The 66,749-nt window shown below is 42.8% G+C and overlaps 1 protein-coding gene across 5 annotated transcripts; it reads left to right on the top strand.

Moving 5' to 3' along the window:
- Positions 1-6,294: 6,294 nt before the first annotated feature.
- On the top strand, positions 6,295-34,448 carry LOC106572659 (beta-1,4 N-acetylgalactosaminyltransferase 1). 5 transcript variants are annotated; one of them, XM_045696321.2, is made up of 12 exons: positions 6,295-6,608; positions 10,393-10,488; positions 17,392-17,637; positions 17,885-18,067; positions 18,917-19,023; positions 19,191-19,228; positions 20,242-20,422; positions 23,473-23,565; positions 24,501-24,688; positions 24,935-25,075; positions 25,874-26,111; positions 32,771-34,448. In XM_045696321.2, the coding sequence occupies exons 3-12, from the start codon at positions 17,420-17,422 to the stop codon at positions 32,977-32,979; spliced, it is 1,596 nt and encodes a 531-aa protein (XP_045552277.1). In that variant the 5' UTR covers positions 6,295-6,608; positions 10,393-10,488; positions 17,392-17,419; the 3' UTR covers positions 32,980-34,448. The 5 variants fall into 5 exon arrangements, with proteins under 5 accessions (XP_045552277.1, XP_045552276.1, XP_082818329.1 ...); XM_045696320.2 differs by lacking the exon at positions 10,393-10,488 and having other exon boundaries at positions 6,297-6,608; XM_082962202.1 differs by lacking the exons at positions 6,295-6,608; positions 10,393-10,488; positions 17,392-17,637; positions 17,885-18,067 and having other exon boundaries at positions 19,006-19,023; positions 24,566-24,688.
- Positions 34,449-66,749: the final 32,301 nt, after the last annotated feature.

Below are 66,749 nucleotides of genomic sequence, written 5' to 3'. Positions count from 1 at the left end.
AATATTTATTGCAATTTCCTTTTCCAAATGGGCGGTAATTTAGAATGCATAAGATAATGTATTTACGATAGCATAGCTGCTGTTTCTTTGTTCCTAAATCTTCCCGCTCTTTCATTCAAGCCCAACCCCCTTTCCTTTGTGTAACCAGCTTTCATACAGGTTCCGTTCACCAGGGGTGAATTCTGTATGACATCATTGTATTCTGTGTATTTGTAATTCTGTGTGATTAGTTAGGTATTTAGTAAATAAATAATTAAACCCAATTTTGTATTGCTGATTCAACTTGTTAGCCAGGGTTCGTGAAGATAGCCAAGAATTTAAAACTTTCATTATGAGACTGAAAATAAGATAAGGGTTAATATTGACTGCTATCGATGTAAAATATTACTAAGTATTTTAAGAGTTTATTCGGAAGATAACGGCTCTATAAACGTTCTTCCGTGGTGCCCCGACTTTCTAGTTAATTACATTTACATGATTAGCTTAATCAGGTAATATTAATTACAGAGAAATCATTTTATAAGTTAGCATGTCATATCACTTAATCCGGCATAGCCAAAGACACGACATAGGCTATAAAGGCCTAGTTATAACTGCAGACACATAGGCCTATAAAGATACGCAGTGTAGGCTACTAATCTCGTTAAATTATTAAAAGTCATATTCTTCTAAATAAATGTAGGTATTTCATTGATTAAAATTATTGGAAAACTTTGACTGTGCGTGCCTTTATCAATTTTTTTTTTTTTTTCAGCATGTCCTCTTCAGTTCAAAAGCCTCCACTTTGCATATATGATGTTTTTTTTTAAGGTAATAGGCTTCTAGACTAAACTTGTATGAAGGGACAGCAAACAGGCAGTGCCTGGCTAGCCTATGTGGACCGAGATTAGGAAATCTTGTTCTATCAGACACGCACGCACGTGTGCACGCACTCACACAATTGAGGCACAATCTCAGGTAAATATTTACCAATACATGCCATGTGAGGAGGTCAAGGTACAAAACCCTTTAATAATATGACAAAATAAATGACATATATGGTAGTAACATTTATTGAACCCTTTTACAGTAAATGTGGGTGTATGAATGTACCCTTCACATCAGCAGGTGTACCTATATGTTTGAATGTGTTTTTTTGAAATGCAGAACATGCTCGTTGAGTCCATATCAATTTTGGCCAATAGATGCCCCCTAGCAAAGTAAGAAGGTTTCTTATTATTGTCTATAAGTAGATAACCTTAATGGCCCCAAATCCTTGATATCTGGAGTCTTGATAAGGCCACATTATAGAACCTATAAAGTTTCAAATCTTTTACTAATTGAAAGTCAAGTATTGTCTGATAAGAGGAAAAGGGAACAATACAAACGTGACCTACAAATGTGAATTAGCAGGTAATGAATTCGAGACCGGATAAAAAAACGTTATGTATTCAATCAATTAATATTATCATTATTCATATTCTTATCATTGAGGTAAATGCTCTCTCTCAAATTAAATATTTCAAGGCATGCCATTCTGAGTTTCCAGTTTTCAGATTATAATTTTTTTTAGCAAATCCTTGCATAAGGTAATGTACAATAATGCATTCTGGGTACTAATCTGTTTAGCTACAGTGTCTTGCCACATCTTTGGCGCATGGAGTACAAGGAGTGGAATGTTAGTTAAACATACTTGTACCCCCATGCTACATAATATACTATCATACAGTTAGTTAATGTAGGCGTAGTAAGAGTGCCACACCTGAGTAAATAATTAACAATATGTGCTATTCCGCTAGAATGGCGCTCTGTCTGCTAGTCTGCTCAGATGCTGAAGTCCAGGTACAGTTGACGTCGGAAGTTTACATACACCTTAGCCAAAAACATTTAAACTCAGTTTTTCACAATTCCTGACTGTAACGGCTGTCTATGGAAGAAGTGGACCAAAATGCGGCGGAGTTAGGGTTCGTCATATTTAATGTCACGAACACTATGCATTTACAAAAACAACAAAAACTGACAGCCAACACAGTCCTGTCAGGTGCAACCACATTGACAAGCACAATTACCCACGAAACACAAAGGAAACGTAGGCAACTTATGTGTGACTCCCAATCAACCACAACCCTCTACAGCTGTGCTTGATTGGAAGTCACACGGCCAAAATCAATGAAACAATAAAAAACACACACTCCCTTCTGCCACGTCCTGACCCAACTACACCCTCTACTGGTCAGGACGTGACAGTACCCCCCCCTCAAGGTGCAGACCCCGGGATGCACCTAAAAAAAGAACACACAAGAAAATCCCCAACAAAAACGAACACCTAAACAATAAGGGAGGGAAGGGAGGGTGGCTGCCGTCACCGACGGCACTGTGCTACACCCTCCCTCCCCAACCCACCTATCCTGGAGGTGGCTCAGGTGCAGGACGTGGACCTCGCTCCACCTTCGGCATCGCCCACTTTGGTGGCGCCGATAGCTGCGCCGGGCAGACGGGCCACTCGGGCTGACCCTGGCAGACAGACCACTCGGGCTGGGCCGGAGGACTGGAGGGCCACTCGGGCTGGGCCGGAGGACAGGAGGGCCCTTCGGGCTGGGCCGGAGGGCAGGAGGGCTCCTCGGGCTGGGCCGGAGAGCAGGAGGGCCCCTCGGGCTGGGCCGGAGAGCAGGAGGGCCCCTCGGGCTGGGCCGGAGAGCAGGAGGGCCCCTCGGGCTGGGCCGGAGAGCAGGAGGGCCCCTCGGGCTGGGCCGGAGAGCAGGAGGGCCCCTCGGGCTGGGCCGGAGGGCAGGCAGGGCACCCTGGCAGATCCTGGCAGGCGGGCACCTCTGGCAGCTCTGGGCAGTCTGGCCACTCCGGGCAGTCTGGCCACTCCGGCAGCTCCGGGCAGTCTGGCCACTCCGGCAGTTCAGGGCAGTCTGGCCACTCCGGCAGTTCAGGGCAGTCTGGCCACTCCGGCAGTTCAGGGCAGTCTGGCCACTCCGGCAGTTCAGGGCAGTCTGGCCACTCCGGCAGTTCAGGGCAGTCTGGCCACTCCAGCAGTTCAGGGCAGTCTGGCCACTCCGGCAGTTCAGGGCAGTCTGGCCACTCCGGCAGTTCAGGGCAGTCTGGCCACTCCGGCAGTTCAGGGCAGTCTGACGACTGTTGACTGGCGGGCAGCTCTGACGACTGTTGACTGGCGGGCAGCTCTGACGACTGTTGACTGGCGGGCAGCTCTGACGACTGTTGACTGGCGGGCAGCTCTGACGACTGTTGACTGGCGGGCAGCTCTGGTGACTGTGGCAGTTCCGGGCAGTCTGGCCACTCTGGCAGTTCCGGCTCAGGATTCACCAGGCTGGGGAGACATAACGGAGACCTGGCTCTGGGCGCAGGCCCTGGACTCACCAGTCTGGGAAGACCCGCTGGAGGCCTGGTTTGAGGAGGTGGCACAGGAGAGACCAGGGTGGAGAGACCCACTGGAGGACTGGTCTGTGGAGGAGACACGGGCTTGACCAGGATAGGGAGACCCATTGGAGTAGTGGTCCGTGGAGGAGGCACGGGCTTGACCAAGATAGGGAGACCCACTGGAGGACTGGTCTGTGGAGGAGACACGGGCTTGACCAGGATAGGGAGACCCATTGGAGTACTGGTCCGTGGAGGAGACACGGGCTTGACCAGGATAGGAAGACATGCAGGAGGCTTGGTTCTGGGCGTAGGCACAGGACGTGCAGGGCTGGGAAGACATACAGGAGGCCTGTTTCTGGGCGCAGGCACAGTCTTTACCAGACAACCAGCACGCACCTCAGGACGAGTATGGAGAGCTGCCTCAAGTGACATCATTCCCACGACACGCTCATTAGGGCGAATGCCGTACTTAATGCACCATACTAGCAGCTCTCTCATCTCTCTCTCTCTCCTAATTTCCCCATTAATCCCGTCACAGTCTCTGTCTCATATCCCTCGCTCACCTCCAATGTTATCCCGACTGGCTCTGGTTCCGACCTCAGCTCCACCGACTGTCCCGTGTGCCCCCCCCCAAAAAAAATTATTGGGGCTGCCTCTCGCGCTCGTTGCGCTCTCTCTCCTCGTAATAGCGCCTCTCCGCTCTCGCCGGTTCAATCTCCCACTGCGGGAGGCGATACTCCCCAGCCTGAGTCCATGGTCCCTCTCCGTCCAGGATCTGTTCCCAAGTCCATTGGTCCATAACGCTATACTCCTGCTGCTCCTTCCTCTTCCGCCGCTTGGTCCGGGTTTGGTGGGTAATTCTGTAACGGCTGTCTATGGAAGAAGTGGACCAAAATGCGGCGGAGTTAGGGTTCGTCATATTTAATGTCACGAACACTACGCATTTACAAAAACAACAAAAACTGACAGCCAACACAGTCCTGTCAGGTGCAACCACATTGACAAGCACAATTACCCACGAAACACAAAGGAAACGTAGGCAACTTATGTGTGACTCCCAATCAACCACAACCCTCTACAGCTGTGCTTGATTGGAAGTCACACGGCCAAAATCAATGAAACAATAAAAAACACACACTCCCTTCTGCCACGTCCTGACCCAACTACACCCTCTACTGGTCAGGATGTGACACTGACATTTAATCCTAGTAAAAATTCCATGTCTTAGGTCAGTTAAGATCACCACTTTATTTTAAGAATGTGAAATGTCAGAATAATAGTAGAGACAATGATTTATTTCAGTTTTTATTTTGTTCATCACATTCCCAGTGGGTCAGAAGTTTACATACACTCAATTAGTATTTGGTAGCATTGGGTCAAACGTTTCAGGTAGCCTTACACAAGCTTCCAACAATAAGTTTGGTGCATTTTGGCCCATTCCTCCTGACAGAGCTGGTGTAACTGAGTCAATACAAATCAAAATCAAAATCAAATGTATTTTAAAGCACTTCTTACATCAGCTGATATCTCAAAGTGCTGTACAGAAATCCAGCCTAAAACCCCAAACAGCAAGCAATGCAGGTGTAGAAGCACAGTGGCTAGGAAAAACTCCCTAGAAAGGCCAGAACCTAGGAAGAAACCTAGAGAGGAACCAGGCTATGAGGGGTGGCCAGTCCTCTTCTGGCTGTGCCGGGTGGAGATTATAACAGAACATGGCCAAGATGCTCAAATGTTCATAGATGACCAGCATGGTCAAATAATAATAATCACAGTGGTTGTCGAGGGTACAACAGGTCAGCACCTCAGGAGTAAATGTCAGTTGACTTTTCATAGCCAATCATTCAGAGTATCTCTACCGCTCCTCCTGTCTCTAGAGAGTTGAAAACAGCAGGTCTGGGACAGGTAGCACGTCCGGTGAACAGATCAGTGTTCCATAGCCGCAGGCAGAACAGTTGAAACTGGAGCAGCAGCACGGCCAGGTGGACTGGGGACAGCAAGGAGTCATCAGGTCAGGTAGTCCTGAGGTATGGTCCTAGGGCTCAGGTCCTCCAAGAAAGAGAGAGAAAGAAAGAAAGAAAGAAAGAAAGAAAGAAAGAAAGAAAGAAAGAAAGAAAGAAAGAAAGAAAGAAAGAAAGAAAGAAAGAAAGAAAGAAAGAAAGAAAGAAAGAAAGAAAGAAAGAAAAAGAGAAATAGAGAAAGAATTAGAGAGAGCATACTTAAATTCACATAGGACACCGGATAAGACAGCAGAAATACTCCAGATATACCAGACTGACCCTAGCCCCCCGACACATAAACTACTGCAGCATAAATACTGGAGGCTGAGACAGGAGGGGTTGGGAGACACTGTGGCCCGATCCGACGATACCCCCGGACAGGGCCAAACAGGCAGGATATAACCCCACCCACTTTGCCAAAACACAGCCCCCACACCACTAGTGGGAAATCTTCAACCACCAACTTACCATCCTGAGACAAGACCGAGCATAGCCCACAAAGATCTCCGCCACGGCACAACCCAAGGGGGGAGCCAACCCGGACAGGAAGATCACGTCAGTGACTCAACCCACTCAAGTGACGCACCCCTCCTAGGGACGACATGAAAGAGCACCAGTAAGCCAGTGACTCATCCCCTGTAATAGGGTTAGAGGCAGAGAATCCCAGTGGAGAGAGGGGAACCGGCCAGGCAGAGACAGCAAGGGTGGTTCGTTGCTCCAGTGCCTTTCCGTTTACCTTCACACTCCTGGGCCAGACTACACTCAATCATAGGACCCACTGAAGAGATGAGTCTTAAATAAAGACCTAAAGGTTGAGACCAAGTCTGCGTCTCTCACATGGGTAGGCAGAACATTCCATTGAGCTCTCTAGGAGAAAGCCCTGCCTCCAGCTGTTTACTTAGAAATTCTAGGGACAATTAGGAGGCCTGCGTGTTGTGACAGTAGCATACATGTAGGTATGTAAGGCAGGACCAAATCGGAAAGATAGGTAGGAGCAAGCCCATGTAATGCTTTGTAGGTTAGCAGTAAAACCTTGAAATCAGCCCTTGCCTTAACAGGAAGCCAGTGTAGAGAGGCTAGCACTGGAGTAATATGATAAATGTTGTGGGTTCTAGCCAAGATTCTAGCAGCCGTGTTTAGCACTAACTGAAGTTTAGACTTTGAGCAGATTGCCTTCTACAACTATACTTGAAAGGGCACGCACCTCAAACTGTGACAGCAGCGCGCTAAATGAAACAATTTTGACAGGTACGTTTCTACTGCATCTGAATTATCGAAGTGTGCCTATTCGATGGTAACACTTTAGCCTATTAGACTATGCTACTTTAAATATGTCCATTCCTTTTTGCGACGTTCAATGTGTTTGCATCACATTTTCAACTCTACGGATAGTTTTTAAAAAAAATGTTGCCCTAAATAAGAAATGTTTATGTGCGCTCTAGGCAACAGCCGGTAGATACAGTGCGTGTAGGCTGATCTACAAGAATAAATTATTATAGATAAGGGCGATTTTTATTTGTCAAAGCTGTCAAGAGTCGATTATCATGTCACCAGAATCAGACCCTAGATGTTTAGGCTATTGGAAAAGAGCATCAAGATCACCGTGCACTTTCAACACCCTGTGAAATTCATTATAAATGATTTCATTAATAAACTGCATGGTTTCCCAAGTCGTAGAGGAAGGACCACACAATATATCATAGCGTGACTTCAATTTTACAACGATATTATGGTTATTATATCAACATTTGCTCATAAAGGCGTTTCCACCGCTGTTTGTTGCATAATTCATTTTACCAATAGCAAAAGATCTCAGCATATCGAATGAACAAACATAGTCGCAGCCGTCATGTTTTTTTTATATATGGGATGGATACGTGGTTATAAAAACTGGATGGATACGTGGTTATTGAGCAGATATTGAACAAAGATCTTTCTCTCCTGTCGCACTATAAGATATTACTTATTTTTTTTTACATTTTATCTTGATTAAATATTGATCAACTAAATTTGACTAGTTGTTTAAACATTGACAACGACTATTAGTACAATAAGATTAAATTGCATGTTTTGTTCCATTATGCCTTCTTGAGTCTTAGGTGTACTACACTATACGCGTGTGTTTGAGTGTAAATAGACCTACATTCAAGTGTTATATTTGGGTGCGTACTGACTCTCTTCTAGTCCACTATACAAACTATATTTGTTATCTGTAATAGCCTACGGCACAGCTGTCGTTTGAATCTTAATGTCACGTTGACACTGCCAATGTCATACCATATATGTAATTTCATATATGGCCCTGTAAAATATGATGACCCTTTCCCATTAGAAGTGACAACACCAGTGACAGTTTATTTCTGATACAAATATTAGTGACTGTTAATGTCAGGTGTCATTATTTCGGAGAAAAAAAATGGCTGTGAAATCCACAGATCTTTATTCAGTCAAGCTCTAAGACAGAATATAATAAAATAGCAAATTAACTAAACAGAGTGGGCACATACAGGTGAAACAGTATTTAGGCTAAGCTCTAATTAAGCATTTAAGTAAGTAGCCTTGAGCCGGAACGGCTCATAGGTATGGGTACCAGTCTGTTTAGCTATCATGCCACTCCTTGTCACCCCTGTCACGCTAAATATCTTTGGCATACGACAAAGAGTACAAGGGGTGGAATGTTAGCTATATCCTGTTTCTGTATGGTCAATTTTGCTAATACGCGCACTTTTGGATGTTCAATGTTTTGGAAAATGAAACCTGTTGAAAGTGCTTTTTATCTATCTGAATATTTTCTTCACTCTGTCTGGAAACAAGATCTAATAGTGGCTGAGTAGTAGAAAATAAAGGAAAGCCGCACACTCTAAGAGCTCAGATGCAAAAATTTAATGATCGTATGCTATCCATTTGTTTGTCTTTTTGTATGTTCTTTGTATGCCATTTTTTTTATATATTTGAGTTAACCAATGATATTAGGCCATACTTGGCCATGATTACAAACACCTGTGTGTCTCTTGACACTATATAAATGACTCATCTCGCAGTGTTTGTGATGATACCCTGATGAAGACAGCTTCGCTGTCGAAACGTTGGTTATTACATTTTTGCATCTGAGCTCTTAGAGTGTGCGGCTTTCCTTTATTTTCTAGTGTTCTACTCCGCTAGCCAGCACCTCGCCTTTATAGGTGTGCGTTTCTTTTTTCTAATAGTGGCTGAGAACATAAATGCCTTGATGATACTCAGAAACATGTATTTACCACATCAAAATCGTAATATGTTACATTACTTTAGAAATTATCTTAAGAACTAGCATATAAGGTTCACAAATGGGAAAAATCATCAATATCAAATGTAATTTAATACACATTGGCCTCAAAAATATGTACTATTGTGGTAATGGCAGAGTGTAGTGGAAATTACATTTTATATAAAACAAATGATGAAAAATACCATTAAACATTTTAATGTCATTGTTGTACATGCTTAATTTTATTGAAGATATAGAACAGACCATTCCTTCCAATTCATCCCAAAGCTGTTCAATGGGGTTGAGGTCAGGGCTCTGTGCAGGCCAGTGAAGTTCTTCCACACCGATCTCAACAAACCATTTCTGTATGGATCTGGCTTTGTGCATGGGGGCATTGCTGAAACAGTAAAGGGCCTTCCCCAAAACTGTTGCTACAAAGTTGGAAGCACAGAATCATCTAGAATGTCATTGTATGCTGTAGCGTTAAGATTTCCTTTCACTAGAACTAATGGGCCTAGCACAAACCATGAAAAACAGCCCCAGACCATTATTCCTCCTCTACGAAACGTAGGACAGATGATTTTTATGCACTACACGCTTCAGCACTCAGCAGTTCCGTTCTGTGAGCTTGTGTGGCCTACCACTTTGTGGATGAGCCGTTGTTGCTCCCAGACGTTTCCACTTCACTATAACAACACTTACAGTTGACCGGGGCAGCTTTAGCAGGGCAGAAATTTGACTAACTGACTTTTTGGAAAGTTGGCATCCTATGACTGTGCCACGTTGAAAGTCACTGAGCTCTTCAGTGTGGACCATTCTCCTGCCAATGTTTGTCTATGGAGATTGCATAGCTGTGTGCTCGATTTTATACACCTTTCAGCAACGGGTGTGGCTGAAATAGCCGAATCCGCTAATTTGATCCACTAATTTGAAGGGGTGTCCACATACACTACATATACAAAAGTATGTCCTTGTCCTCTCCTTGGTTGATTTATGGGGCATCTTATAGAAACATTTAAAATAAGTAATTAAAGTCAGTAATAATAATTTTAAGTCACATAAATAGACATAAAAATCACTCAATCACCCGAACATAATACAACATTTCTTATTTAGCAAATAAGTGTTCATTTTGTAATGTGTTTGTCTTTTCAGGTCATAAGGTAAGTAAAAATGTATAAACTAACATATTTTGTCATTACCACCAAATTCTGTCCTTACCATCACAGTTCATTATGTGCTGGTAATGATGTGTGGTGGGAATGACATTTTAACAGTATTTTTTTAAATGTATTTATTTCTTTTATTTCACCTTTATTTAACCAGGTAGGCAAGTTGAGAACAAGTTCTCATTTACAATTGTGACCTGGCCAAGATAAAGCAAAGCAGTTCGACAACATACAACAACACAGAGTTACACATGGAGTAAAAACAAACATACAGTCAATAATACAGTAGAAAAATAAGTCTATACACAATGTGAGCAAATGAGGTGAGATAAGGGAGGTAAAGGCAAAAAGGCCACGGTGGCAAAAGTAAATACAATATAGCAAGTAAAACACTGGAATGGTAGATTTGTAGTAGAAGAAAGTGCAAAGTAGAAATAATGGGGTGCAAAGGAGCTAAATAAATAAATAAATAAATACAGTAGGGGAAGAGGTAGTTGTTTGGGCTAAATTATAGATGGGCTATGTACAGGTGCAGTGATCTGTGAGCTGCTCTGACAGCTGGTGCAGCTAGTGAGGGAGATGTGTTTCCAGTTTCAGAGATTTTTGTTGTTCGTTCCAGTCATTGGCAGCAGAGAACTGGAAGGAGAGATGGCCAAAGGAGGAATTGGCTTTGGGGGTGACCAGAGAGATATACCTGCTGGAGCACGTGCTACAGGTGGGTGCTGCTATGGTGACCAGTGAGCGGAGATAAGGGGGGACTTTACCTAGCAGGGACTTGTAGATGACCTGGAGCCAGTGGGTTTGGCGACGAGTATGAAGCGAGGGCCAGCCAACGAGAGCATACAGGTCGCAGTGGTGGGTAGTATATGGGGATTTGGTGACAAAACGGATGGCACTGTGATAGACTGCATCCAGTTTGTTGAGTAGGGTATTGGAGGCTATTTTGTAAATGACATCGCCGAAGTCGAGGATCGGTAGGATGGTCAGTTTTACGAGGGTATGTTTGGCAGCATGAGTGAAGGATGCTTTGTTGCGAATAGGAAGCCAATTCTAGATTTAACTTTGGATTGGAGATGTTTGATGTGAGTCTGGAAGGAGAGTTTACAGTCTAACCAGACACCTAGGTATTTGTAGTTGTCCACATATTCTAAGTCAGAACCGTCCAGAGTAGTGATGCTTGACAGGCGTGCAGGTGCAGGGAGCGATCGGTTGAAGAGCATGCATTTAGTTTTACTTATATTTAAGAGCAGTTGGAGGCCACGGAAGGAGAGTTGTATGGCATTGAAGCTCATCTGGGTTGTTAACACAGTGTCCAAAGAAGGGCCAGGAGTATACAGAATGGTGTCGTCTGCGTAGAGGTGGATCAGAGACTCACCAGCAGCAAGAGTGACATCATTGATGTATACAGAGAAAAGAGTTGGCCCAAGAATTGAACCCTGTGGCACCCCCATAGAGACTGCCAGAGGTCCGGACAACAGGCCCTCCGATTTGACAAACTGAACTCTATCAGAGAAGTAGTTGGTGAACCAGGCGAGGCAATGATTTGAGAAACCAAGGCTATTGAGTCTGCCGATGAGGATGTGGTGATTGACAGAGTCGAAAGCTTTGGCCAGGTCAATGAATACGGCAGCACAGTATTGTTTCTTATCGATGGCGGTTACGATATCATTTAGGACCTTGAGCGTGGCTGAGGTGCACCCATAACCAGCTCTGAAACCAGATTGTATAGCGGAGAAGGTGTGGTGGGATTCGAAATGGTCGGTAATCTGTTTGTTGACTGGGCTTTCGAAGACCTTAGAAAGGCAGGGTAGGATAGATATAGGTCTGTAGTAGAGGTCGACCGATTATGATTTTTCAGCACCGATACCGATGCCGATTATTGGGGGGCCAAAACCGCCGATACCGATTAATCGGCCGATTTTTTTTGTTTTTATTTATTTATTTGTAATAATGACAATTACAACAATACTGAATGAACACTTATTTTAACTTAATATAATACATCAATAAAATCAATTTAGCCTCAAATAAATAATGAAACATGTTCAATTTGGTTTAAATAATGCAAAAACAAAGTGTTGGAGAAGAAAGTAAAAGTGCAATATGTGCCATGTAAAAAAGCTAACGTTTAAGTTCCTTGCTCAGAACATGAGAACATATGAAAGCTGGTGGTTCCTTTTAACATGAGTCTTCAATATTCCCAGGTAAGATGTTTTAGGTTGTAGTTATTATAGGAATTATATGACTATTTCTCTCTATATGATTTGTATTTCATATACCTTTGACTATTGGATGTTCTTATAGGCACTTTAGTATTGCCAGTGTAACAGTATAGCTTCCGTCCCTCTCCTCGCTCCTACCTGGGCTTGAACCAGGAACACATCGACAACAGCCACCCTCGAAGCAGCGTTACCCATGTAGAGGAAGGGGAAACAACTACTCCAAGTCTCAGAGCGAGTGACGTTTGAAACGCTATTAGCGCGCACCCGGCTAACTAGCTAGCCATTTCACATGGGTTACACAAGCCTCGTCTTGGGAGTTGACAGGCTTGAAGTCATAAACAGCGCAATGCATTGCGAAGGGCTGCTGGCAAAATGCACGAAAGTGCTATTTTGAATGAATGCTTACGAGCCTGCTGCTGCCTACCACTGCTCAGTCAGACTGCTCTATCAAATCATAGACTTATTATAACATAATAACACACAGAAACATGAGCCTTAGGTCATTAATATGCTCGAATCCGGAACCTATCATCTCGAAAACAAAACCTTATTCCTGTTACATTGCACAACCCTCAATGTTATGTCATAATTACGTAAAATTCGGGCAAATTAGTTCGCAACGAGCCAGGCGGCCCAAACTGTTGCATATACCCCTGACTGCGTGCAATGAACACAAAATGACACAATTTCACCTAGTTAATATTGCCTGGATTTCTTTTAGCTAAATATGCAGGTTTAAAAATATATACTTCTGTGTATTGATTTTAAGAAAGGCATTGATGTTTATGGTTAGGTACAGTCGTGCAACGATTGTGCTTTTTTCGCAAATGCGCTTTTGTTAAATCATCCCCGTTTGGCGAAGTAGGCTGTCTTTGTTAGGAAGAAATAGTCTTCACAGTTCGCAACGAGCCAGGCGGCCCAAACTGCTGCATATACCCTGACTCTGTTTGCAAGAGAAGTGACACATTTTCCCTAGTTAAAAGAAATTCATATTAGCAGGCAATATTAACTAAATATGCAGGTTTAAAAATATACACTTGTGTATTGATTTTAACAAAGGCATTGATGATTATTGTTGGAGCAACGTGTACCTAAGCGATTATATGCAACGCAGGACAGGCTAGATAAACTAGTAATATCATCAACCATGTGTAGTTAACTAGTGATTATGATTGACTGATTGTTTTTTATAAGATAAGTTTAATGCTAGCTAGCAACTTACCTTGGCTTCTTATGCATTCGCGTAACCTCGTGGAGTGCAATGTAAAGCAGGTGGTTAGAGCGTTGGACTAGTTAACCGTAAGGTTGCAAGATTGAATCCCTGAGCTGACAAGGTAAAAATCTGTCATTCTGCCCCTGAACAAGGCAGTTAACCCACCGTTCCTAGGCCGTCATTGAAAATAAGAATGTGTTCTTAACTGACTTGCCTAGTTAAATAAAGGTGTAAAAAAAAGAAAAAGAAAAAAAAACGGCTAAATCAGCAGCCAAAAATACAGATTTTTGATTGTTATGAAAACTTGAAATCGGCCCTAATTAATCGGCCATTCCGATTAATCGGTCGACCTCTAGTCTGTAGCAGTTTGGGTCAAGAGTGTCCCCTCCTTTGAAGAGGGGGATGACAGCAGCTGCTTTCCAATCTTTGGGAATCTCAGACGACATGAAAGAGAGGTTGAACAGGCTAGTAATAAGGGTTGCAACGATTTTGGCAGATAATTTTAGAAAGAAAGGGTCCAGATTGTCTAGCCCGGCTGATTTGTAGGGGTCCAGATTTTGCAGCTCTTTCAGAACATCAGCTGAATGGATTTGGGAGAAGGAGAAATGGGGAAGGCTTAGGCGAGTAGCTGTGGGGGGTGCAGTGCTGTTGACTGCGGTAGGGGTAGCCAGGTGGAAAGCATGGCCAGTCGTAGAAAAATGCTTATTGAAATTCTCAATTATAGTGGGTTTATCGGTGGTGATAGAGTTTCCTATCCTCAGTGCAGTGGGCAGCTGGGAGGAGGTATTCTTATTCTCCATGGACTTTACAGTGTCCCAGAACTTTTTAGAGTTTGTGTTGCAGGAAGCAAATTTCTGTTTGAAAAAGCTAGCCTTGGCTTTTCTAACTGCCTGTGTATATTGGTTTCTAACTTCCCTGAAAAGTTGCATATCACGGGGGCTGTTTGATGCTAATGCAGAACGCCACAGGATGTTTTTGTGTTGGTTAAGGGCAGTCAGGTCTGGAGAGAACCAAGGGCTATATCTGTTCCTGGTTCTAAATTTCTTGAATGGGGCATGCTTATTTAAGATGGAGAGGAAGGCATTTTAAAAAATAACAAGGCATCCTCTACTGATGGGATGAGGTCAATATCCTTCCAGGATACCCGGGCCAGGTCGATTAGAAAGGCTTGCTCGCTAAAATGTTTCAGGGAGCATTTGACAGTGATGAGTGGAGGTCGTTTGACCGCTGACCCATTACGGATGCAGGCAATGAGGCGGTGATCGCTGAGATCTTGGTTGAAAACAGCAGAGGTGTATTTAGAGGGCAAGTTGGTTAGGATGATATCTATGAGGGTGCCCGTGTTTACGGCTTTGGGGTTGTACCTGGTGGGTTCATTAATCATTTGTGTGAGATTGATGGCATCAAGCTTGGATTGTAGGATGGCCGGGGTGTTAAGCATGTCCCAGTTTAGGTCACCTAGCAGCACGAGCACTGAAGATAGATGGGGGGCAATCAGTTCACATATGGTGTCCAGAGCACAGCTGGGGGCCGAGGGTGGTCTATAGCAGGCGGCAACGGTGAGAGACTTGTTTTTAGAGAGATAGATTTTTAAAAGTAGAAGTTCAAATTGTTTGGGTACAGACCTGGATAGTAGGACAGAACTCTGCAGGCTGTCTCTGCAGTAGATTGCAACACCACCCCCTTTGGCCGTTCTATCTTGTCTGAAAATGTTGTAGTTAGGGATGAAGATTTCAGAGTTTTTGGTGGACTTCCTAAGCCAGGATTTAGACACGGCTAGGACATCCGGGTTGGCAGAGTGTGCTAAAGCAGTGAAAAAAACAAACTTAGGGAGGAGGCTTCTAATGTTAACATACATGAAACCAAGGCTATTACGGTTACAGAAGTCATCAAAAGAGAGCGCCTGGGGAATAGGAGTGGAGCTAGACACTGCAGGGCCTGGATTCACCTCTACATCACCAGAGGAACAGAGGAGGAGGAGGATAAGGTTATGGCTAAAAGCTATGAGGATTGGTCGTCTGTGACGTCCGGAATAGAGAGTAAAAGGAGCAGGTTTCTGGGGGCGATAAAATAGCTTCAAGGTATAATGTACAGACAAAGGTATGGTAGGATGTGTATACAGTGGAGGTAAACCTAGGCATTGAGTGATGAGAGAGATATTGTCTTTAGAAACATAATTGAAACCAGAAGATGTCATAGCATGTGTGGGTGGAGGAACTGAAAGGTTGGATAAGGTATAATGAGCTGGGCTAGAGGCTCTACAGTGAAATAAGACAATAAACACTAACCAGAACAGCAATGGACAAGGCAAATTGACATTAAGGAGAGGCATGCGTAGCCGAGTGATCAAAGGGTCCAGTGAGAATTAGACAGCTAGCCGAGCCATAGGTAGCAAGCTGGTAGAAGATGGAGGGAGGTCTGTTTTTAGCCACCTCGTGCGTTTCCGTCTGTAGATTAGTGGGGTTCCGTGTGGTAGGGGGGACCAGTTCAATTGGCAAAATAGTTATAAAATAGTTATAGTCCGATAGACCTATTCAGATAGCAGCCGATAAGACAGCTAAGACAGCTAACGATTAGCGGGCCGCAGATGGGCGTTCGGGTTACGTCACGACAGAGGGGCCAGTTGGATAACTCCCTCGGGCAGATAACGCCGGTCGTCCAGTCGTGAAGGCCCGATGGGGCTCCGCATCGGCAGTAAAAAGAATAGGTCCGGTAGGCTCTGGTCTGAGTCGCGCGTAACAAAACTGGCAATAGCTTTTCGAGCTAATGGATAGCTGATGACCGCTAACCGTGGCAAGCTGAACTCCAACGTTAGCCAGTGACCTGGCTAGCTTTTGTTGTGGATTTCAGATTTGAGGTAAATAATACTATTTTTTTTTTAATTGGTGAGGCGGGTTGCTGGAGAGTGTTTTGAGCTTGAGTTTTTAGAAAAAAAAATATGTAAAAAGATATGCGAAGAAAATATGTAAATATATATATACACGGGACACGACAAGAGGAGGTCAAAGGACGTCTGACTGCTATGCCATCTTGGGGAATTTGGTCATAAATAGCAGGGATAGCATGCTAACTCCAGTTGAACAGCTAGAATACAATGTATCCTAAATACACATATTTAAAAAATAATTTAAAAAATCTAACATCATTTGATGAAATTATAGCCTATTTGGTAATGAAGTACAATATTATTTTTTTTATATATTTCTATCATTTCCTGACAACAAAATTGGAATTCCCCTCCATGTGCTCCACTGTCACTATTCATAGCCATGGTGACCAAGTACACAAACTTTTGAAAATGTTATTATTATGTAATTTGCTTGTCGTGGTGGTAATGACACAATACTTTGAGATGACTGTATTTTGTGTACAAAAAGTATCAAATAGAAAATAGCTTATGCACATCTAATATGTATGTAGTTTCCATTTATTTGACTCTTTTTTTAAACAGGTGCATTACATATTTTCTAATTATCAAGACTTTTGTAAGTGTAATACATAGAAGAATGTCAAAAGTCCAGATGTGAGACAGGACAAAAACAGTGCAAACAGTGAAATCCAGACATGAAATGCTTTAGAAAATAAAAATGTGTAACATTTTGAAAGCTGAAAAAACAGTTTATTAAGGTTATTTTAGTCTCTACTTAATGTATGTGAAATAAAACATCTAAATTAAAATGTTATCTTAAAAATCTAACCCTGAGACACAAAATGGCCCGTGTTCGCGAAATCACCCATATACTGTTTGAAGAAAAATAATCTGAATGTCAAACCAATATCAAATAATGTGAAACCATTGTAAAATAGTAGCCTAAGGAAATAAATATTATTATTATTATTATAGATTTTTAATCACAAGTAGTTGAATATTGGAATGTAGGCTTATTTGGAAATACACTTAAAGTATTAGCATATATTTGAAAATACATATTGCCTGTTTTGGTATTTGAAATAATCTATTTGAACATATTTTCAAATAGAAGGCCATCATAGGAAGTTATTTGAAAATACTTTCAAATACTTCCAATAGAAGCAGTGGTTTTGTGCCACATTATTTGAAATGACTCAAATACATAGAAAATAAGTATTTCAATAGCAAATAATAATAAAATACCCATGTATTTGAACCCAGGTCTGAAACACATGACTGACTAGTGTCTTATTTGTCCGATCTGTACTCTAGTGACATCGATCTGTGTCTGACTGTGTCCATGATGCGCTGCCTCGTTCAGAAGAAAACATACCTCGTCATTTTATCTCCACTGCTACTGTTCGCCCTCCTCCTCTACTGGACTCGAAGGGCCCCCACCACTGTTGACGTGGGACAAGGTCAGAGCTACAAGGCACAGAAGGTTCTGAAGGAGAGGCTGCAAAATGTCCAGAATAGTTATGACAATATCCCATATGTCCTGAAGGAAAGTGTGGCAGGGTGAGTTCATATGGGCAAATGGTATAACACATGTATAACACATTCATAAATGGCATTTCATTTGAATTCGGTCAAACTGAAATTCCAGGTCCAATTACAATTTTCCTCATTGCGTTTCAAATTTCGAACTACTTCCTGATTCGACTCCATCAAATCAACCTGCATGGTTTCCATTGCACTAATAGTGACTTATTTTGTCCCATACTCTTACCAACCGTCCACAACGCTCTTCATTAATCTCATTCAGGCGTCTGGCACTGAACGGGTGTGTGTGTGAGGCAGATAAGAAGCCTGCCATCGACCTGCCTTTTGCCCAAGTGCTGTTCCCCCGTGTCTGGGCCCAGGATGACTTCCACACAGCCTTCCAGGAGGCAGAGCTGGCTCAGGTGAAAAGTCGCAGGCAGCAGGAGTACAACAGCTTCCAGCAGAGGTAACTGTACAGTACACTGAAGTGTTGTGCTGTGCTTTGCAGTGCATTGGAATTTAGTGATTTGCTTTGCTGTGCACCTTGCGACTATATACTGCAACTCCCCACTGTTTTCAAGTTATGGGCCCACCCTTCTTTGCCTTCTCTCCATCGATTGAGGCCAACATCCAACATAAAATATGTGACGTACATGACGTGTTTACAATGCTGTTTTTCGTTTTAATGCACCATATTGCTGGAAAAAATTCAAAATACATTTCAACTTGATGCTGTGTGTGTGTGTGTGTGTGTGTGTGTGTGTGTGTGTGTGTGTGTGTGCGTGCGTGCGTGCGTGCGTGCGTGTGTGTATTTATGTTGTGTATACAGGGTACATTTGTAAAAGAGACCTAGGTCTCAATATGTCTTCCTGTTAAAATAAAGGTACAAAATAAAAAGTACATGTCACGACTTCCGCCGAAGTCGGTCCCTCTCCTTGTTCGGGCGGTGTTCGGCGGTCGACGTCACCGGCCTTCTAGCCACTACCGATCCACTTTTCATTTTCCATTTGTTTTGTCTTTGTTTTACACACGTGATTTCAATCCCACAATTACTGGTTCATTATTTAACCCTCTATTCCCCCATGTTTTTTTGTGAGTGATTGTTTGTTGTATTTTCGGTCTGTCATGGTGTGCGTGTATTTCTTACTTTGTGTATTTGACATTTTGAGTAAAAGTACTTTGATTACTCATATCTGCAGTCCTGCACCTGACTCTCTACACCAGCTACACCTAGGACCCATTACAGTACATTACACCATCATACTTTAGCTTGAGTTTATTTCTAGTCTGGCTAACTTCTCCATGTTGGCTGCAGGTACCAGACTCCCGCAGACCTCCTTGTTATAGCAGAAGCCAACAGTCCCCTGCAGTACCCTACCCAGGGGGTGGAGGTTCGCCCTCTCAAGACTATCGTTATCCCTGGTAAGACTAAATAAAGTAGTTATTCCACTGAAAAGATTTACACTCGGGGCAGAAGGGATTTTTGCAGCATTGTTGTAAATATCGCCTTTGTCCCAACCATAACTGTAGAACAGTTAAAACAAAACTAACCTGACCTTATGACTGAAGTTGGAATTCTCTTTTTTAAGGGTTGGGTCTGAAAGAAAAGCATAGACAACTTCATACAGTAAGTTTATCTCCATTTATAATACTACATTGGAACAAAAACATAAACGCAACATGCAACAAAGATCTTACTGAGTTACAGTTCATATAAGGAAATCAGTCAATTTGAATAAATAAATGAGACCCTAATCTATGGATCTCACATGACTGGGAATACAGATATGCATCAGTTAGTCACAGATACATTGAAGAAAAGGTAGGGTGCGTGGAACAGAAAACCAGTCAGTATCTGATCTGACCACAATTGTGACTCACCACCTGGATGTGGTCCTATGTAGCAACATTTGAAATTGGGATTTTATCTAGTGAAGAGCTCTTCTATGTTCATACCCTATTAAGCTCTAGCCCCACCCATTACGTTTCGCTCTCGGAACGATCAGATCGCACACTCTGGCCGATTGTTTGTTTACCTCTGGATAACATGAAAACAGCCTAACCAGCTCTGCTGCCAACAATTTCATTATGCTTTTTTGCCAACGTTTACTGACACTGGCCATATTGAACAGGTGTTGGTTGTACACTTTATCTTAAGACATGTTGCTGAAACATGAGGTGACGAATGGCACGACAATGTGCCTCAGGATATCGTCACGCTATCTCTGTGCATTCAAATTTACATCAATAAAATGAAACTTTGTGCATATGGAACATTTCTGGGATCTTTTATTTCAGCTCATGCAACATGGGACCAACACTTTACATGTTGCGTTTATATTTTTGTTCAGTATATGTTGTAGTGGCAGGTAATCTAGCGGTTAGAGCGTTTAGCCAGTAACCGAAAGGTTGTTTGTTCACCTTGTCGGCTCAGGGAGTCGAACCATCTGTCTATGTGCCCTTGAGCACGACACTTAATAACCTGTAAGTCGCTCTGGACAAGAGTGTCTGCTAAAATATAAAATGTTGATTCATGTTTAACAAAGTGATCTACAGTCATTTTGTGACCATTGTAATTGCCCCAAGCAGACTACCGTAGTTATTTGAATTAAACTGAATCCTCCCTATCATGTCCTATAGGTGAATCTGACTGCTACCCTGGGGACATTTGATGTGTTAGCCACCGTAGACGGGGTCTCCATTAGAGGACAGGGAATGATGCACATGACTTTGTCCAGTAGACTCCTCTCCACTCTGAACAGACAGCTACAGTTTGTCACCTACACCAACACCTTGTTCCACCCTAGGACGGCTGACACAGGTTGGTCAGCCCCTCTGTGTGTGTCTAGTCCTGAGTTCTGATACTGCAATACAGGGTTTTGAAAACAAACTTTTTAGTGCCTGCAGCTGTACAGGAGCTGTATGCCATACTATACAATACAACTTTATTGCCCATTTAGTAACAGCAAACAACAGAAATGTGTCTTTTGAGCAGTTCTCAACCCCCGCCACCCAATTCCCCATTATCATGCCACTCCCTGTCATGCCACTCCTTGTCACTTTTTACCTCAGTGCATCAACACAGTCTCAAATTCTTTATAAACCTGTCTATTATTCCCTGGGAGGGGCACACAACTAACCTACACTATAATTACATAGTCCGTGTTTAGGTAAGAGAGCATGCCGCAACTGGAGAAAAAGCAGTGGTAAAGCAGTGCTGGTATTTGACATTCCATGTTGCAATGTAGGTGTGGTAGACTATAGATTACAGCTTGTTTGCTGAACGAGACTGAGTCTAGAGTGCGATTCAAAGTGAGTTTAGCTGTTTGGGGAACGAGATGTTAGCACAGAGGCAGACTAGGGGGAAGCGGTGTTTTGTGTACAACAATAACCATGTTGTCACTATCCATTTCCATATGTTAATTAACCTTTTAGGGACAGATGTTCCGCTCACCAATATCCAATGGTAGAGCGTGGCGCGAAATACAAATACCTCAAATGCTATAACTTCAATTTCTCAAACATATGACTATTTTACACCATTTTAAAGACAAGACTCTCGTTAATCTAACCACATTGTCCAATTTCAAAAAGGCTTTACAACGAAAGCAAAACATTAGATTATGTCAGGAGAGTACCCTGCCAAAAATAATCACACAGCCATTTTCAAAGCAAGCATATATGTCACAAAAACCAAAACCACAGCTAAATGCAGCACTAACCTTTGATCTTCATCAGATGACACTCCTAGAACATTATGTTATACAATACATGCATGTTTTGTTCAATAAAGTTCATATTTATATCAAAAACAAGCTTTTTACATTAGCATGTGATGTTCAGAACTAGCATACCCACCGCAAACTTCCGGTGAATTTACTAAATTACTCATGATAAACGTTCACAAAAAACATAATTTATTTTAAGAATTATAGATACAGAACTCCTTTATGCAATCGCGGTGTCAGATTTTAAAATAGCTTTTCGGCGAAAGCACATTTTGCAATATTCTGAGTAGATAGCTCGGCCATCACAGGCTAGCTAATTTGACACCCACCAAGTTTGGTGCTCACTAAACTCAGAATTACTTTAACGTGGATGTTATAAAAATAACAAGTATCTGTAGACCTACTGTTAAACAAGTTTGATCTCTTATGGCCCATTAGGCATTGAATGTAAAGTGAAGTATACTGCTCAAAAAAATAAAGGGAACACTTAAACAACACAATGTAACTCCAAGTCAATCGCACTTCTGTGAAATCAAACTGTCCACTTAGGAAGCAACACTGATTGACAATACATTTCACATGCTGTTGTGCAAATGGAATAGACAACAGATGGAAATTATAGGCAATTAGCAAGACACCCCCAATAAAGGAGTGGTTCTGCAGGTGGTAACCACAGACCACTTCTCAGTTCCTATGCTTCCTGGCTGATGTTTTGGTCACTTTGAATGCTGGCGGTGCTTTCACTCTAGTGGTAGCATGAGACGGAGTCTACAACCCACACAAGTGGCTCAGGTAGTGCAGCTCATCCAGGATGGCACATCAATGCGAGCTGTGGCAAGAAGGTTTGCTGTGTCTGTCAGCGTAGTGTCCAGAGCATGGAGGCGCTACCAGGAGACAGGCCAGTACATCAGGAGACGTGGAGGAGGCCGTAGGAGGGCAACAACCCAGCAGCAGGACCGCTACCTCCGCCTTTGTGCAAGGAGGAGCAGGAGGAGCACTGCCAGAGCCCTGCAAAATGACCTCGAGCAGGGCACAAATGTGCATGTGTCTGCTCAAACGGTCAGAAACAGACTCCATGAGGGTGGTATGAGGGCCCGACGTCCACAGGTGGGGGTTGTGCTTACAACCCAACACCGTGCAGGACGTTTGGCATTTGCCAGAGAACACCAAGATTGGCAAATTCGCCACTGGCGCCCTGTGCTCTTCACAGATGAAAGCAGGTTCACACTGAGCACATGTGACAGACATGACAGTCTGGAGACGCCGTGGAGAACGTTCTGCTGCCTGCAACATCCTCGAGCATGACGGTTTGGCGGTGGGTCAGTCATGGTGTGGGGTGGCATTTCTTTGGGGGGCCGCACAGCCCTCCATGTGCTCGCCAGAGGTAGCCTGACTGCCATTAGGTACCGAGATGAGATCCTCAGACCCCTTGTGAGACCATATGCTGGTGCGGTTGGCCCTGGGTTCCTCCTAATGCAAGACAATGGTAGACCTCATGTGGCTGGAGTGTGTCAGCAGTTCCTGCAAGAGGAAGGCATTGATGCTATGGACTGGCCCGCCTGTTCCCCAGTCCTGAATCCAATTGAGCACATCTGGGACATCATGTCTCGCTCCATCCACCAACGCCACGTTGCAACACAGACTGTCCAGGAGTTGGCGGATGCTTTAGTCCAGGTCTGGGAGGAGATCCCTCAGGAGACCATCCGCCACCTCATCAGGAGCATGCCCAGGCGTTGTAGGGAGGTCATACAGGCACGTGGAGGCCACAGACACTACTGAGCCTCATTTTGACTTGTTTTAAGGACATTACATCAAAGTTGGATCAGCCTGTAGTGTGGTTTTCCACTTTAATTTTGAGTGTGACTCCAAATCCAGACCTCCATGGGTTGATAAATTGGATTTCCATTGATTATTTTTGTGTGATTTTGTTGTCAGCACATTCAACTATGTAAAGAAAAAAGTATTTAATAAGATTATTTCATTCATTCAGATCTAGGATGTGTAATTTTAGTGTTCCCTTTATTTTTTTGAGCAGTGTACATTTTTGTTTTGTTCATTTGATTATATTTAATCAAATGAACTATACTGTATTGTGATATACTTGAGATAGAGTGATGAAATGTGTTTATCTGCTCTATTGCAGTGCAGTTTGAGACTGATGGACACCAGTCAGTTTTTACCATGAAGGTTGGACATGCTGTTATTCCCAAGCTCTATCACTCAGTTTACACTGGAGGTATGTACTGTATGGGTTGTTAATTTGTCATTTGACCACTGTACAGTTATTTGTATCTGTACAGTTATCGTAGGGATCCAAGGTCCTAAATGTTGCAATGTTGTTTAAGGACCAGTGAAGTCAAAATTCAGTTTTTCCTGTGTTTTGTATCAAATTGTATAACAGCTGATGAAAGCGTGAACACATTTGATCAGTCTTATTTCCTGATAGTTGCTGGTTGAAAATTCAATCTACACAGGACCTTCTAGGAGTTTCAGGCTTTCCATGGTGACATCACCATGCTGTAAATTGGTTAAAAGAGTTCCAAATCTCTCTACCAATGACAGCTAGTGTTCAGTTTTGCTCTCCCCACTCAGACCACTCACAGACAGTCCTAGCAAAATTCTTGCTTGAGAAATATTATTTTTTGCTAAAAAAGCTATTTTGGCCCATTTGATTGGAAATCTATTACATTAAAGTACTTATAGGACAATTCCACCCCAAAACTATATTTTGGTATTTGTTTTATTAGTCCATTGTTGACATAGTCCCAAAATGTTTTGCTTGTAAGCAATCAAGTTTTCTAGATATATAACTTTCAAAATATAGAAGTCATCACGTAGGGCTCCCGAGTGGCACAGCGGTCTAAGGCACTGCATCTGAGTGCTAGAGGCGTTACTACAAACCTTGGTTCAATTCGAGGCTGTATCATAACCGGCCGTGATTGGGAATTCCATAGGGCGGCGCACAATTGGCCCAGCATCGTTAGGGTTTGGCCAGGGTAGGCCGTCATTGTAAATAAGATTTTGTTCTTAACCGACTTGCCAAGTTAATTAAAAAAATTATGCATTTTGCATCATATGGGGGATGATTTCTGTATTATGAAAGTAACTGAAGTTAAATATAAGTATGAATATTCATAATTGGGTAGGAACACACCTTTCCTTTTTCCTCAGAATACAGCATAAGCTCACTTGTCACCATAGCTACCAAGACATTTCTGCGTTATGACAAACTGCAGGATCTGATTGACAGCATACGTGAGTTCTACCCCACTGTCGCCATAGTAATAGCAGATGACAACGAGCACCCCCAGCCAGTGAAGGGTCCACACATTGAACATTACATTATGCCATTTGGGAAGGTAAGCAAACTTTATTTTGGGAAGTGTAGCTCCTGTTTCTTAACAGCAATCTTCTTCAGTTCTGGTCTTGGGGGACCCACAAGTTGTCCTTTTGTTCCAGCCCAGTATTTCATTAACTTGATTGATTCCTTCCTGATACTCTGAGGATCTCCATGTCCAGGATTTAAGAACAACTTGGCTATCAAACGTTCGGCTATTGCCAGATTGGTAATTAAGTCTTTGTCCTGTCTGTCTACCTCCGTGCAGGGTTGGTTTGCAGGGAGGAATCTGGCTGTCTCTCAGGTGACCACCAAGTATGTGCTGTGGGTGGACGATGACTTCCTCTTCACCTCCAACACCAGGCTGGAGAATATGGTGGAGATCCTGGAGAAGACCACCCTGGACATGGTGTGTGTTTGTTTGTGTGTGTGTTTGCGTGTGTGTGCGTGCGCATAGATCTGGACCTGGTGAGTGATGAGGGTGAGGCCTCTCTGAGAGGAATGACTAAAACCAGGGTAGAATCAGGTTAGAACCATAGTAGAACCTGGGGTGGAATTACACAGTGTAATAAATAACGTCATCATGCTCAAAGGGACATTCAATGTCTGCTTTTTGTATTTGTACCCATCTACCAATAGGTGCCCTTTGCGAGGCGTTGGAAAACCTCCCTGCTCAACTGAGGGACCTTACAGATAATTGTTTGCGTGGGGTACAGAGATGATGTAATCATTCAAAAATCATGTTAAACAGTCCATGCAACTTATTATGTGAATATTATGATTATGATGTTAAGCACATTTTTACTCCTGAACTATTTAGGCTGGCCATAACAAAGGGCTTGAATACTTATTGACTCAATCTTTTCATTGTTTATTCATTTGTTAAAATGTTGCATATAAACAAAATTCCACTTTGACATTATGGGGTATTGTGTGTAGGCCAGTGACCCCAAAAAATCTCAATTTAATCCATTTTAAATTCAGGCTGTAATACAACAAAATGAGAAAAAAATCTAAGGGTGTGAATACTTTCTGAAGTAGGTAGGAGTTAGGTAGCAGTTATGGTGGGAGAATCAGTTAGTCAGGAAATACTGGTTTTGCGCCGGAAGTGTTATTGAACTTGATGATTTTACATTGTGGCAACTCATTTGTGGTGAATCATATTATCTTCCCATTCATTTTGTTCTTTTTGTGTCTGTTACCCCAGGTGGGTGGTGCTGTGAGAGAAACTACAGGCTACACTGCTACTTACCGCCACACCATCTCAGTGGAGGAAGGGGGTGAGGAGGGGGACTGTATACACATCAGAAATGGATACCATCATGTCATTGATGGCTTTCCTAACTGTGTCCTAGCCGACGCTGTTATCAACTTCTTCATGGGGAGGACAGACAAGATGCAGCAAGTGGGATTCGATCCTCGTCTGAACCGTGTGGCTCATCTAGGTGAGTGTCTTTGTCTCATCACTAGAGTCCAGAGGTTTTCCTTATTACTGATCACAATATTGCTTTTATTTTAATTGTGGTAACACAAATCAAAGGAACAGCAAAAGACCAACATACTTTAGGTGTAATACCCCCAAGGGTGTGTGCTTAGTCCCCTCCTGTGCTCCCTGTTCACCCACAACTTCGTGGCCACGCACAACTCCAACACCATCATTATGTTTGCTGACAACAAAACGGCATTAGGCCTGATCACAGACGATGATGAAACCACCTATAGAGAGGAGGTCAGAGACCTGTCAGTGTGGTGCCAGGACAACAACCTCTCCCTCAATGTCAGCAAGACAAAGGAGCTGATCGTGGACTACAGGAAAAGGAGGGCCGAGCACGCCCCAATCCACATCGACAGGTCTGTAGTGGAACGAGTCGAGAGCTTCATGGTCCTCAGTTTCCACATCACTAAAGAATTAACATGGTCCACACACACACACACACCAACACTGTCATGAAGAAGGCACGACAACACCTCTGCCCCCACAGAAATCTGAAAAGATTTGGCATGGGCCCTCAGATCATCAAAAAGTTCTACAGCTGCACCATTGAGAACACCTTGACTGGCTGCATCACCACTAGGTATATATCAATGATGTCGCTCTTGCTGCTGGTGATTCTCTGATCCACCTCTAAGCAGACGACACCATTCTGTTACATCTGGCCCTTCTTTGGACACTGTGCTAACAAACCTCCAAACAAGATTCAATGCCATACAACACTCCTTCCGTGGCCTCCAACTGCTCTTAAATGCTAGTAAAACGAAATGCATGCTCTTCAACCGATCGCTGCCCATACCCGCCCGCCTGACTAGCATCACTACTCTGGATGGTTCGGACTTAGAATATGTGGACAACTACAAATACCTAGGTGTCTGGTTGTAAACTCTCCTTGTAAACTCTCCTTCCAGACTCACATTAAGCATCTCCAATCCAAAATGAAATCTAGAATCGGCTTCCTATTTTGCAACAAAGCCTCCTTCACTCATGCTGCCAAACATACCCTCATAAAACTGACCATCCTACCGATCCTTGACTTCGGTGATGTCATTTACAAAATAGCCTCCAACACTCTACTCAGCAAATTGGATGTAGTCTATCACAGTGCCATCCGTTTTGTCACTAAAGCCCCATATACAAAATGTCAGAATAATAGTAGAGAGAATAATTTATTTCATCTTTTATTTCTTTCTTCACATTCCCAGTGGGTCAAAAGTTTACATACACTCAATTAGTATTTGTTAGCATTGCCTTTAAATTGTTTAACTTGGGTCAAATGTTTCGGGTAGCCTTCCACAAGCTTCCCACAATAGGTTGGGTGCATTTTGGCCCATTCCTCCTGACAGAGCTGGTGTAACTGAGTCTGATTTGTAGGACTCCTTGCTAGCACACGCTTTTTCAGTTCTGCCCGCAAATTTTCTATAGGGTTTGAGGTCAGAGCTTTGTGCTGGCCACTCCATTACCTTGACTTTGTTTTCCTTAAAGCCATTTTGACACAACTGTGGAAGTATGCTTGTGGTCATTGTCCATTTGGAAGACCCATTTGTTACAAAGCTTTAACTCCCTGACTGATGTCTTGAGATGTTGCTTCAATATATTCACATCAATTTTCTTCCTCATGATGCCATCTATTTTGTGAAGTGCACCAGTCCCGCCTGCAGCAATGCACCCCCACAACATGATGCTGCCACCCCCGTGCTTCACGGTTGGGATGGTGTTCTTCGGCATGCAAGCCTTCCCCTTTTTCCTCCAAACATAACGATGGTCGTTATGGCCAAACAGTTCTATTTTTGTTTCATCAGACCAGAGGACAGTTCTCCAAAATCTACAATCTTTGTCCCCATGTGCAGTTGCAAAGCGTAGTCTGGCTTTTTTTATGGCGGTTTTGGAGCAGTGACTTCTTCCTTGCTGAGCGGCCTTTCAGGTTATGTCGATATAGGACTCGTTTTACTGTGGATATAGATACTTTTGTACCTGTTTCCTCCAGCATCTTCACAAGGTTCTTTGCTGTTGTTCTGGGATTGCTTTGCACTTTTCGCACCAAAGTACGTTAATCTCTAGGAGACAGAACGCGTCTCCTTCCTATCAAGTATAAGCACCATGGGCTGCATCGTCCCATGGTGCTTATACTTGCGTACTATTGTTTGTACAGATGAACGTGGTACCTTCAGGCGTTTGGAAATTGCTCCCAAGGATGAACCAGACTTATGGAGGTCTACAATTTTTTTCCTGAGGTCTTGGCTGATTTCCTTTGATTTTCCCATTATGTCAAGCAAAGAGGCACTGAGTTTGAAGGTAGGCCTTGAAACACATCCACAGGTACACCTCCAATTGACTCAAATGATGTAAATTAGCCTATCAGAAGCTTCTAAAGCCATGACATCATTTTCTGGAATTTTCCAAGCTGTTTAAAGGCACAGTCAACTTAGTGTATGTAAACTTCTGACCCACTGGAATTGTGATACAGTGAATTATAAGTGAAATAATCTGTCTAAACAATTGTTGGAAAAATGACTTGTGTCATGCACAAATTAGATGTCCTAACCGACTTGCCAAACCTATAGTTTGTTAACAAGACATTTGTGGAGTGGTTGAAAAACGAGTTATAATGACTCCAACCTAAGGGTATGTAAACTTCGGACTTCAACTGAACTACCCACCACTGCTCCAGGTCACCTATAAGTCTTTGCTAGGTAAAGCCCCGCCTTATCTCTGCTTACTGGTCAAAATCAAATCAAATGAAATGTATTTATATAGCCCTTCCTACATCAGCTGATATCCCAAAGTGCTGTACAGAAACCCAGCCCAAAACCCCAAACAGCAAGTAATGCAGGTGTAGAAACACGATGGCTAGGAAAAACTCCCTAGAAAGGCCAAAACCTAGGAAGAAACCTAGAGAGGAACCAGGCTATGAGGGGTGGCCAGTCCTCTTCTGGCTGTGCCGGGTGGAGATTATAACAGAACATGGCCAAGATGTTCAAATGTTCATAAATGACCAGCATGGTCAAATAATAATAATCACAGTAGTTGTCGAGGGTGCAACAAGTCAGCACCTCAGGAGTAAATGTCAGTTGGCTTTTCATAGCCGATCATTGAGTGTATCTCTACCGCTCCTGCTGTCTCTAGAGAGTTGAAAACAGCAGGTCTGGGACAGGTAGCACGTCCGGTGAACAGATCAGGGTTCCATAGCCGCAGGCAGAACAGTTGAAACTGGAGCAGCAGCACGGCCAGGTGGACTGGGGACAGCAAGGAGTCATCAGGCCACGTAGTCCTGAGGCATGGTCCTAGAGAGAGAGAAAGAGAGAATTAGAGAGAGCATACTTAAATTCACACAGGACACTGATGAAATACTCCAGATATAACAGATTGACCCAAGCCCCCCGACACATAAACTACCGCAGCATAAATTCTGGAGTCTGAGACAGGAGGGGTTAGCCTGTTGGGGACACCCCTTCCCGTTCTTATCCCGGTAACGGGATTGCTTGACAAGATACATGCTGCGAAATTCAAAACAGCAAAAATCTAATAATTTCAATTTCTCAAACGATCAACTATTTTACACCATGTGAAAGATAAACATCTCCTTAATCCAACCACATTGTCCGATTTCAAAGAGGCGTTACGGCGAAAGCATAAAGTTAGATTATGTTAGGAGAGTACATAGACAAAACATTACACACAGCCATTTTCAATGCAAGGACAGGCATCACCAAAAGCAGAAAACCAGCTAAAATGATGCACTAACCTTTGACAATCTTCATCAGATGACACTCCTAGGACATTATGTTAGACAATACATGCATTTTTTTGTTCTATCGAGTTCATATTTATATCCAAAAACAGCATTTTACATCGGTGCGTGACGTTCAGAAAATGTATCTCCCCAAAAACTGCTGGTGAATTTACAAAAATACTCATTATAAGCGTTGATAAAATATTAAACTGTTATTCAAAGAATTATAGATTAACATCTCCTGAATGCAACCGCATTGACAGATTTCAAAATAACTTTACTGGGAAAGCACACTTTGCAATAATCTGAGTAGGCAATACAGATAGCTGCCATTTTGGAGTCATCTAAATGCATAAATAACATTAGAAATATTCACTTACCTTTAACCTCTTACATCTAGACGTTCCGCTAGCGGAACACCTGCTCCAATATCCAATGATAGGCGTGGCGCGAATTACAAATTCCTCAAAAATACAAAAACTTCCATTTTTCAAACATATGACTATTTCACAGCATTTTAAAGACAAGACTCTCGTTTATCTAACCACACTGTCCGATTTCAAAAAGGCTTTACAGCGAAAGCAAAACATTACATTATGTCAGCAGAGTACCAAGCCAGAAATAATCAGACACCCATTTTTCAAGCTAGCATATAATGTCACAAAAACCCAGAAGACAGCTAAATGCAGCACTAACCTTTGATGATCTTCATCAGATGACACACCTAGGACATTATGTTATACAATACATGCATGTTTTGTTCAATCAAGTTCATATTTATATCAAAAAACAGCTTTTTACATTAGCATGTGACGTTCAGAACTAGCATACCCCCCGCAAACTTCCGGGAAATTTGCTAACAATTTACTAAATTACTCACGATAAACGTTCACAAAAAGCATAACAATTATTTTAAGAATTATAGATACAGAACTCCTCTATGCACTCGATATGTCCGATTTTAAAATAGCTTTTTGGTGAAAGCATATTTTGCAATATTCTAAGTACATAGCCCAGCCATCACGGGCTAGCTATTTAGACACCCGGCAAGTTTAGCCTTCACCAATATCAGATTTACTATTATAAAAGTTTGATTACCTTTTGTTGTCTTCGTCAGAATGCACTCCCAGGACTGCTACTTCAAAAACAAATGTTGGTTTGGTCCAAAATAATCCATCGTTATATCCGAATAGCGGCGTTTTGTTCGTGCGTCCCAGACACTATCCAAAATGGTAAATCAGGGTCGCGCGCATGGCGCAATTCGTGACAAAAAAAATTATAAATATTCCATTACCGTACTTCGAAGCATGTCAACCGCTGTTTAAAATCAATTTTTATGCAATTTATCTCGTAAAAAAGCGATAATATTCCGACCGGGAATCTCCTTTTCGGCAAACAGAGGAAAAATCACAAAGACGGGGGCGGCCAGGGCACGCGCCTAATGCCCACAGTCCCTTGATCGGCCACTTGAGAAAGGCGATAATGTGTTTCAGCCTGGGGCTGGGATGACGACATTCTGTTTTTTCCCGGGCTCTGAGCGCCCATGGAAGACGTAGGAAGTGTCACGTTAGAGCAGAGATCCTTTGTAAAAGATAGAGTAGGGATGACCACGTGTTCTGTTGATAAGTGGGTGAATTTGACAATTTCCCTTTCCTGCTAAGCATTCAAATGTAACGTGTACTTTGTATGGAGTAAAAAATACAATATTTTATTTAGGAATGTAGAGAAGTAAAATATGTCAAAAATATAAATAGTTAAGTAAATTACAGATACCCCAAAAAACGACTTAAGTAGTACTTTAATGTATTTTTACTTAAGTAATTTACACCACTGCTAAAATGTATTGAGTCAATAAGTGATGAACCCCTTTGTTATGGCAAGCCTAAATAAGTTCAGGAGTGTGCTTAACAAATCGTATTAGTTGTATGGACTCATTCTGTGTTTAATAATAGTGTTAAATGTGATTTTTCAATGACTACCTCATCTCTGTACCCCACTCATACTAGTATCTGTAAGGTCCCTCCATCTAGTAGTGAATTTCAAGCACAGGTTCAACCACAAAGACTAAGGAGGTTTCGCAAAGAAGTGCACCGTTTGGTAGATGTGTTAAAAAATTGTGAAGTTATTCATTAGGCTTTGGATAGTATATCAATACACCCCATCACTACAAAGATATAAGTATCCTTCCTAACTCAGTTGCCGAAGAGGAAGGAAACTTCTCGGGGATTTCACCATGAGGTCAATGGTGATTTTAAAATGTTGTGATATGAGAACTGAGGATGGATAAAAAATAATAATTGTAGTTACTCCACAATACTAACTAAAAAGAAGGAAGCCTGTACATAATACAAATATTCCAAAACATGTTTGCAACATGGCACTAAAGTAATACTGCAAAATAAATGTGGCAAAGCAATTGAGTTTTTGTCCTGAATACAAAGTATTATGTTTGGGAAAATCCAATACAACACATTACTGAGTACCACTCTCCATATTTTCAAGCATAGTGGTGGCTGCATCATGTTATGGGTATGCTTGTAATCATTAAGGACTGGGGAGTTTTATTATAAAAATGAAATTGGATGGAGCTAAGCACAATCCTATTGGAAAACTAGGTTCAGTCTGCCTTCCAACAGACACTGGGAGATGAATTCACCTTTCAGCAGGACAATGACCTAAAACACAAGGCCAAATCTAAGCATTTCACTTTTAGTCTACACCTGTTGTTTACGAACCATGTGATAAATACAGTTTGATTTAATAAGTCAATCCTTCTAGACTGAGAACATAAACTGTGACATGTCACTGAAAGTCTGCAACAAGAAAACAAGACATTCCTTTTGTGATCAAATTATAAAAAGCTTTTATTGCGTCCTCAGAGTTCTTCATCGACGGGCTCGGGATCCTCCACATAGCTTCCTGTGATGACATCATCATAAACCATGCATCTAAGATCAAGTTGCCATGGGGCAAGTCAGACAGTGAGAAGGCCTACGCCAAGTTCCGCTACTCCTCATCGGATGCTGTCCAAATCAAAAATGCCCTTTTTTACTTCAAGAACAGACTCAAATGCATGTCTAGTAACTGAAACAGGCTCTTCAAGCTATCACTTGAGGTTTTAAAACTGAGGTTTTTATTTTTGTTACACTGAGCAGCCATTTTTTGTCATCACCAACAGTGGTGTCATGCCCATAGGGGGCATAGGGGCACATTCCCCCCCTCAGATTGTATTTTTTGTATGTCATTTTTGTTGTTGTTGCTCTGTAATACTACTAGCCACCAATGATTTTATGAAGTTAGGTTTCCAATCTGGATTAGCTAAAGCCATCTCCCAACCTCATAACTAGCTAACAACAAGATGCCATTTCAGGCTATCAATCAAGCTAGAGTAGCTAGCTTGTCCATCTTAGCTGGCATGCCTGCTGACAAGGTTCGTATACTTTAGAAAAGAACCTAATAACTAAATGCACTGAATAAGACTCACATTCCTTTCAATCTTTTACCCAGGTTTTAGCAGAGAAGCATATTTATCACTAGTCAGGAGGATACAGACCGCTCAAGAGGGTATGCTAAGTAACCAGTAAAATATACATATTTTTTTAGATATATTAAGCGTAGTGATTACGGTTATAGATGGCAGGAAAAAGCTGTTTTGGGTTTTTGGAACAAATGTAAAATCTCCAACTTCCGGACGAGGGACATAAAACCCCCCCCAGCCATCCTCATGTACTTTGTGCCCCCTCTGATTTTTGGGGTGCATGATGCCCCTGGTCACCACCACAGCATTTGTTGTGGACACAGTGAATGTGTGGAAACAAACATTGAAAGTGAAGAACCAAGCCAATGAGCATCTCCTTTGTCTGTGCTGATCATGCTTTGGTCAAGGTGTGTTTCCACCGTAGAGAATGATAGAGACGTCATCTTTCTACATGTCCCATTATGACATCTGTGAGCGCACGGGCAGCGCCATTGAGGCAAAAACATTTATTTATATTGTTTTGGTCCTTATGAAACTGGTATGCTTTTTTACTTATTTTCTTTAACCAATTTTGGTCTTCCACTTGCCTCTTCCATTTTTGCAGTAATGCTGCAATTAGTTCGTTGTAATTTTGGGTTGAGCAGACATATTTTTTTTAGCTGCATGTGTGACAACTCCACCAGACCATAAGCAAATAGGCAAACTGGGATATGTTTTTAAGATTTACATTTTCTTATTTTACTACTTCTGTTGGCAAACAAACTAACAGTGGTGTAAAGTACTTAAGTAGTAATTTAAAGTATTTTAACTTATGTTGTTTTTTGGGGTATCTGTACTTTACTATTTATATTTTTGACTACATTCCTTAAGAAAATAATATACTTTTTAGTCCATACATTTTCCTTGACACCCAAAAGTAGTCGTTACATTTTGAATGCTTAGCAGGACAGGAAAATGGTCTAATTCACTGCCTCTGATCTGGCAGAATCACTAAACACACATGCTTTGTTTGTAAATTATGTTTAAGTGTTGGAACGTGCCCCTGGCTATCCGTAAATAAAATAAAAACTAGAAAATGGGTCCGTCTGCTTTGCTTAATAAGGAATTTGAAATGATTTATACTTTTTCTTTTGCTTTATTTTAGCAATTACATTTACTTTTGATAACTAAGTATATTTTAAACCAAATACTTTGACTTTTACTCAAGTAGAATTTTACTGGGTGACTTTTACTTGAGTAATTTTCTATTAAGGTATCATTACTTTTAGTAACATATTGGGTACTTTTTCCACCACTGCAAACAGAAAGGGTGCATACTGCAAACGAATGTTTGCTCACGAGTATAATTCATTGGCTGAGCCCTCCTGGTGACCTGGATGTAATTATGTGAGCCTTCCTTAACCCATTAGAAGTCCCACCTAGTTGACTGCTTTTAAAAATGGTGGAAGCCCTCAAGGGCAGCGTCCATGCCAAAACAGGTTTTATCAACCTAGAGTCCTCTAGCTAACTATGGTATTAACAGACAGTGCCAAAGTGTGAGTCATGCCATAGTACTGAAGTGCAAGGTCTTCTCCTTCCTGATTACTTTAATTACCTGACTTACGCCCTGAGTGGGAGCATATGATATCCTCCCACTCATATTCTGGACAAAGTTATTACTGTTCAATGTTCACGTGGCAAACCTGTCATCATGCGGTTTGCCACATAAATAGGGCGGCAGGTATCCTAGTGGTTAGAGCGTCGGACCAGTAACTGAAAGGTTGCTAGATTGAATCCCAAGGTGACAAGGCAAAAAATAACTGTTGTTCTGCCCCCGAACAAGGCAATTAACCCACTGTTCCTAGGCCATCATTGTAAATAAGAATTTGTTCTTAATTAACTGACTTGCCTAGTTAAATAAATCATGGTCTGTTTATGGCTCCCTATATAGTGCACTACTTTTGTATAGGGAATACGGTGCCATTTGGGACACATCCATGGTCTGAGATCACAATATGAACTTTACTTTATGGAGACTGACATTCTGAATATTGTCCTGAATTCACGCTATCCAAACATCTTTCATCTAGCTGCAGCTCTTCCAACCAATCAAACACTTACTTCCTTTGAAATGAAATGTAGGTTTACCTATAATATGCGTTTCTATTTTTGCACTCTTCATGAAAAGCATTTTGATTGATGAATTTCATTATCTTGCTGTCACTTTTTTATACAAAAGAACTGTAATGATCTGTTTGTATTGCATAATCATGGGCACCTACCAGAGCATGATGTCCTGCCAATGTAATAATGATATAGCCAGGCAGGTCACCCATGATACAAGTCAGTATTCAATGTGATATAGATTAATGTATTCTCTTCATGATGAATTCAAGCAGTCATACTTTTGTATTATTTTGTATGAATGTTAGTGAGACTGTAATATCTCGTTACATGCTGCCATTATGCTATTTGACCACAAGGTGGAACCAGAGACCTGACAAATGATTGTCTATAGAAATCTAATACTCTTTTCTCCCTAATGTCAAGTTCAGTTTTCTACATTTTAATGATGAAAATGTTTTTTTTTTATTATTAAAATGTAATGGTTAAGTTTATGGATCTGATTTTGAGGAATTGCATTTTCCGTTGCTCCTGTTATACTGTAGGCTGCAAACTGTATGAATTGGTTCTCGACTAAATAGAGTAATGACCAAGAGGTGCATGGTTTCTATTCACTGTTAGAAAACCAAAAACATCCATCTGGTAGTCCATTGATCATACTCAATATTCTAGCTAAGAACTGGAACTATCTACTGCTGTGCGGAGTACAAAACCATTAATTGTTCTGCTTTAATTACGTTGGTAACCAGTTCATAATAGCAATAAGGCACCTTGGGTTTGTGGTATATGACCAATATACCATGGCTAAGGGCTTTATCCAGGCACTCCGCTTTGCGTCGTGCAGAAGAACAGCCCTTATCTGTGGTATATTGGCCATATACCACACCCCACTCTGGCCTTATTGCTTAATTGTATATCATGTCACAAGTCTATACGCTGTACCATTGGCAAAACCTAGCAACATCACCTGTGGTTAGTTGGTAAATGGTTGCTCCTTGTACTATTGAATATGCTACTGGGTACAATAGGCCTTCTGTTCTTTTATTTGAGGTCCTTATTTCCATTGTACGATGAATGGTTTGGTATTTGTAATGTACTGTGTGTGTGTGTGTGTGTGTGTGTGTGTGTGTGTGTGTGTGTGTGTGTGTGTGTGTGTGTGTGTGTGTGTGTGTGTGTGTGTGTGTGTGTGTGTGTGTGTCTAAGTTTTAGATTAGTGTGTTGTGTATGTGTGTTGGCGTGAGTGGAGTGGAATTTAGGTCTGCTAGAGAGATATTGTCGCTTTCATAAACACCTGGCCAGAGTGTACCACCAGTCACTTGAATTGAAGTGGGCTACTTCCTTCCTGCCTGCCTGCCAATTAGTAAAACACTCCTTGAGCTCTTTAAAGGAAGAAAACCCGAAGGGTGCTACTGTGTAGGGGGGTCTTTGAAATATGCCATGGTTAACATGAATAACTTCCATCCATGGGCATCCAACATCAAGTAAGCAAATACCTAGTTTGTTTGGATTGCCCTGTGTTGAACTCCACATAGGGTTTTGCCACAGGGTTTTATCAGGTCAAGGTAATAGGATTATGTTGTACAGGGATGGGGAAACTCCAGTCCTCTGGGGCCGGAGTGGTGTCACACTTTTCCCCCCATCCCTAGCTAACACGGCTGATGAAACTAATGGCATTTTAAACTGAAGATCATGATTAGTTGATTTATTGGAGTCAGGCGTGTTAGCTGGGGCAAAGTGTGGCATCAATCAGGCCCCCGAGGACTGGAGTTGCTGATACCTGGTGTAGCACTATGCAGCCTCTAGTCCAGGGCTCGAGGATGTGGGGGAAACGCTGCTCTAGACTATGCTTGTAGCACTAGAAAGGCTCTGTGACAGCTCAACATCCAGTATGCTAGTGCAGAACGCTCACAGTATGTGTCACGCCCTGATCTGTTTCACCTGTCTTTGTGATTGTCTCCACCCACCTCCAGGTGTCACCCGTTTTCCCCATTAGTCCCTGGGTATTTATTTCTGTGTTCCCTGTTTGTCTGTTGCAAGTTCGTCTTGTTAAGTCAACCAGTGTGGTTTTCTGTGTGCCTTCTTTTTCTTATCGCTCTTTTGCTAGTCCTCTGGGTTTTTCAACCTTGCCTGACTTGACTCTGAACCCGCCTGCTGACCTTACTGCCTGCCCTGACCTTGAGCCTGCCCACCACTCTGTACCTCCTGGACTCTGACCTTGTTATGATATTTTGCCTGTCCACGACCATTCTCTTGCCTGCCCCTTGGATTATAATAAATATCTGAGACTCGAACCATCTGCCTCCCGTGTCTGCATCTGGGTCTCGTCCTGTGTCCTTAATGTACGAACTGGCCATGACAGACCCAGCAAACTTGGACCAGCTCTGCCATTCTGTCTCCCTGCAGGGAGCCACCATTGGGAGGCATGAGGAGCTATTGCTGGACCTTTTGGGAGGGCTTCATTCCCTTACGGAACGCCACGACCAAAGGCTATTATGGAACAAATCAGTGAGTTAGCTCATAAGCAGCCTGCCACCTCAGACCTCCCAACCACCCAGTAATCTGTCTACTATTAGTGGTGGGTTTGTACAGCCTACCCCATCTCTTCGAGATCCCCGACTTACCACCTCCGGAGCGATATTCTGGGGATCCTGGAACCTGCCAGGGTTTTCTTTCTCAGTGCTCCCTTATTTTTGAGCTGCAGCCATCTTCTTCCCTTCGGATCGGTGGACGACAACATATATTATTCCGCTAATGTCGGTGTTTTGTTTTGTACACTTTGTACAAAATAATAAAACGCAGAACTACAGGATGTTTCTTAACATAACTCTTTATTAACTAGCTACAACTACATGTTAGCCTATCTCCAACCACGATCAACTGCCCATGACCTAACCGTCTGGGTGGTCTTAACCAATCACCGCACAGTATGATACGGCGGTAAAATGCATCCAATTATAATTCAGTATGTATTCACATATGAATATTACATCCCCCTTCTTTTAAACAAAATACAAATGTTTTACATATTCTAAGCTTTTCTTTTGGATACATGCTCTGTAGTTTGAACTCAAGGTAAGTAACCATTTATATTGCATAATACACCAACTGAATCAACATAGACTCTGAAACAATGATCCAACTTTTCAAACAAGGGATTCTCAGCAACTCAGCTTTCACTGTAGAAATGACATCTTAACATTTCAAACAAATACAATACCAAAGCATGTCAAGTGAACTTTCAATAACAAGTTTACAGTCTGGAACGCTTTTAGGGCAGCGATCCGCCTACACCCTTTGACATTTCACAGGTCGAGGACAGCTCTGGGCTTGACCTCTCTTCCTGACCTTGTGCGATATGATGTTGAGCATGCTTCTGTGTCAGTCAACAGCTCTTGTGGTGTTGCAGGTAAGTGTGGTGTATGTTGTGCTGTGTGTGTGTTTAGTCCATCACGTTCTCTTTCAGGGGAACAGTTCATCTCATCAGTGTGTTGTTCTTTTGTGTTCAGTAAGTGACGACGATTGCGGCGGTACACTGCTCCTTCTGCTGTGCGGACGTGATATGAACGTTCAGTGTCAGCTGGCTGGATGACGACTGCTGGTTTCCAGAGGCCATGCTCCTGGATTCTAACTGACTCTCCGTCGATCAGTGGTGGCAGTGGTCTAGCTGACCTGTCGTAGTATCGCTTTTGTTGTTGTTGTCTCTGTGCACGTTTTTCATGCATTTCCTTGTAGCTGACAACCTCAGGTTGCAGCTGCTGGTTGGTGCTGGGAAGGGTTGAGCGAAGTCTGCGGCTCATCAACAGCTGGGCTGGTGATTTGAAGTTGTCAACTGGAGTGTTGCGGTATTCAAGGAGACTGAGGTAGGGGTCTCTCTTGTCTGCTTTTGCTTTGTCCATGAGTGATTTAGCAATCTGCACAGATTTTTCAGCAAGGCCATTACTTTGAGGGTAATGTGGGCTTGTGGTGACATGTGTGAACTCCCATGCTTTTGTGAAGGATTCAAACTCATTTGATTTGTAACAGGGCCCATTGTCAGATATTAAAGTCTCTACAATGCCATGCCTGGCAAAGGCTGCTTTCAGCTTGTGTATCACAGCTGCAGATGTGGTGCTGTGAAGCTTGTCGAGTTCGAAGTATCTGCTGTAGTAGTCCACTGTTACAATGTAGTCCTCGTTGTTCCAGGTGAACAGATCGGTTGCCACAACCTGCCAGGGTCGGTCTGGGATACAGTGAGGAAACATTGGCTCTTTGGTGTTTGAGGGGCGTCTTTCAAGACAGATGGTGCATCTACCAACAATGTCCTCTATTTGTTTGCACATTCCAGGCCAAAACAAAATGTCCCGTGCTCTCTGTTTGCACTTTTCCATGCCCATGTGTCCAGCATGGATCTTTGTCAAAATCTCTTCTCTGAGACTGGTAGGAATAATGATTTTCTCTTCTTTGAAAATGATTCCGTTGATCTGTGATAGTTCATCACGATGGTTCCAGAATTCTGAGACGCTCTGAGGGCATTTTCTCCTCTCCTCAGGCCATCCATCCTGTATGACTTTCCTCAGCTGTGTGAGTTGTGAGTCCTTGTCTGTTTCTGCTTGGATCTCCTTCAGTTTCGTGTCACTAACTGGTAAGTTGCTGTACACAGTGTGCACTTGCATGTCCATGCCCTCACTGAGGCTGCTGTCCTTGTAGGTAAGAAACTTCCTGGAGAGTGTGTCTGCGACAGGGATGTCTTTGCCTGGACGGTGAGTGATTGTGAAGTCGTATTTTTGTAGTTGAAGGATCATTCTCTGTAGCCTTGGCGGGGCTGCAGCTAGTGGTTTCCTCATGATTGACTCAAGGGGCTTGTGGTCGGATTCCACAATGACTTGTCGTCCATATACGTACTGATGGAAACGTTTACATCCGAACAGAATGGCATAGAGCTCCTTTTCGATTTGAGCGTAGTTGATTTCACAGTCTGTGAGAGATTTGGAAGCGTAGCCGATGGGCTTTCCTTCTTGCAGTAGCACTGCACCTAGTCCATACTTCGACGCGTCCACTTGGAGTCTGAGCTCTTTGTTGGGGTCGTAGTAGGCAAGGATTGGTCCTGGTTCTCTCATGATCAAGTCTTTCACATTCTGGAAAGCAATGTCGTGTTGCTTGTCCCAAAGAAACTCACTGGACTGCTTTAGCAGTTGACGCAGGGGTGCATTAGCATTGGAGAGGCTGGGTGCGAACTTGGCTAAGTAGTTGACCATGCCAAGCACTGTTTCCAGCTCTGCACGGTTCTTTGGTGGCTCCATTTCTTTTATGGCTGAGATCTTCTGTGGATCTGGCTTGATTCCATTCGCTGTGAGAAGATGTCCGAAGTAGCTGACCTCTGTAGCGCTGACTGTGCTCTTCTCGGGGTTGAGCCGGACTCCTCTCTCGCGGGACCTTTGCAGCATCGCGCGGAGGTTTCGGTCGTGCTCCTCTTTGGTTCGACCATACACAAGGATGTCGTCCACAATTGCCACAACTCCGTCGAGGCCTTCATATACTTCGTCAATCTTTCGCTGAAACTCGTCTTGGGCTGAGATAATCCCAAAAGGCAGGCGACGGAACCTGTAGCGTCCAAACGGTGTGTTGAATGTTGTGAGCTTAGATGACTCTTCTGTGAGCTTGATAGCCCAGTAGCCTGATCTAGCGTCCATGACACTGAAGTAGTGTGCTCCCGCTAGCTTGTGCGTGATACCATCTAGCGTCGGTAAAGGGTAATGGGGCCGTTTGATAGCCTTGTTCAAGTCTCTTGGGTCGAGGCATACTCGGAGCTTGCCTGTGCGTGGTTTCTCCACCACCACTAACGCGTTTACCCAGTCAGTTGGTTCTGTAACCTTGGTGACTATGTCAGATTGCTCCATGCTCTCCAACTCTTTCTTCAGACGGGCACGGAGAGCAAGGGGAATCTTTCTCGGTGGGTAGACCACAGGGGTTGCGTCTGGGTCAAGGTGAATGGTACATTCTCCTGGGAATAATCCTATTCCTGTAAAGACATCAGCAAACTCCTCCAGTACATTTTCTGTCTCTACTGGTGCTGTTACTGATAAAACTAGCTTGATGAGGTCCATGTCTAAACATGCTTTAAGACCTAGCACTGCAGGTGCTCTAGAGTCAACAACGTAAAAGTCCAACATCATGTCACTTTCCTTGTATTTGCATTTGAAAGTGCATGTGCCTTTTACTGGGAGCTGTTCACCACCATAACCATTCAGTCTGCGCATGGTGGGCTGTAGCTCGCACTCAGATGTCAAGCTGCGGTACTTATTCAGAGGAATAATGTTTACTTGTGCACCAGTGTCTAGTTTGAACTTTAGCTTTGTGCCTTGTGTTCCTATCTCAATGTCAGCAAAGGCTTGCTCTGTCTCTGATATGTGACTTTTCTGTGTCACTGAATCAATAAACAGTTCATCATCATTTGACTCTTTGAGTGACATTTCATCTTCACTCACTGTGTGTACTGTTTTTCCACGGTAAGCTCTGCACACTTTTGCAAAGTGATTCCATTTACCACATTTAGTACACTGTTTGCCTTTAGCTGGGCAATTTCCTTGTTCGCCATGCACTTTGTATCCACAATATCCACATGTTTTGGGGCGTTTTGAGTCTGTGTCGCTCTGTTTTGGAGTTATGTCTCTCTCCGTTCTGAAACGCTCTCTCTGGGCACCGGAGGTGTGCTTTGATGTCTGCCTGACTGCGTGCACTGCTTGTTCACGTGATGCGCTCGTGCTGCGGCGCAAAATGGTTTTCATCTGAGCCTGTGCTAGCTCGTGAGATCTGGCTATGTCGATAGCTTTGTCCAGCGTTAGCTCAGACCCAACATTCAAAAGTTTCTCTCTCACTCGCGGTGAGTGTATTCCAAATACAATACGGTCCCTGACCATCTCATCCTTGTTTGCATAATCACAGTCTTTCACAAGCAGACGCAGCTCAGTCACAAACTGTTCAAAAGACTCGCTAGCTCCCTGTACTTTCTCATGGAATTTGTACCTAGCGAAAATTGTATTAGTCTTCGGCACAACATATGCTTCAAAACGATCGTAGTATGTTTTCAGTACCTTTGATTCAGCCTCGGTAAGTGTCCATGTGTTGTAAATATCTCTCCCTTTTTCACCGATCCAGAGGAGCAGGTAGCTACATTTTTCCTCTTCTCCTCTTTCCTTCAGGGGACCCGTGAACATTAGCTCCACATGCTGTTTGTACTTACGCCATGCATCGGGTAAGTTTGTAGACTCCCAGTCCATTCGAGGTGAAGGAACTCCAGAAAAATCCATCTTTTAAGACCATTTACTCTGACACCATGTTTTGTTTTGTACACTTTGTACAAAATAATAAAACGCAGAACTACAGGATGTTTCTTAACATAACTCTTTATTAACTAGCTACAACTACATGTTAGCCTATCTCCAACCACGATCAACTGCCCATGACCTAACCGTCTGGGTGGTCTTAACCAATCACCGCACAGTATGATACGGCGGTAAAATGCATCCAATTATAATTCAGTATGTATTCACATATGAATATTACAGTCGGGAAGGGTGCTCTCCTGGGCTACGGCAGTTTGGGAGCAACAATCCACTATTTGTCGTGATCTGGAAGACCTCATGGCAGAGGTGAGGAAGGTATTCGGTTCTCCGGTATCCGGGAGAGAGGCGGCCCGAAAACTACTGGAATTCCGCCAAGACTCCCGTAGTGTGGCAGACTATTGCACGTTAGCCGCGGAGAGTGCCTGGAATCCGGAGTTCCTATTCGATACCTTCCTTCACAAGCTGGCTGCTCAGGAGTTACCGGTGGACCTCGATTCCCTCATTGCCCTCACCATTAGGATTGATGGACATCTATGGGAACGCAGGAATGAGAGGAGTTCTGGCCTAGGTCACACTTACATTTACATTTACGTCATTTAGCAGACGCTCTTATCCAGAGTGACTTACAAATTGGTGCATTCACCTTATGATATCCAGTGGAACAACCACTTTACAATAGTACATCTATATATTTCTCTTTTTTGGGGGGGGGGGTGAGTTAGAAGGATTACTTAATCCTATTCCAGGTATTCCTTAAAGAGGTGGGGTTTCAGGTGTCTCCGGAAGGTGGCGATTGACTCCGCTGTCCTGGCGTCGTGAGGGAGCTTGTTCCACTTGTCCATCCGCTGCACCTTGCTCACCTCTGAAGGAATCCGTAAGTCCCCGAACGCTGTTTTTCCGAGAGGATTCGAGGCAACCCGAGCTCCCTCGAGAATCTCTCAACGACAGGTGAGTCGGATACACCGGAACCTATGCAACTGGGCGGAGCTAGATTACCAGTAAGTCACAGAAGATAATGTTGAAAGAGTTGCAGCTGTCTTTTCTTATGTACAGTATGTGATCTAGCCCAGATACAGTAGGTAGACTCACCACAGAGTTGACAGCTTCTCTCTCCCTCTTCTCCAGGATCTTCCTAGCCTCTACTGGAGATCCTCTCCCAGGTGAGACCCAGCATAAGACTCATGTCCTCTCTGAAGAAGCTGCGGTTGCCGTAGTAGATGGGCCAATTGTACATCAGGATAGTCAAACCAGGAACCTCTCTCTAGAGATAGAGAGATAGATAGAGAGAGATGCAGTAGTTAGGGTAACAGGACACTGAAAGACCCAGATGCAGACACAGGAGGCAGATGGTTCGAGTCTCTGATATTGATTAAACAACAAGGGGCAGGCAAGAGGCAGGTTGAGGACAGGCAAAAGTTCATAAACCAGGTCAGTCCAAACGGTACAGGGTGGCAGGCAGGCTCGAGGTCAGGGCAGGCTGAATGGTCAAGCAGGCGGGCTTATTGTCAGGGCAGGCAAGAGGTCAGAACCGGGAGGACTAGAAATAAGGGACTAGGAAAACAGGAGCTCGGAAAAACACGCTGGTAAGCTTGACAAGACAAGACGAACTGGCAACAGACAGAACACAGGAATAAATACACTGGGAATATTGAGGAAGAGGGTGACACCTGGAGGGGGGTGGAGACAATCACAATGACAGGTGAAACAGATCAGGGTGTGACAGAGATACAGTAGTCAGGTTAACAGGACACTAAGGAGAGGGGGGAGAGAGCGAGTCAGGTTAACAGGACACTAAGGAGAGGGGGGAGAAACCGAGTCAGGTTAACAGGACACTAAGGAGAGGGGGGAGAGAGCGAGTCAGGTTAACAGGACACTAAGGAGAGGGGGAGAGAGCGAGTCAGGTTAACAGGACACTAAGGAGAGGGGGGAGAGAGCGAGTCAGGTTAACAGGACACTAAGGAGAGGGGGGAGAGAGCGAGTCAGGTTAACAGGACACTAAGGAGAGGGGGGAGGGAGCGAGTCAGGTTAACAGGACACTAAGGAGAGGGGGGAGGGAGCGAGTCAGGTTAACAGGACACTAAGGAGAGGGGGGAGAGAGCAAGTCAACAGGGCACCTATCCCAAACCTCACTTGTAAGGTGTTTGTTTTTTTTAAAGGGGAGGGTAGACGGAACAAGTCACTGCATTAAAAACAACACTAATAACTTAGCAGACGCTCTTATCCAGATTGGCTTACAATAAGCTTATTCAACTGAAGTTAGTTAGCAGGTGTGTGTTCAAATGGACAAGGTGACAAATCAACATTGATCACTGTCTGGCACTGCATCAAGAATACCTTGAATTACTGCATTGTGATTAATATTAGACAGAGAGGTCTCTTCAATGTGCACAGAAGTCCACTCACCTTGTGGTTCTCTAAAGGTCTGTAGATCTGTGTTGCTCACCCTGACCAGCCCTGAGGAAAACAATATTATTGTCCGAATGTTTACATATATTGTAAGTCTACCAACTTTATGTTTACAATATTGTGAGCTTACGTGGTTATAACCAGTCACACACACATACACACACACATATCTCTGGTTATAACAATTCTACCTCTCCCTTTGGTGAGTGTATTAAGCAAGGCAGTTGACCCCAAGCAACAACTGATGATGTGGACGTCGATTAAGGCAGCCCCCCGAACCAATCTGATTGAGGGGTTGGGTTAAATGCGGAAGACTCATTTCGGTTGAATGTATTCAGTTGTGCAACTGACTAGGCATCCCCTTTAACCTAAGTTCATATCATTGTCATAGTCGTGTATGTTGGTGGCAGGGAAGTCAGGCGCAGGAGAAACCAAATTGGTTATTCTGGAGTATTTAATTAAAAAAAACTAACTCCACAACCAAAGTATAAAATAACATGGGTAACATAATACCCGTCGCACACCGATACAAAACACACGTAACATAACATAACAAAAACAATCACCGACAAGGACATGAGGGGAAACAGAGGGTTAAATACACATGTAATTAATGGGATTGGAAACAGGTGTGTAGGAAAACAAGACAAGACCAATGGAAAATGAGAAACTGATCAATGATGGCTAGAAGGCCGGTGACGTCGACTGCCGAACACCACCCGAGCAAGGAGGGGCATCGACTTCGGCAGAAGTCGTAACAATCATATCCTACAGGACCAACAGGCCTATGAGAGCTACTAATTCATCCCTATGAGGGGTAGTAATTAACACTGCTCTGCTCTAGAGGCCTCCATTTTAACACACAGCAGCATCCAGGGCGTTGCATCACGTTATTGAAAAGCTTAATGAACTGGATTATAGTGTTGCTGATGATTATTTTTGCTGATGAATGTACAAATCGAATTAATATAGATGTAATAAAAATAGCTAGATGTACAGTCCATACGGAAAGTATTCAGACCCCTTGACTTTAAAGCCTTATTCTAAAATTGAAATAGTTTTTTCCCCCTCATCATTCTACACACAATACCCCATAATGACAAAGCAAAATTTATAGAAATTTATCAAATGTATAAAAAAGCAACAACTGAAATCACATTTACATAAGTATTCAGATCCTTTACTCACAGTACTTTGTTGAAGCACCTTTGGCAGCGATTACAGCCTCGAGTCTTCTTGGGTATGACGCTACAAACTTGGCACACCTGTATTTGGGGAGTTTCTCCCATTCGTCTCTGCAGATCAACTCAAGCTCTGTCAGGTTGGATGTGGAGCGTCACTGCACAGCTATTTTCAGGTCTCTCCAGTGATGTTCGATCGAGTTCAAGTCCGGGCTCTGGCTGGGCCTCTCAAGGACATTCAGATACTTGTCCCGAAGCCACTCCTGCGTTGTCTTGGCTGTGTGCTTAGGGTCGTTGTCCTGTTGGAAGGTGAAACTTCGCCCTACTCAGGTCCTGAGCGCTCTGGAGCAGGCTTTTAATCAAGGATCTCTGTACTTTGCTCCGTTCATATTTCCCTCGATCCTGACTAGTCTCCCAGACCCCACAGCATGATGCTGCCACCCCATGGTTCACCTTAAGGATGGTGCCAGGTTTACTCCAGATGTGACTCTTGGCATTCAGACCAGAGTTCCATCTTGGTTTCATCAGACCAGAGAATCTTTTGGCCATAATGACCATCGTTATGTTTGGAGGACAAAGGGGAAGGCTTGCAAGCCGAAGAACACCATCCCAACCGTGAAGCACGGGAGTGGCAGCATCATGTTGTGGGGTTGCTGTGCTGCAGAATGGACGTGTGCACTTCACAAAATAGATGGCTTCATGAGGAAGGAAAATAACGTGGATATATTGAAGCAACATCTCAAGACATCAGTCAGGAAGTTAAAGCTTGGTCGCAAATGGGTCTTCCAAATGGACAATGACCCCAAGCATACTTCCAAAGTTGTGGCAAAATGGCTTAAGTCAAGGTATTGGAGTGGCCATCACATAGCCCGGACCTCAATCCCATAGAAAAATTGCGGGCAGAACTGAAAAGCATGTGTAAGCAAGGAGGCCTACAAACCTGTCTCAGTTACACCAGCTCTGTCAGGAGGAATGGGCCAAAATGCACCCAACTTATTGTGGGAAGGTTGTGGAAGGCTACTTGAAACATTTGACCCAAGTTAAACAATTTAAAGGCAATGCTACCAAATACTAATTGAGTAAACTTCTGACCCACTGGGAATGTGATGAAAGAAATAAAAGCTGAAATAATTCTCTACTATTATTCTGACATTTCACATTCTTAAAATAAAGTGGTGATCCTAACTGACCTAAGACAGGGAATTTTTACTAGGATTAAATGTCAGGAATTGTGAAAAACTGAGTTGAAATGTATTTGGCTAAGGTGTATGTAAACTTCCCATCTTCTTCCTTGCTCAGCGGCCTTTCAGGTTATGTAGATATAGGACTCGTTTTACTGTGGATGTAGATACTTCTGTACCTGTTTCTTCCAGCATCTTCACAAGGTCCTTTGCTGTTGTTCTGGGATTGATTTGCACTTTTTGCACCAAAGTACATTCATCTCTAGGAGACAGAACGTGTCTCCTTCCTGAGCGGTATGACGGCTGCGTGGTTCCATGGTGTTTATACTTGCGTACTATAGTTTGTACAGATGAACATGGCACCTTCAGACATTTGGAAATTGCTCCCAAGGATGAACCAGACTTGTGGAGGTCTACAACTGTTTTCTTGAGGTCTTGGCTGATTTCTTTTGATTTTCCCATGATGTCAAGCAAAGAGGCACTGAGTTTGAAGGTAGGCCTTGAAGTACATCCACAGGTACACCTCCAATTGACTCAAATTATGTAAATTAGCCTATCAGAAGCTTCTAAAGCCATGACATCATTTTCTGGAATTGTCTAAGCTGTTTAAAGGCACAGCCAACTTAGTGCATGTAAACTTCTGACCCACTGGAATTGTGATACAGTGAATTATAAGTGAAATAATCTGTCTGTAAACAATTGTTGGAAAAATGACTTGTGTCATGCACAAAATAGATGTCCTAACCGACTTGCCAAAACTATAGTTTGTTAACAAGAAATGTGTGGAGGGGTTGAAAAACGAGTTTTAATTAATCGAACCTAAGTGTATGAAAACTTCTGACTTCAACTGTATATTAATATTATTATAAGTCTTCTGATCTTGTCCTCCAATCCTCTCCTCACTTCCCTCTGATGTTTTCAGATGGAGGCGAGGAGAGAGGACGCAAGTAATCTGTAGAATATGCTTTTGAGTTTAAACCAGAGAGAACTCTGCAACTGCTTCAACATGGGGTAACCAATCAGTCGCTCTAGGGACCTCTCACTATCATGATCCCTGAGAGCAGGGCTACAGCAGAGGTCACCCCAATCCTATGGGCCTCAAAGTCAGCAGCCTCTGGAGTGGAGGAGTTGAGCTGTAGAGGGGTTTGCACCAGCTGTTTCAGCACCGCAAAGATACCTGGGACACACAGACATATACGTCCTCTTGCGTTTCCAACCTCACCTGCACAACTTTTTACCTTGTTTTTATATGCACTATTTTACTTTCACTTGTCTTCTTTGTGAATAAATAAAACTAAAACTAAAAAACTAGGATGAGTAACTTTGGCTTTAGCTCAGGGGGCTAACACAGTCTTATGGAGCAAAGGAGACCCGGATTCGAAGCCAGTCTGTCACAAAGCCGCCCTGTGTGTTTTATCCATATACATTTTTCAGGCTCCAGTCCTGGATTAACAATATCAGTGTGTAACGGCTGTCTGTGGAAGTAGACCAAGGTGCAGCAGAGGATGTGTTCATCATTAGAATTTTAATTACAACGAAGAGAACACTATAAAAAAACAAGAAAACTGACAGCCAAACAGTCCTGTCAGGTGCAAAACACTAACAGAAACAATCCCCCACAAAACCCAAAGGAAACACATGCTCCTTATGTGTGACTCCCAATCAACAACAACGAACTTCAGCTGTGCCTGATTGGGAGCCACACACGGCCCAAAACAAAGAAATACAAAAACATAGAAAAAGAACATAGAACGCCCACCCAATGTAACACCCTGGCCTAACCAAAATAAAGAACAAAACCCCTCTCTATGGCCAGGGCGTTACACAGTGTGTATTACCAGTGGAGATATGTCTTCCTGTGCCAAACAGCATGTAGAGGACAACAGGAAAGAAGAAGGTGTAGAGGCCGTAGATAGATGTCAGTAAGGCAAAGGGCTACAACAGGTTGCCATCACATAGGCTTATACCTATAGCTACATTTGTAATTGTTGTTATTTTCAAATAAAACAGCTTTGATATTGTTGCAAGTAATTCAGCCAATTTTACTACTGTTTTACTACTACTGCCTTCAATGCTGCTATTTTCTTGACCCCATTATCTGAAAAGCCTGAGGGTGTTACATCCATCAAGATGAATTTTTTGCTGTCAAGCTCAGCTGAGAATACATTGTTAATTATGTGTGTGTGAATGGCATACTCACAGAGGGTAAAATATATATTCAAGATCATCAATTATCTGTAGTGGACAAAAAGTCCACATTTAAAGGTCATCAAAAAGAAAGGAGGACCAAGGCACTCTTCCTATAATTAATGAAAATGTCTTTATTTGTATGGCATGTTCAATGGGAACAAAGTTTAAAAACTCGGACTTATTTCGGCTGCATGGACTTCATCAGGGTGTACAAAGAAATGATAATACAATGTCCTCTTTTGAACAGCTTTTTCCAGTCAGCCCTGATAAATGGGAGGCTATTCTCAACAAGTGTGATGAGATCTTGAAAGAGAAAATAGACACATTTACTCTGACATTGAAGCAAGACAAGCTAAGAAAATTTAGAAGAGATGAAGTAGACTATAGAGATGGCAAGGTCTTTGCCTTGAGAAAACCAACGTGCATGAGTTCAGAATCACATCCGCAGAGAAGGAAGCCTACATCTGTTTCTTTCAACTTTACAAGCAGTGACGATGAGGGTCACCCTAAACAGTCAGAGGCCGGCTCCTCCCAAGATGTTTTACATCAGAAAGAGGAGCCACGCAGGTTCCGCAACAAGAGAGGGAGAGGACACGGAAGAGGACAACGCGGAGGGGGAGGAAGAAATCAAGACTATTTCTGGAGAACCCCTCTCTGATGATCGTGTAAGGGTATTGTCTAAAGGACTGTCGTTTGCCCCCACATACTCAACTAATGAGTTCAATACCAAGATTGACCTATTTCGTTTCTACAGGAATCTACATCTGAAGGCCAGGTATAAGCAAAACATCTCTCCAACTACAGACACCAGTGTTTTAGGTCAGGCAGTTTCTGTGCCCTCAAAAACACCTTTTAAGCCCAAGTCCACCTTTTGTCCCATCGTCCAGAATGCCACACTAAATACATTTGCCAAGAAGGTGAATTTTGTGGTGGAGAATCTGTTTAACGGTAAATTGACTCTAACCAAACACGACGTAACCTGTCTAAGAAAGAGAGGGATGCAGTTGAATCATTGTCCAAAAATTGACGGATTGTGGTTAAAAAAAGCAGACAGGTGGCGCTACAGTAGTGTGGAGTAAAGACAAATATGTGACAGAAGCCTACCGTCAATTAGACAGTGAGGAATTCTACCAATCTCTTACCTTCAACCCCACAGAGGACCTAAAAACAGAATTGAAAGGGAACCTCACAGAAGCTAAGGAGAATGGTTACATTTCAGACAATGAGAGTATGGCTTCTTTTTATCTTCTTCCAAAAGTCCACAAGAATCTTGAAACCCCCCCAGGCAGACCAGTCATTAGTGGTAATGAAAGTCTGACAGAACCCATCTCTAAGTACGTTGATTACTTTATTAAGCTTTTTCTGCCGTCACTCCCAGCCTATCTTCAAGATACCACAGATTTGTTGAACAAAATTAAGGAATTGAACAATATACGTACAGCTTCCTTTTTAGTCAGCATGGATGTGGAGTCTCTATACACCACCATTGAACATGAACAAGGAGCAGCTATGCACCATTTCTTGAGTACCCAGCCTGAGACTGAGATGCCTCCCACATAATTAATTGTCTCACTGACTGAATGGACTCTTAATAATGACATCTTTGTCTTTCAGGACCGCTATATTGATGATGTTTGCCTGTTCTGGTCTGGCTCAGAAGATGAACTTATTTCCTTCCACCAATACCTTAACAGCATTGACCCTATGATCAAACTAACTATGGAGTACGGCAAGGATAAAAATACATTTTTTTGGACCTTGACATCAGTAAAAATGACAAAGGTATTTTGTACACATCAATCTTTAGGAAGCCTACAGATGGGAATACCATTCTGAGGGCAGACAGCTTTCACCCCAAAAGGCTAAAAGAGAATATTCCATATGGCCAATTCCAAAGAGTCCGCAGAATTTGCATTCAGGAAACAGACTACAGTGTCAAATCTGCTGAATTGGAGAATCACTTCTTGAATAGGGGCTACATCGCTCAGGTCCTGAAAGATGCAGGTATAAGGGCCGGACGACATGACAGAGAGAACTTGTTTTGCGAAGGGGAGTGCCTCAGAGAGTGTACTTTGTTACAAAATACAGCACTGAAGCAGAGAACATTAAAATAATACATTAAAAAAGAATTGGGGAATCATCCAAAGCGATACGCTACTATTCCAAGTCTTCCCAGAGCCACCAGTCATAAGCTCAATTAGAAAAAGGGACCGTCTGAAACAGCTAAACCAAAGGGAAAGTTTTGGAATTTACAAACTACAGGCCAATAAGTACCCTGGTTTACATGAAGATATGGATTTACAAACTACAGGCCACTAAGTACCCTGGTTTATATGAAGATATGGATTTACAAACTACAGGCCACTAAGTACCCTGGTTTATATGAAGATATGGATTTACAAACTACAGGCCACTAAGTACCCTGGTTTACATGAAGATATGGATTTACAAACTACAGGCCACTAAGTACCCTGGTTTAAATGAAGATATGGATTTCTCACCCTACCTGTAGGGTCTTGATAGTTCCATTTGCTGTCATCTAGTGGACATTGTGCTCTATTGCCCTCAGCTATGTTTAGACTGTTGTTGTCCATGGCTGTGTTCTAGTGTACTATGGAATAGATGGCTCTCCTATTTTTGGCACTTTGCCCAGTCACTTTGCCCAGTGATGCTTCTAGCTTTGCGTTGAATTTCTTGATAACATATCTACAGTATTTCACTTTTTAAATGTGTATAGTATTGCTTACAGGTGTTGTCCAACAAATTCTGTAACCACTCCCTCTTCAAATCAGGGCTGATTGGAAAAAGCTGTTCAAAAGAGGACATTGTATTATTATTTCTTTGTACACCCTGACGAAGGCCATGCAGATGAAACGCGTCAGAGTTTTTAAAAGTTCCATTGAACATGCCATACAAATAAAGGTATTTTAATTAATGATATGAAGAGTGCCTTGGTCCTCCTTTCTTTCTGATGATGATCAATTTACCCCTTTTACCAGAGAGCAGCTTCAGTCTACCAAAATCTACTATTGTGTACATTAACAGCTTCTGTCTACCAAAACCTACTATTGTGTATCTTAGCAGCTTCTGTCTACCAAAACCTACTATTGTGTATCTTAGCAGCTTCTGTCTACCAAAACCTACTATTGTGTATCTTAGCAGCTTCTGTCTACCAAAATCTACTATTGTGTACCTTAGTGTCACAATTATCTTCGTCTTCTGACAATAATGCGAAATCGTCACCTGAGAATGTAGACCAATACGCAGCAGGTTTGCAGTTGTTCATTTTGAACATTTAATTAAATCAAAATGAATACAAAAACAACAAACAAGAAAACGAACGATAAACTGACAGTCTGCAAAGCATAGGCTCAACACAGAACAATCACCCACAAATAACAAACACACCCTAATATATGGGACTCTCAATCAAAGGCAGATAGACAACACCTGCCTTCAACTGAGAGTCCCAACCCTAATTAACCAAACATAGAACCAGACATACTAGACTAAACATAGAATACCAGAAAACCAAACAGTGCCCAAAAACCCTGGAATACTTAAACCAAATGCCCCTTCAACAAAACACACCACCCCGAACCACATAAAACTAATACCCTCTGCAACGTCCTGACCAAACTACAATACCAATTAACCTTATACTGGTCAGGACGTGACACTTAGCAGCTTCTGTCTACCAAAATCTACTATTGTGTGCCTTAGTACCTTCTGTCTACCAAAATCTACTATTGTGTACCTTAGCAGCTTCTGTCTACCAAAATCTACTATTGTGTACCTTAGCAGCTTCTGTCTACCAAAATCTACTATTGTGTACCTTAGCAGCTTCTGTCTACCAAAATCTACTATTGTGTACCTTAGCAGCTTCTGTCTACCAAAATCTACTATTGTGCATTTTAGGAGCGCTTCCCTTCCTCCTATTTTCTTTCATCTTTAAAGGTCTTTATTTTGTTTACGTTACCAAAGCAATTTGACACTTATCTTCTTCAGCTCAATCAATTACATGATTGGTTAGTTGGCTACATGTGAGAAATAAAATGTCCTCACCATAGCCACGGGAGGTAGGGGTGCTGAAGGTGATACAGCACCCCCTGAAAAAAATCCCAGCATATTATAGGTTACTCTATTCAATATGGAGCGGGAGGCCTGTAAAATCCCACCATATTATAGGCTACTCTATTCAATACGGAGCGGGAGGCCTGTAAAATCCCACCATATTATAGGTTACTCTATTCAATACGGAGCGGGAGGCCTGTAAAATCCCACCATATTATAGACTACTCTATTCAATACGGAGCGCGAGGCCTGTAAAATCCCACCATATTATAGGTTACTCTATTCAATACGGAGAGGGAGGCCTGTAAAATCACACCATATTATAGACTACTCTATTCAATACGGAGCGGGAGGCCTGTAAAATCCCACCATATTATAGACTACTCTATTCAATACGGAGCGGGAGGCCTGTAAAATCCCACCATATTATAGACTACTCTATTCAATACGGAGCGGGAGGCCTGTAAAATCGCCACCATATTATAGGCTACTCTATTCAATACGGAGCGGGAGGCCTGTAAAATCCCACCATATTATAGACTACTCTATTCAATACGTAGCGCGAGGACTGTAAAATCCCACCATATTATAGACTACTCTATTCCATTAAGGAGTGGGAGGCCTGTAAAATCCCACCATATTATAGACTACTCTATTCAATTAAGGAGTGGGAGGCCTGTAAAATCCCACCATATTATAGACTACTCTATTCAATACGGAGAGGGAGGCCTGTAAAATCCCACCATATTATAGGCTACTCTATTCAATACGGAGAGGGAGGTCTGTAAAATCCCACCATATTATAGACTACTCTATTCAATACGGAGCGGGAGGCCTGTAAAATCCCACCATATTATAGACTACTCTATTCAATACGGAGCGGGAGGCCTGTAAAATCCCACCATAATGTATAGGCTACTCTATTCAATACGGAGCGGGAGGCCTGTAAAATCCCACCATATTAAAGGCTACTGTATTCAATACGGAGCGGGAGGCCTGTAAAATCCCACCATATTATAGACTACTTACTCTATTCAATACGGAGCGGGAGGCCTGTAAAATCCCACCATAATGTATCGGCTACTCTATTCAATACGGAGCGGGAGGCCTGTAAAATCCCACCATATTATAGACTACTCTATTCAATACGGAGCGGGAGGCCTGTAAAATCCCACCATATTATAGACTACTCTATTCAATACGGAGTGGGAGGACTGTAAAATCCCACCATATTATAGACTACTCTATTCAATACGGAGCGGGAGGCCAGTAAAATCCCACCATATTAGAGACTACTCTATTCAATACGGAGCGGGAGGACTGTAAAATCCCACCATATTATAGACTACTCTATTCCATACGGAGTGGGAGGCCTGTAAAATCCCACCATATTATAGACTAATCTATTCAATACGGAGCAGGAGGCCTGTAAAATCCCACCATATTATAGGTTACTCTATTCAATACGGAGCGGGAGGCCTGTAAAATCCCACCATATTATAGACTACTCTATTCAATACGGAGAGGGAGGCCTGTAAAATCCCACCATATTATAGGTTACTCTATTCAATACGGAGTGGGAGGCCTGTAAAATCCCACCATATTATAGGTTACTCAATTCAATACGGAGAGGGAGGCCTGTAAAATCCCACCATATTATAGACTACTCTATTCAATACGGAGAGGGAGGCCTGTAAAATCCCACCATATTATAGACTACTCTATTCAATACGGAGAGGGAGGCCTGTAAAATCCCACCATATTATAGACTACTTACTCTATTCAATACGGAGAGGGAGGCCTGTAAAATCCCACCATATTATAGACTACTTACTCTATTCAATACGGAGCGGGAGGCCTGTAAAATCCCACCATATTATAGGTTACTCTATTCAATACGGAGCGGGAGGCCTGTAAAATCCCACCATATTATAGGTTACTCTATTCAATACGGAGAGGGAGGCCTGTAAAATCCCACCATATTATAGACTACTCTATTCAATACGGAGAGGGAGGCCTGTAAAATCCCACCATATTATAGGTTACTCTATTCAATACGGAGAGGGAGGCCTGTAAAATCCCACCATATTATAGACTACTCTATTCAATACGGAGAGGGAGGCCTGTAAAATCCCACCATATTATAGGTTACTCTATTCAATACGGAGAGGGAGGCCTGTAAAATCCCACCATATTATAAGTTACTCTATTCAATACCGAGCGGGAGGCCTGTAAAATCCCACCATATTATAGATTACTCTATTCAATACGGAGAGGGAGGCTTGTAAAATCCCACCATATTATAGACTACTCTATTCCATTAAGGAGTGGGAGGCCTGTAAAAACCCACCATATTATAGGTTACTCTATTCAATACGGAGCGGGAGGCCTGTAAAATCCCACCATATTATAGGTTACTCTATTCAATACGGAGAGGGAGGCCTGTAAAATCCCACCATATTATAGACTACTCTATTCAATACCGAGTGGGAGGCCTGTAAAATCCCACCATATTATAGATTACTCTATTCAATACGGAGAGGGAGGCCTGTTAAATCCCACCATATTATAGACTACTCTATTCCATTAAGGAGTGGGAGGCCTGTAAAAACCCACCATATTATAGGTTACTCTATTCAATACGGAGCGGGAGGCCTGTAAAATCCCACCATATTATAGGTTACTCTATTCAATTAAGGAGTGGGAGGCCTGTAAAATCCCACCATATTATAGGCTACTCTATTCAGTACTGAGCGGGAGGCCTGTAAAATCCCACCATATTATAGGTTACTCTATTCAATACGGAGCGGGAGGCCTGTAAAATCCCACCATATTATAGGCTACTCTATTCAATACGGAGCGGGAGGCCTGTAAAATCCCACCATATTATAGGCTACTCTATTCAATACGGAGCGGGAGGCCTGTAAAATCCCACCATATTATAGACTACTCTATTCAATACGGAGCGGGAGGCCTGTGAAATCCCACCATATTATAGACTACTCTATTCAATACGGAGAGGGAGGCCTGTAAAATCCCACCATATTATAGGTTACTCTATTCAATACGGAGCGGGAGGCCTGTAAAATCCTACCATAATGTATAGGCTACTCTATTCAATACGGAGCGGGAGGCCTGTAAAATCCCACCATATTATAGGCTACTCTATTCAATACGGAGCGGGAGGCCTGTAAAATCCCACCATATTATAGACTACTCTATTCAATACGGAGCGGGAGGCCTGTAAAATCCCACCATATTATAGACTACTTACTCTATTCAATACGGAGCGGGAGGCCTGTAAAATCCCACCATATTATAGACTACTCTATTCAATACGGAGCGGGAGGCCTGTAAAATCCCACCATATTATAGGTTACTCTTTTCAATACGGTGCGGGAGGCCTGTAAAATCCCACCATATTATAGGTTACTCTATTCAATACGGAGCGGGAGGCCTGTAAAATCCCACCATATTATAGACTACTCTATTCAATACGGAGCGGGAGGCCTGTAAAATCCCACCATATTATAGGCTACTCTATTCAATACGGAGCGGGAGGCCTGTAAAATCCCACCATATTATAGACTACTCTATTCAATACGGAGCGGGAGGCCTGTAAAATCCCACCATATTATAGACTACTCTATTCAATACGGACTGGGAGGCCTGTAAAATCCCACCATATTATAGACTACTTACTCTATTCAATACGGAGCGGGAGGCCTGTAAAATCCCACCATATTATAGGTTACTCTATTCAATACGGAGCGGGAGGCCTGTAAAATCCCACCATATTATAGGCTACTCTATTCAATACGGAGCGGGAGGCCTGTAAAATCCTACCATAATGTATAGGCTACTCTATTCAATACGGAGCAGGAGGCCTGTAAAATCCCACCATATTATAGGCTACTCTATTCAATACGGAGCGGGAGGCCTGTAAAATCCCACCATATTATAGACTACTCTATTCAATACGGAGTGGGAGGCCTGTAAAATCCCACCATATTATAGACTACTCTATTCAATACGGAGCGGGAGGCCTGTAAAATCCCACCATATTATAGACTACTCTATTCAATACGGAGCGGGAGGCCTGTAAAATCCCACCATATTATAGACTACTCTATTCAATACGGACTGGGAGGCCTGGAAAATCCCACCATATTATAGACTACTCTATTCAATACGGAGCGGGAGGCCTGTAAAATCCCACCATATTATAGGTTACTCTATTCAATACGGAGCGGGAGGCCTGTAAAATCCCACCATATTATAGGCTACTCTATTCAATACGGAGCGGGAGGCCTGTAAAATCCTACCATAATGTATAGGCTACTCTATTCAATACGGAGCAGGAGGCCTGTAAAATCCCACCATATTATAGGCTACTCTATTCAATACGGAGCGGGAGGCCTGTAAAATCCCACCATATTATAGACTACTCTATTCAATACGGAGCGGGAGGCCTGTAAAATCCCACCATATTATAGACTACTTACTCTATTCAATACGGAGCGGGAGGCCTGTAAAATCCCACCATAATGTATCGGCTACTCTATTCAATACGGACTGGGAGGCCTGTAAAATCCCACCATATTATAGGTTACTCTATTCAATACGGAGCGGGAGGCCTGTAAAATCCCACCATATTATAGACTACTTACTCTATTCAATACGGAGCGGGAGGCCTGTAAAATCCCACCATATTATAGACTACTTACTCTATTCAATACGGAGCGGGAGGCCTGTAAAATCCCACCATATTATAGGTTACTCTATTCAATACGGAGCGGGAGGCCTGTAAAATCCCACCATATTATAGGTTACTCTATTCAATACGGAGAGGGAGGCCTGTAAAATCCCACCATATTATAGACTACTCTATTCAATACGGAGAGGGAGGCCTGTAAAATCCCACCATATTATAGGTTACTCTATTCAATACGGAGAGGGAGGCCTGTAAAATCCCACCATATTATAGACTACTCTATTCAATACGGAGAGGGAGGCCTGTAAAATCCCACCATATTATAGGTTACTCTATTCAATACGGAGAGGGAGGCCTGTAAAATCCCACCATATTATAAGTTACTCTATTCAATACCGAGCGGGAGGCCTGTAAAATCCCACCATATTATAGATTACTCTATTCAATACGGAGAGGGAGGCCTGTAAAATCCCACCATATTATAGACTACTCTATTCCATTAAGGAGTGGGAGGCCTGTAAAAACCCACCATATTATAGGTTACTCTATTCAATACGGAGCGGGAGGCCTGTAAAATCCCACCATATTATAGGTTACTCTATTCAATACGGAGCGGGAGGCCTGTAAAATCCCACCATATTATAGACTACTCTATTCAATACGGAGCGGGAGGCCTGTAAAATCCCACCATATTATAGGTTACTCTATTCAATACGGAGAGGGAGGCCTGTAAAATCCCACCATATTATAGACTACTCTATTCAATACCGAGTGGGAGGCCTGTAAAATCCCACCATATTATAGATTACTCTATTCAATACGGAGAGGGAGGCCTGTAAAATCCCACCATATTATAGACTACTCTATTCCATTAAGGAGTGGGAGGCCTGTAAAAACCCACCATATTATAGGTTACTCTATTCAATACGGAGCGGGAGGCCTGTAAAATCCCACCATATTATAGGTTACTCTATTCAATTAAGGAGTCGGAGGCCTGTAAAATCCCACCATATTATAGGCTACTCTATTCAGTACGGAGCGGGAGGCCTGTAAAATCCCACCATATTATAGGTTACTCTATTCAATACGGAGCGGGAGGCCTGTAAAATCCCACCATATTATAGGCTACTCTATTCAATACGGATTGGGAGGCCTGTAAAATCCCACCATATTATAGGCTACTCTATTCAATACGGAGCGGGAGGCCTGTAAAATCCCACCATATTATAGACTACTCTATTCAATACGGAGCGGGAGGCCTGTGAAATCACACCATATTATAGACTACTCTATTCAATACGGAGCGGGAGGCCTGTAAAATCCTACCATAATGTATAGGCTACTCTATTCAATACGGAGCGGGAGGCCTGTAAAATCCCACCATATTATAGGCTACTCTATTCAATACGGAGCGGGAGGCCTGTAAAATCCCACCATATTATAGACTACTCTATTCAATACGGAGCGGGAGGCCTGTAAAATCCCACCATATTATAGACTACTTACTCTATTCAATACGGAGCGGGAGGCCTGTAAAATCCCACCATATTATAGGTTACTCAATTCAATACGGAGTGGGAGGCCTGTAAAATCCCACCATATTATAGACTACTCTATTCAATACGGAGCGGGAGGCCTGTAAAATCCCACCATATTATAGGTTACTCTTTTCAATACGGTGCGGGAGGCCTGTAAAATCCCACCATATTATAGGTTACTCTATTCAATACGGAGCGGGAGGCCTGTAAAATCCCACCATATTATAGGCTACTCTATTCAATACGGAGCGGGAGGCCTGTAAAATCCCACCATATTATAGACTACTCTATTCAATACGGAGCGGGAGGCCTGTAAAATCCCACCATATTATAGGCTACTCTATTCAATACGGAGCGGGAGGCCTGTAAAATCCCACCATATTATAGACTACTCTATTCAATACGGAGCGGGAGGCCTGTAAAATCCCACCATATTATAGACTACTCTATTCAATACGGACTGGGAGGCCTGTAAAATCCCACCATATTATAGACTACTTACTCTATTCAATACGGAGCGGGAGGCCTGTAAAATCCCACCATATTATAGGTTACTCTATTCAATACGGAGCGGGAGGCCTGTAAAATCCCACCATATTATAGGCTACTCTATTCAATACGGAGCGGGAGGCCTGTAAAATCCTACCATAATGTATAGGCTACTCTATTCAATACGGAGCAGGAGGCCTGTAAAATCCCACCATATTATAGGCTACTCTATTCAATACGGAGCGGGAGGCCTGTAAAATCCCACCATATTATAGACTACTCTATTCAATACGGAGTGGGAGGCCTGTAAAATCCCACCATATTATAGACTACTCTATTCAATACGGAGCGGGAGGCCTGTAAAATCCCACCATATTATAGACTACTCTATTCAATACGGAGCGGGAGGCCTGTAAAATCCCACCATATTATAGACTACTCTATTCAATACGGACTGGGAGGCCTGGAAAATCCCACCATATTATAGACTACTCTATTCAATACGGAGCGGGAGGCCTGTAAAATCCCACCATATTATAGGTTACTCTATTCAATACGGAGCGGGAGGCCTGTAAAATCCCACCATATTATAGGCTACTCTATTCAATACGGAGCGGGAGGCCTGTAAAATCCTACCATAATGTATAGGCTACTCTATTCAATACGGAGCAGGAGGCCTGTAAAATCCCACCATATTATAGGCTACTCTATTCAATACGGAGCGGGAGGCCTGTAAAATCCCACCATATTATAGACTACTCTATTCAATACGGAGCGGGAGGCCTGTAAAATCCCACCATATTATAGACTACTTACTCTATTCAATACGGAGCGGGAGGCCTGTAAAATCCCACCATAATGTATCGGCTACTCTATTCAATACGGACTGGGAGGCCTGTAAAATCCCACCATATTATAGGTTACTCTATTCAATACGGAGCGGGAGGCCTGTAAAATCGCCCCATATTATAGGCTACTCTATTCAATACGGAGCGGGAGGCCAGTATAATCCCACCATATTATAGACTACTCTATTCAATACGGAGCGGGAGGCCTGTAAAATCCCACCATATTATAGACTACTCTATTCAATACGGAGAGGGAGGCCTGTAAAATCCCACCATATTATAGACTACTCTATTCAATACGGAGAGGGAGGCCTGTAAAATCCCACCATATTATAGACTACTCTATTCAATACGGAGAGGGAGGCCTGTAAAATCCCACCATATTATAGACTACTCTATTCAATACGGAGAGGGAGGCCTGTAAAATCCCACCATATTATAGACTACTCTATTCAATACCGAGCGGGAGGCCTGTAAAATCCCACCATATTATAGATTACTCTATTCAATACGGAGAGGGAGGCCTGTAAAATCCCACCATATTATAGACTACTCTATTCCATTAAGGAGTGGGAGGCCTGTAAAATCCACCATATTATAGGTTACTCTATTCAATACGGAGCGAGAGGCCTGTAAAATCCCACCATATTATAGGTTACTCTATTCAATTAAGGAGTGGGAGGCCTGTAAAATCCCACCATATTATAGGCTACTCTATTCAGTACGGAGCGGGAGGCCTGTAAAATCCCACCATATTATAGGTTACTCTATTCAATACGGAGCGGGAGGCCTGTAAAATCCCACCATATTATAGGCTACTCTATTCAATACGGAGCGGGAGGCCTGTAAAATCCCACCATATTATAGGCTACTCTATTCAATACGGAGCGGGAGGCCTGTAAAATCCCAACATATTATAGACTACTCTATTCAATACGGAGCGGGAGGCCTGTGAAATCCCACCATATTATAGACTACTCTATTCAATACGGAGCGGGAGGCCTGTAAAATCCCACCATATTATAGGTTACTCTATTCAATACGGAGCGGGAGGCCTGTAAAATCCCACCATATTATAGGCTACTCTATTCAATACGGAGCGGGAGGCCTGTAAAATCCTACCATAATGTATAGGCTACTCTATTCAATACGGAGCAGGAGGCCTGTAAAATCCCACCATATTATAGGCTACTCTATTCAATACGGAGCGGGAGGCCTGTAAAATCCCACCATATTATAGACTACTCTATTCAATACGGAGTGGGAGGCCTGTAAAATCCCACCATATTATAGACTACTCTATTCAATACGGAGCGGGAGGCCTGTAAAATCCCACCATATTATAGACTACTCTATTCAATACGGAGCGGGAGGCCTGTAAAATCCCACCATATTATAGACTACTCTATTCAATACGGACTGGGAGGCCTGGAAAATCCCACCATATTATAGACTACTCTATTCAATACGGAGCGGGAGGCCTGTAAAATCCCACCATATTATAGGTTACTCTATTCAATACGGAGCGGGAGGCCTGTAAAATCCCACCATATTATAGGCTACTCTATTCAATACGGAGCGGGAGGCCTGTAAAATCCTACCATAATGTATAGGCTACTCTATTCAATACGGAGCAGGAGGCCTGTAAAATCCCACCATATTATAGGCTACTCTATTCAATACGGAGCGGGAGGCCTGTAAAATCCCACCATATTATAGACTACTCTATTCAATACGGAGCGGGAGGCCTGTAAAATCCCACCATATTATAGACTACTTACTCTATTCAATACGGAGCGGGAGGCCTGTAAAATCCCACCATAATGTATCGGCTACTCTATTCAATACGGACTGGGAGGCCTGTAAAATCCCACCATATTATAGGTTACTCTATTCAATACGGAGCGGGAGGCCTGTAAAATCGCCCCATATTATAGGCTACTCTATTCAATACGGAGCGGGAGGCCAGTATAATCCCACCATATTATAGACTACTCTATTCAATACGGAGCGGGAGGCCTGTAAAATCCCACCATACTATAGACTACTCTATTCAATACGGAGAGGGAGGCCTGTAAAATCCCACCATATTATAGACTACTCTATTCAATACGGAGAGGGAGGCCTGTAAAATCCCACCATATTATAGACTACTCTATTCAATACGGAGAGGGAGGCCTGTAAAATCCCACCATATTATAGACTACTCTATTCAATACCGAGCGGGAGGCCTGTAAAATCCCACCATATTATAGATTACTCTATTCAATACGGAGAGGGAGGCCTGTAAAATCCCACCATATTATAGACTACTCTATTCCATTAAGGAGTGGGAGGCCTGTAAAAACCCACCATATTATAGGTTACTCTATTCAATACGGAGCGAGAGGCCTGTAAAATCCCACCATATTATAGGTTACTCTATTCAATTAAGGAGTGGGAGGCCTGTAAAATCCCACCATATTATAGGCTACTCTATTCAGTACGGAGCGGGAGGCCTGTAAAATCCCACCATATTATAGGTTACTCTATTCAATACGGAGCGGGAGGCCTGTAAAATCCCACCATATTATAGGCTACTCTATTCAATACGGAGCGGGAGGCCTGTAAAATCCCACCATATTATAGGCTACTCTATTCAATACGGAGCGGGAGGCCTGTAAAATCCCAACATATTATAGACTACTCTATTCAATACGGAGCGGGAGGCCTGTGAAATCCCACCATATTATAGACTACTCTATTCAATACGGAGCGGGAGGCCTGTAAAATCCCACCATATTATAGGTTACTCTATTCAATACGGAGTGGGAGGCCTGTAAAATCCCACCATATTATAGGCTACTCTATTCAATACGGAGTGGGAGGCCTGTAAAATCCCACCATATTATAGGCTACTCTATTCAATACGGAGCGGGAGGCCTGTAAAATCCCACCATATTATAGGCTACTCTATTCAATACGGAGCGGGAGGCCTGTAAAATCCCACCATATTATAGACTACTCTATTCAATACGGAGCGGGAGGCCTGTAAAATCCCACCATATTATAGACTACTTACTCTATTCAATACGGAGCGGGAGGCCTGTAAAATCCCACCATATTATAGGTTACTCAATTCAATACGGAGTGGGAGGCCTGTAAAATCCCACCATATTATAGACTACTCTATTCAATATGGAGCGGGAGGCCTGTAAAATCCCACCATATTATAGGTTACTCTTTTCAATACGGTGCGGGAGGCCTGTAAAATCCCACCATATTATAGGTTACTCTATTCAATACGGAGCGGGAGGCCTGTAAAATCACACCATATTATAGACTACTCTATTCAATACGGAGTGGGAGGCCTGTAAAATCCCACCATATTATAGACTACTCTATTCAATACGGAGCGGGAGGCCTGTAAAATCCCACCATATTATAGGCTACTCTATTCAATACGGAGCGGGAGGCCTGTAAAATCCCACCATATTATAGGTTACTCTATTCAATACGGAGCGGGAGGCCTGTAAAATCCCACCATATTATAGGCTACTCTATTCAATACGGAGCGGGAGACCTGTAAAATCCTACCATAATGTATAGGCTACTCTATTCAATACGGAGCAGGAGGCCTGTAAAATCCCACCATATTATAGGCTACTCTATTCAATACGGAGCGGGAGGCCTGTAAAATCCCACCATATTATAGACTACTCTATTCAATACGGAGCGGGAGGCCTGTAAAATCCCACCATATTATAGACTACTCTATTCAATACGGACTGGGAGGCCTGGAAAATCCCACCATATTATAGACTACTCTATTCAATACGGAGCGGGAGGCCTGTAAAATCCCACCATATTATAGGTTACTCTATTCAATACGGAGCGGGAGGCCTGTAAAATCCTACCATATTATAGGCTACTCTATTCAATACGGAGCGGGAGGCCTGTAAAATCCTACCATAATGTATAGGCTACTCTATTCAATACGGATCAGGAGGCCTGTAAAATCCCACCATATTATAGGCTACTCTATTCAATACGGAGCGGGAGGCCTGTAAAATCCCACCATATTATAGACTACTCTATTCAATACGGAGCGGGAGGCCTGTAAAATCCCACCATATTATAGACTACTTACTCTATTCAATACGGAGCGGGAGGCCTGTAAAATCCCACCATAATGTATAAGCTACTCTATTCAATACGGAGCGGGAGGCCTGTAAAATCCCACCATAATGTATCGGCTACTCTATTCAATACGGAGCGGGAGGCCAGTATAATCCCACCATATTATAGGTTACTCTATTCAATACGGAGCGGGAGGCCTGTAAAATCGCCCCATATTATAGGCTACTCTATTCAATACGGAGCGGGAGGCCAGTATAATCCCACCATATTATAGTTTACTCTATTCAATACGGAGCGGGAGGCCTGTAAAATCCCACCATATTATAGACTACTTACTCTATTCAATACGGAGTGGGAGGCCTGTAAAATCCCACCATATTATAGACTACTCTATTCAATACGGAGCGGGAGGCCTGTAAAATCCCACCATATTATAGACTACTCTATTCAATACGGAGTGGGAGGCCTGTAAAATCCCACCATATTATAGGTTACTCTATTCAATACGGAGCGGGAGGCCTGTAAAATCCCACCATATTATAGACTACTCTATTCAATACGGAGCGGGAGGCCTGTAAAATCCCACCATATTATAGGTTACTCTATTCAATACGGAGTGGGAGGCCTGTAAAATCCCACCATATTATAGGTTACTCTATTCAATACGGAGTGGGAGGCCTGTAAAATCCCACCATATTATAGACTACTCTATTCAATACGGAGCGGGAGGCCTGTAAAATCCCACCATATTATAGGCTACTCTATTCAATACGGAGCGGGAGGCCTGTAAAATCCCACCATATTATAGGCTACTCTATTCAATACGGAGCGGGAGGCCTGTAAAATCCCACCATATTATAGGCTACTCTATTCAATACGGAGCGGGAGGGCTGTAAAATCCCACCATATTATAGACTACTCTATTCAATACGGAGCGGGAGGCCTGTAAAATCCCACCATATTATAGACTACTCTATTCAATACGGACTGGGAGGCCTGTAAAATCCCACCATATTATAGACTACTCTATTCAATACGGAGCGGGAGGCCTGTAAAATCCCACCATATTATAGGTTACTCTATTCAATACGGAGCGGGAGGCCTGTAAAATCCCACCATATTATAGGCTACTCTATTCAATACGGAGCGGGAGGCCTGTAAAATCCTACCATAATGTATAGGCTACTCTATTCAATACGGAGCAGGAGGCCTGTA

This window comes from Salmo salar, chromosome 15 (assembly GCF_965601325.2).
Source record: "Salmo salar chromosome 15, fSalSal1, whole genome shotgun sequence".
In the NCBI taxonomy this organism is placed as follows: domain Eukaryota; kingdom Metazoa; phylum Chordata; class Actinopteri; order Salmoniformes; family Salmonidae; genus Salmo; species Salmo salar.
This window is presented reverse-complemented; position numbering and strand designations above follow the sequence as displayed.

Bases quoted from the DNA above. Each gene is read 5' to 3' on its own strand.
- LOC106572659 (XM_045696321.2), top strand. From the start codon at position 17,420: ATGATGCGCTGCCTCGTTCAGAAGAAAACATACCTCGTCATTTTATCT. The intron at 20,423-23,472 runs GTTGGTCAGCCC...GCTCTATTGCAG, and splicing joins CCCTAGGACGGCTGACACAG to TGCAGTTTGAGACTGATGGA. The intron at 25,076-25,873 runs GTGTGTGTTTGT...CTGTTACCCCAG, and splicing joins AGAAGACCACCCTGGACATG to GTGGGTGGTGCTGTGAGAGA.